Below are 71,915 nucleotides of genomic sequence, written 5' to 3' on the forward strand. Positions count from 1 at the left end.
ATTTTTTAGTTCTCGGCGGACACAACATCTTTGTTGGTATGTGGTGCTGAGGATCGAACCCGGGCCGCATGCATGCCAGGCGAGCGCGCTACCGCTTGAGCCACATCCCCAGCCCTATTTTTTGTTATTATACTAGATGTGAAGCTGTTTTATATATCCACAATGCATGGGCTAGCCCTTCTAGAACTTATTTGAAATAGGGTCTTGCCAAATTAAATTGCCCAGGCTGAACCTGTGACCCTCCCGCCTTAGCCTCCCAAGTTGTTGGAATTATAGATGTGTACCACCATAACTTCTTACAAGATAGAGAGTTTGAGATTTTAAGTAGGGAATTATGGCATGAAAAATTTTCACCTGAAGATGGTCTTAAAATTAATAAATTATGGGGATGTGGTTGTAGTTCAGTGGTAGAGCACTTGCTTAGCATGTGTGAACACTGGGTTCAATCCTCGATACCACATAAAAACAAATAAAGGTATAAAAAATACAATAACATTACAAAATTAATAATTTACTAGAGCCTTTTTGGGAGGAGGAGATGGGGGAAAAGAGACCAAACACTCATTGATTCATCCAACAAGAAGCCATAACTTTATTAATGATAGAAACAGTACAAATTTCAAACCAAGCTGCAGTTATCCTTTTGAAACACCAGAAAAAGGTCCTGGCTTTCAGATGGTTACATTGTTAATTCCTATAAGAGAAAAAACATAAGGTGGTTACAGGCAAAGTAGGAGAAGATGGTTATTAAAACCTAAGGCAATTAACAATAGGATTTGGAATAATGCTTTATATATAGCTGATACTAAACAGAGAAAAATTACTTTTCACTGGTTAGGGCAGAGGGAAACCAGGAAAAAAGACTTGGTCACTTACCATTATAGCATTTACAATATCATTACTGTTGTTCTTTAGGGCTCGGACCGCCTTTGCTCTTGACACATTTGCTTGTGACATGACCAATTCTATATCCTTAACTTCCACACCTGTTTCATCAACCTAAAAGAAGAGAGGGGAAAACAAAAAAACCTTAATAAATTACAGATAACAACAACTTAGTACTTCTTTGGTGCCAGAGTCCCTTGAATTTAGTTCTAGGTGTAAGCAGGTATAAATAATGGGAGTTGAATGCCTAAAACAATAATCTACCAACAGCAAACATACCACTATTCAGAGAGGATTACAAATAGAAAAAGATTCCCTGGCATACCTCTTCCTCTTCACTCTCTTCTTGTACAGTTGGAGTCTGTGTGTTTTCTTGAATGTTTGAGACAGCTTCACCTTGAACTTTGAATTTCTCAGCAGCTGCTAACTGTGCTTGCTGAGATAAATCTTCAATCTACAAAGAAAGACAACAGAGATGTCAATAAATTAGTTTGCCATAAATGAAAAATCACATATCCTTTTGACACCTTTTCAATACTCTCATTCTAAATCTATTTCAGGGAAGTTAGAGTAATATAACTGTAAACTGCTTGTCCTAAGACTATAACTGTAGAAAGAAAAGTAGTTTAGGTCTAGGTCTTTTTTTTTTTTTTTAAAGGGAATATCATGCTCCAAACATTCTTTACTTATTTGTTTTTATGTGGTGTTGAGGATCGAACCCAGTGCCTCACATGTGCTATGCAAGCGCTCTACCACTGAGCTACAACCCCAGCCCCAGGTCTAGGTCTTAATTATGCCTCCCAGGGGACATCTGGCAATGTCTAGAACAAAGAATTATCTGACCTGAAATATCAACAGTGTTGATCGAGTGCAACTCAAGAAAACTTAACTCACCTTGGCTTCCCCAAAAACTATGTAGGTATCTGAAGCTGGACTCTTATAGACATCTGGTTTTGTGATGACAAAGAGGATATTCTTAGATTTTCGGATAGTGACTCTAGTAACCCCCGTAACCTGTCGAAGACCTAGCTTGGACATAGCCTGAAAAATAGAAAAGAACATTAAAATTTCAACTTTAGAATCAGCTTCATAAAGCAAGAAATCCAACAATACCACATCCAAAGCAGACTCATGGGTTAAGAAAAAGATGTAAAAGGGGAAGGCACCATGGTGTGCACCAGTAATCCTAGTGGCTCAGGAGGCTGAGGCTCTAAGCAACTCTGTCTCTATCAATACAAAAAAGAGATGGGGATATGGCTCAGTGGTTAAGTGTCCCTGGGTTCCAACCCAAGTTAAAAAAAAAAGAAAAGATGGTGTTCTAAAAAATTACACATCAGAACTTTAATCCTTGTTTATAACTTAACATCTTACCTTCCGTGCCTTCTTTTCACTCCGACTCTGTTTTGCTTTACTGACTGGTTCTTCATCGATTTCAGCTGCAGCTGCCAGCTATAAAGATAAAACAACTAAATTAAATAGAACCCAAGGTCTGGATACCACAACCTCTGTGTGATTTTCCCTTCATGAAGACCCATAATTCCAGATACAATAGTCAGCCCCGATCAATTCTGGTTCTCCAGTGCTTCCTTGACCCCAGTGTTTATACCAGTCAAGAAGGGAATACTCACCTGTGCTTGTTGGGTGGTTGCTTGTGTGGAATCTTGTTCTTCAAGCTCTGGTACAGATTCATCACTGTCAGATTCTGTTCCAGAACCTAAGATGACAAACAACTTTTATTACTTTTATAGTAAAAATTTTAAGGAGGTTGTACCCTCACTAAGGCCTGCTTGGACTAGAGGTCACCACTTTAATGCTAGGCCTTACAAAGTGAAATGTTTAAAGCCAGTTTGGGAGCCAACTTACTAATTAAACTAGTGTGTACACATCTATTAAAGACCCACCCCCAGAAATGAGGGATAACTGAAAGATACAATTTATATAGTATAATTATTCTCTTTCCCTTAAGGTCTTCATTTCTTGGCACAAATAACCAAGCATCCAAAATAACTCCAAATTTTACCCTATATTCCATCTACCATCCACCCCAGAAAGGTCTTGTCTAAAGGGATCTCCACACACACTTAAGTGGGGGGAAAATAATAAAAAATAAATAAATCACATTATGCAGGGAGAGAAAAGGCAAGGCACTTTTCCTTTATCCTTTAAACCTACGGAGGAGGCCAGAAGCAGTTGTGTACACACATTTGGCCTATTTTCAAATCATTCACCCTAGTAATTTGGTCTAATCAATATTGCTAGAAGATTTTCAATGATGCCAAGCCACCTTCTCTACTAGATATTGCCCTGTGATGTCTCCATTTCTTCTGAACATAATTCACATATTGAAAGGCCCAGCATCGATAAAGACTACCAAGGGAAAAAAGCAATATACCTGTACCATTCTTAGGCTAGGAAACATAGTTATCTATTTTTTGAAGAAAAGCAAGTCCCTGGGCAAGTGGTCATTACTAAGAAATAAAAAGAAATACAATAGCTCCAAATTTCCCAATATTTTAGCAAATCCCAAGCCCAGGGACAGGTTAGTAATGTGATAAGGATTAGAGCAAATTAACGGTCCAGCAGGTCTTGGTTTCCAATGTCAGATCAGTTGTATTATCTGACGTGATGAAAACCAAGAATTAGTTGTGTATTCCTAGAGCTTTTGCACTTGAAAGGATCATTCTAAGTACTACATCCAAACTCAAGCAGATTGACTGGAGAAAGTGGCGCATCCTAGTGTTAGTATCGATGGGAGTTCCCAAGAGGGGTGTGGGCAACACACCATGCACACAGCAAACCAAGGCAAATACCCTTGTTGTTCTTCAGAACAGGTTGCTTGGCAGAGGGGGTTGGGGCAGGGATCCCAGCAGGTTTGGGGGTGGGCATGTCGACAAGGACGGACTGGAAAGGCACTCCCCCAGATATTGGTTCCGGGGGAATCAGAGGCGGCAGCTCATCCTCATCATCAGGGGCTGGGGGCTTAGAGGGTGATTCCAGCACCAGCCCAGGTGAGGTTGGCAGAAACTGTTGTTTAGGAAGCAGAGGGGGAACTGGGGAAGGAGCAAGAGGCAAGGAGACTGGTGGGGTGGTTGCTGGAGACACAGATGTTGATCCAGCTATAGGAAGGACCTTCTCAGAGGCAACTCCTGCTAGAGGGGTAGATATCTTAGACTCAGGGGAATGAAAAGGATCTTTGCTTTTTGCAGGAGAAACAGGGATTGTCAGTAGAGGAGCTGGTGTCACTGTAGAAAGGGATCCTTTAGTATCATTCTTAGTTAAGGGATCTGAACACTTAGGCAAAGCTGCAGAATTCTTCTTGGTTCCTGGGCCTTTCTGAGTGGGAACTGTGGTGACTTGTTCATTTTCTGGAGTTGAGACCACAAGTACTTCTTTGAGAGCCTTGGGGCCTTTCTTTCCTGGGACACCTTCAGATGCCTCAGGAGTAAGGGCCCCCATGGTACATATTACTGACACTGGGGAAGCAGGGGAGCCTTTGGGGGAGGGAGGAACAATGCCTGGGAGAATGGGGGACTCTTTAGGGAAAACATTCACAGCTTGCAGAGTGGGACTGCCTTTGGAGGATGGGGTAGCTAGGGCCTCTTTGGGAGAGGGAGAAGTGACAGGTGGGAGAATGGAGGCCCCTTTGGGGACTAGGGCCTCTTTGGGAGAGGGAAAAGTGACAGGTGTGGGAATAGAGGCCCCTTTGGGGGCTGGGGCCTTTTTAGGAGGGGGAATAGTGTCTGGAGGAGTGGGAGTTCCTTTGGGGGCTGTGGTTGCTGGGCCCTTTTTGGGAGAGGAGATTGCTGTGGCCTCTTTGGGGGCTGCAGTTGCTGGGGCCTTTTTGGAAGAGGGAGGAGTGTCCATTGGAGGAGTGGGGATCCCTTTAAGGGATGAGGTTGTTTGGGCATCTTTGGGGGCTGTACTTGCTGGGGGTTTTCTGGGAGAGGGAGGAGTCACAACAGGAGTAATAAAGGCCTCTTTGGGTGCTGTAGTTGCTGTGGCTTTTTTGGGAGAGGGGGCCCCCTTGGAGAATGGGGTTGTAGGGGCCTCTTTGGGTGCTGCAGTTGCTGGGGCCTTTTTGGGAGAGGGAGGAGTGTCAGCTAGAGGAGTGGGGGCCCCTTTTGGGGATGGAATTGGTGACTTTTTCGGAGGAGTCATAGCTGGAGTGGTGGGGAGCCCTTTGATTAATGGGATTGCTGAAGCCTCTTTGGGGGCTATACTTGTCGGGGCCTTTTTTGGGGAGGGAAGAGTCTCAGCTGGGGACTCTTTGGGGGATGAGGTTGTTTGTAACTTTTTGGAGGAACTTGGTGCCGTTTTTGTTGGGGGAGTCACAGCTGAGGAAGTGGGGACATCTTTGGGGACTGTATTTGCTGGGCCGATTTTGGGAGAGGGAGGAGTCTCAGCTGGAGCCCCTTTGGGGGATGGAGTTGATTTTTTGGGGGAGGGTGGAGTCACAGTTGGGGGAGTAGGGACCTCTTTGGGGGCTGCAGTTGCTGGGGTCTTTTTGGGAGAGGGAGGAGTCACAGCTGGGGGAGTGGGGGCCCCTTTGGGGGACAGAGTTACTGTGGTCTCTTTGGGAGAAGGAGGAATCTCATCTGGAGTCCCTTTGCAGGCTGAATTTGCTGGGGCCTTTTTGGGAGAGGGAGGCATCACAGCCGGGGGAGCGCAGATCCCTTTGGGGGATGGAGCTGCTGATGCTTTTTGTGGGGAGAGTGGAGTCACAGTTGGAGGGCTGGGAACCTCTTTTGGGGCTATATTTGCTGGAGCCTTTTTGGGAGAGGGAGGAGTCACAGCTGGTGGAATGGAGACCCCTTTGGGGGCTGTACTTGTTAGGGCTTTTTTGGGAGAGGTAGGAATCACAGCTGGGGAAGTGGGGGCCCCTTTGGGGGATGGAACTGCTGGTGCCTTTTTGGGAGAGGTGGGAGTCACAGCTGTGGGACTGGGGACTTCAGTGGGAGCTGTATTTGCTGGGGCCTTTTTGGGAGAGGGAGGAGTCCCAGCTGGAGGAGTGGGGACCCCTTTGGGGGATGGGGTTACTGTGACCTCTTTAGGGGTTGTACTTGTGGGGGCCTTTTTGGGAGAGGGAGGAGGAGTCACAGCTGGGGAAGTGGGGACCCCTTTGGGGGACGGGGTTACTGTAGCCTCTTTAGGGGCTGTATTTGCTGAGGCCTTTTTGGGAGAGGGAGGAGTCACAGCTGGGGGAGTGGGGACCTCTTTGGGGGATGGGGTTACTGTTGCCTCTTTAGGGGATGGAATTGTTGGGGTCTTTTGGGTGGAGGAAGGAGTCTCTTCTGGGGTCCCTTTGGGGGATGAAATTGTTGGTGCCTTTTTTGGGGAGAGAGGAGTTACAGGTGGGGGAGTGGAGACTCCTTGGGGGGATGGGGTCTTTTTTTTGTGGTGAGGAGCCACAGCTGGGGCAGTGGGAGCCTCAATGGGAAAAGGAGGAGCATCAGCTAGCAGGGCAGGGGACCCTTTGGAAGATGGAGCTGGTGTACTTTTTGGGGAAGGAGTAACAGCTGGGACAGTTGTTGCTACCTTTTTTGGGGAGGAGGGGGGAGTCTTAGCTGGGGCAGTGGGGACCCCACTGGGGGCTATGGTTACTGGATCCTTTTGGGGGGAGGTAGGAATCTCAGCTGAGGTACTGGAAGTTTCTTTGAGGGATGGGCTTGCTGTGGTGGCTTCTTTGGGGGTTGTAGATGTTGGAGACTTTTTTGGGGAAGGAGGAATCTCAGCTAGGGGGTTGGGGGTTCCCTTGGGGTTTGTAGCTGCTGGGGCCTTTTTGGAGGAGGTAGGAGCCACAGTTGGGGCAGTGGGAGTCCCTTTGGGAGATGGGCTTGCTGGGGTCTTTTGGACTGAGGAAGGAGTGACAACTGGGGGATTGGGAACCCCTTTTGGGGCCAGCATTGCTTGTGGCTTTTTGGGAGAGGGAGAAGTCTCTGCTGGGGGAGGAGTCCTTTTGGGGGATGGGTCTGCTGGGGCCTTTTTGGGGGAGGGAAGAGGCACAGTTGTAGGAGTAGGGGCCCCTTTGGGAGTGGGAGAATGCTTCTTGGTTAGTGAACCTTTAGGGCCTTGAATAAAAATATTGGCCTCTGGAAGGAAGGAAACTTCAACTGGAGAAACAGAAGATGAAAGATTTCCAGCAGGAACATCAGGGATAGGAGAACCCTTCTTGATTAGAGGTCTTTTAGTCTGAGGAGACATACCAGTCCCTAAAGGAGATGCGGAGTCAGTTACAGAAGTCATACTTCCTTTGGAAGATGTAGAATCAGTGGGGTCCTCATTTGGGCACACAGGAGAGGAAACTAAAGGTGCCAATGATGAGGTCTGAGAAATGCCATCAACTATATCTGCACTGGACAGAGCAATCCCAGACGGGGGTAGAGGGGGAAAGGGCACAGACTTAGGAATTTCAGGAGTCAGCGTCAATGCTACTGTAGAAACAGAAACATTCTGAGGGGATAAAGTCATAGCTGGAGCCACAGGGCAACTTTCAGAGGCTGGAGAAACCAAAGGTAAAGTAGTAAGAGTACAGGTATCTTTGGAAGTTGTAGAAGCCACCCCCATATGGTCAGCACTTCCCAAAGGAAACGTAGCCACTGCTGGAGCAGTGATAGAACTTTTGAGAAGCAGACTAACAGGGTCTGGGCTTGTATAAGGATCTGTCTTGACTACAGAGGTTGAGGAGTTAACATCCAGAGAAGAGGCAATAGCACTGGCTGCCTTAGCTACAGGGAGAGGCTCTACACAGCTTTTCTTTGCTATAGTGGTTTCAGGAGAAATTATCTCCAAAGATGATATACTTTGGGAGGAATTCTGGGGAGATGAGAGGGCCAAAGGTAATGAAGTGGGGCCTTCCTTGGTAGGGAGTCCTGTCTGGGTGGGAGATAGAGGAGCTGGCAAAGGACAGACTGGTATGCTCAGAGTAGTTACTATCTGAGAAGTAGGAAGCTCTTTTTGAGCCACAGGTGACATAACCAAGGCAGTAAGGCAAGTTGGTTCTTTACTACTTATGGGACCTGATGAAATTGGAGGAGGCACAGAAGTAGGTACCTCAAAGGTAGTAGGTGCTGCAGAAATCATAGAGGGGTTAGTCATCAGAAGTGGGGTGGTTCCAACAGAAGAGACAGAAGTTTCTTTAAAGTCTGTTCCTGGAGAAGCAAGAATTTGAGTCCCCAGAGGCTGATGAGTGGCATTAGGAGACTCTTTAAGACCAAGCAAGGCTGTAGGAGATAATGAAGTAGTGGTAGTTACAATTGGGGAGCCAGAAGGGTAGGAGGTTATGCCAGTCACTGTAGAGGGGCCTTTGTCAACAGACAGAGTCAGAGAAGAACCTGGAGACCTTATTGGAAGAGCAGCCACAGTACCAGTAACCAGCTCATTTCCTGAAGGAAGGGGAGAAATCACAGATCTCTGAGATGGATAAGAGGTTCCCAAGGAAGAATGATCTACAGAAATGGTATTCACTGCAGGATTTGACAGTGTACTAGGAGCTGCTTGACCTAAAGGTTGGATAGAAGAACCCTGATGTAAAGATGTAAGATGAGAGCCCAGAGAACTAGGGAAAACTGGTGGGATGCTAGGAGCCACAGTTTGAGAAGAGGTCACCGCAGGAGTAGACTGGGTTGAAAAAGATAAGGTAGAAGGTGAACTAACAGGCCCCTTCAGGCTGAAGCTTAATGGGTTTTGTGGGATCAGAGCTGAGGAAATGGGGATACTTTTAATCTGAGAAGTAATGGCTGGGGGAGTAATGCATGGTGTCAGAGCACAGGAGGTTACTCCAGATTGAACAGAGGCCAAGGGATTTCCAACATGGGAAGGAACAGCACTGATTATACCTGGAGGACCTGAACTTGGAGTAGTAGCTTTTGGATTAGGGAGTACCTGAGAGGGAACCTGAATAGGAGAGGGTTTTGGTTCTGAGGGAGTAATGGGAGCTGGTAGAGATGTCACTGATCCTGACTCAGCCATAGCAACTGATGGAGGTGAGGCAACAGGGTTAGGTGGAAAAGCAGAACTCTTCTGAACTGAGCGGGGAGCCAATGCAACAAGGGCCAAGGGAGCTGAAGAGGAATGGGCACCTTTCAGAGTTGGCCCTATCATGGGAGAGGCCAGAGCTAAGGCAGCTGGGGAGATGGGAGGCCCTATTAGGTGCGGTAGGAAAGTTGGGGTGTTAGGGAGAGTTTCCAAAGGCATGGCAGTTCCAGAGGATGGCTGGGGAAAAGGAGCTTCAAAAGGGGCTGAAGCAATACTAGAGGGAGAAGGAAATGGGGAAGGCTGGTTAGCAACTGCTAGAGGGCACTGTTGGGGGGCCAGGGAGCAAGGAGGGGTAAGGGTAGGTCTAGACTGCCCTAAGGCAGCAGTGACATTCAAGGCTGAAGGCATAGGAAGCACAGCTGGAGAAGAAAAAAAAAAAAAAAGAGATAAAGGAGGAAAAGAAAAAAAAAAGTGAGTTATGCAGCCCAATTTGGTACAACATGCCTCATAGGAAACAATGGAATTTTAAATCTGAGAATGAAAGTCACCACACAGGATTAGACAACAGTGACAAGCAACACCCAAAGTTCCCCAAACATTTCAGTGGTAAAGTGAGAACACATTCTTCTACACATTCTAAGTTCTACCAAAATAAACCAAAAATTTCAGGATGGGGAAAATAGTTAAAAGTTAAACACAAAGAACAGAGGCTCAGGAATGGATTGGGAACAATATACTTTCTATCCTTTCCCAGTTGTGCCTTTCCCTTTTCTCCTGAAATGGGACCTCATTCCCAAGTCTTTAAGCCAACAGAATTATCACTAGAACTCAAGGATCGTGAACTGAAACACTGAAAACTGGAATAAGGATGACAATAGGCAGACAGTTTAATGATGGGGAATCAGCTGAATGAGAAAAAGTCTTAAAAACAAACAACAACAACAACAAAAAACCCTCTAAAGTTTCCATTAGGCCATGAAAAATATCACTGTTTTCTTAGGAAGAGGGAGCTTCGCATAATTCAGTTCTACTGAAGTTGAAACTCTTCAGCCCCTTACCCCGTTATGTCTTAGTTTACTTAGCAAAACCCGAAAGAAAGCAAACAAAAACACCCAGCCACAAATAGGTTGCACTTCCTATTCTACCCTTCCTCAGTAATGTTAGGCTCTTTAGACATCATTACAAGATGAACTAGACCTTCAGGGAGACAGCTTAGTCACTAGGGTAGGGACCGTATTATGAAATTCTAACCCAACTTGTTAAACCAGACTGTGGTTCTATTTTGGAAGGAGAGCTGTAGAGTGAAAATAATATAACATGATCTGAGTAAGTATTTTTATTCTGTCTGGTCTATTTTGTCAAAATACGCCAATATTTGACACTATGGTAAAACTAAGTGAGAGGTTTTGTAGAGGGAAAAAAAAATACCATATATGTAATTTAGAAAATAACATCAAATTAGATCAACAAATGCTCAATGCCCAAAAGGGATTGTTAAAGGGGGCAGGGAGAGGTTGGGCGCAGTGGCGCATACCTGTAATCCCATGGCTTGGGAGGCCGAGAGACAGCAGGATCATGAGTTCAAAGCCAGCCTCAGCAATGGAGAGGCGCTAAGCAACTCAGTGAGACTCTGTCTCTAAATAAATACAAAACAGGGCAGGGGACATGGCTCAGTGGTTGAATGCTCAGGAATTCAATCTCTAGTACCTGCCCCAAAGAGGGGGAGGGCAGTCCATAGCATCCAAATTCACAACTCAACCAAATAATCTTCTTAGTTTTTTTTTTTAAAGAGTGAGAGACAGAGAGAGAGAGAGAGAGAGAGAGAGAGAGAGAGAGAGAATTTTTTTAATCTTTATTTTTTAGTTTTCGGCGGGCACAACAACATCTTTGTATGTGGTGCTGAGAATCAAACCCGGGCCGCACGCATGCCAGGCGAGCGCGCTACCACTTGAGCCACATCCCCAGCCCATCTTCTTAGTTCTTATAGTATCTGACTATATAAAGTCAAGTGGCTCAGGAGAATTGGTAATCAAAGTCTTAAGATTACAGTACATATACTTTCAAACACGTTAACAAGAATTTAAAACATGGAATATGTTTTCTTCTTACTGGATCTCAAGATGGGATAAGACCCAAATAACTTGCTTTGCCATCATAACCAATTTCCTGCGTTAGCTTATCATTTATTCTAATAGATGAAATTCTGGTAATTTATCACAGGTACTCAATATTATACACTTTCTGTACTCAGACTAATCAGAATGTTTAGCAGCACTAAGGATTATTTCAGAAATAAAGTTCTGTAGTTTGGAATTAGATTATTCTAATTTTATCCAAATTTCAGTCTCCATATTTGACAAATTAAGTGGTACAATGAGACTGAGATAATGTCTAAGTCTTGTTTAGCGCTGAAACCACAGAATCTTTAAAGACCAGTCTTTCATCATCCCATTTCATAAATTTCTTGTAGCTAAAGCATTTCCTATTGCTCATTCCCTACTGAGGGCCCCCCTCCTTATTCTTCTCTAGCAGCTGTATTAATCCCTTCAGCTGCTAAAATCAGACAGGTGGGGAGAAAGAACCACAATATTTTCAACTGTAAACAACTTTAACTCCAAAAAAGGTGAAAGAAATCGCCCTTGAAATTTACAAAAAAACATAGAATCGAGATTATAACCTTAAGATTCCCTTCATTTAGTTTGCACAACTGACCCAGCAACACTATCATTTTACATCTTTCCATTGCCCCAGTTTTCTAGAGACGTGTTTCAACCAGAATTAAAAACTTGCCTTCACACTAGATTTTACACCCATTAATTTCAATGATGAAGATCAAAGGGAGCATTTATTTCAATGTTGGGTTCCAGACAATGGCCCAAGCACTATTTCGGCATTCAACAAATATCTCAGCATCAACCCATAAAACAAGTTAAACCAACCTAGGACTCTGGGGCTCGGTAGGACACATTACCACCAGCACATACCTCATCAGACATGTGATAAAGGCACAATGCCAAGCTCTGCTATCTAAAACCTTGATGCAACTTGCTGGCTGGGACTTCACAAAAGCTCAGGTCTCCTTGGGCGGCCTGTGTGTCATCCAGTTCTAATAGTAAGAATCACTGATCCCCCTCCCCACTCAATCTTCCCAGGAGGTGGCAGTTGCAATTCACAAAGCAGTTAGTGAATGTGAACATTCACAAATCTTGATACAATTTTTATTCCTGCTCCCTAAATAAGTCCCTCCAAAATAACAAGTTTTCCTTTCTGGTAAAGCTACAAAACCCCATCGTAGCAAATTAGGTAGAGATATACTCTTCTTTGTCACTTTACTCACCAAATGGTGTTAAGAGTCTATCTTAATTAACAGCAACGAAACTATAGGAACCTACCTGTCTCAGCTTGGGGCTGTGGCAACTCCTGCTCTGTAGCAGGGACGGTTTCTGTGGCTTCACCCGGCATTTCTGAAGGAAGGGAATAAAAAAAAAAGGAGGCCTGAATTGACAGGGGTGCACTTGCCCAACTCAGAATCAACTATTAATAACGGAGGATTGTTAAATGGGGGAAAAATCATGAAAATGTCTGAGGACTACCCTTCCCAAAGTTACTAAGAATAGGTGGGAAAAGTGACCCTCAGATATCTATAAAACGAATCACCTGAGTACACTCCGCAGAAAGTAGACTTCCCAGTGCTCAGGGTTCGTTGTATTCCACACTCATAATCCCACAAGACCAGGAATCACCTTTGCATTCTTAACCCGAGAGAGAGGATCCGGTCTGACTCCCAACCGTTTAAAACCTCTGACGTACTTTGAGCCCCCTCCCCTTTTAACATTTACGCTACCTGGGCTCGGGCCCCCCAGGTCTTCTGAGAGCCGGGAGACGAAAGAGGACGCCTTGGGTCCCAACACTCCCCTTCTCACAATAAGAACGGTGTTTAGGGTTCTGAGGCTGTGACCCCTTAACCTCCTCTGGATTTCTGCGAAGCCGTTCCCAACAGACGCACTCAGCTTTTGCCTGAAAGACTACAGTGACTCTTACATCCCCTCCATACCCGGTTCTGGGCCTGGCCCATAGGACCCTTATGCCCCTTTTTTGCCAGGACACCAACTACAGAGCCCCTTTTCTCCGAAGACCCAGCGACTAGTAGGAACCCTGTAACTATACAAAGACGTCAACTCTCCTCAACTCTGAATCCCCCGGGCGGTTCAACCCGCGAGAAAGGAGGATGGCGGCGGATGGAGTAGCGGCGCAGACAGCACTTACTGTGCGGAGTACGCGAGACCAAGATGGCGGCAGAAAGAGAGCGAGCAAGAGCGTGACCCACGCCTGTTGCAGAAGGAAGCCTGGCGCGGAGGGGGCGGGGCCACGATCCGATTCCGGGTCAGGAGCTGTTGGAAGCCACTTCCTTTATCCAATGACCCTGAGGGCTGTTTCTAGGGCAGGGGTGGTGATGAGTTCTAAATAAGGGTAAGAATTTAGAACCCGACACACTGGCCTGGCTGGAGCAGTCCTCATGGAGCGAGGCAGCCCTCAAACATCCCGCCCCTTCCTTTCCAGCGAGCATGTTTGCTTCCCGAAGGGAAACCATAGAGAAGCTCCGCCTACGGGTCCGCAAAGTAGCAACAGCTGTTTTAAGATTTCCCCTACTCAGAAGCAGGGAAGCGCGACATTAATTAATAGCGAACTCCAGAGATTGTATTGTCACCATTGTAAAGTAGAAATGACATAAGTTAAATCTCAATTATTTTATTTTTGAAATAGACGATTTGGGACGGTGTTGACGTCCGATTCCTCTCCGCGGCACAGCGGGGATTATAGGCATATACACAATTCTTTTTGCTTATTTTGGGCACTTCTTAAATAATTCTGAAACTCGTCCATTCTAAGGGCCCGGGATCCCATGTTAAGAATCCGTGCTCTGTACAGGGTTCTTGAGAAGTAGAATGTAAAACCAATGTTTTGTTAATGAAAAGGTTACTTAACTCCATACTATTTTCTAAGCTCTAAAAAAGGACAAACCAAACACAAACCTGAATTATCCAAATCAGCTAACACTATTTGGTATAATGGCTTGAAGACGATTATGGCTGATTTTAAGAGAAGCAGTGAGAATTTAAAATGGGGGAAGAGGGAGCGGGCGACCACTTTTCCTTCTGAGCCGAGTTGTGCACACCTGTAATCCCAGCGAGGCAGGACAATCAGAAAAAACTGGAGGCCAGCATGGGCAATTTGAGAGACCCTGTCTCAAAATAGGATTAGAATGTGGTTCGGTGGTAGAGCGCCCCTAGGTTCAATCTGAGATTATTGGGCACAGTGGCACAAAAACCAAGGGGGAAAACAAAAATCGTGTATATGCCTATAATCTCCCCACCCCCAGGAACCTAATTTCAACATCGTCCTGAAAATAATTGGGATTTAACCTAAATCATTTCTACTTTTCAATGGTGTAATCCCAGTGTTTGGGGAACCTAAACCAGGAAGATGGCAAATTCCAGGCTAGACTCGGCAATTTAGTGAAACCCTGTCTCAAAAAATAAAAAGGAAAAAAAATTAAAACAAAAAAATAAAGGAAATTTAAAAAATAATAAAAAGGGCTGGGGCCGTAGCTCAGTGGTAAAGCGTCCCTGGGTCTAGTAGCCCACCCTAAACCTCTACTATAGTGAAGTGAGGATTAGGATTAGTGGACCAGGATTAACCCAGATAGCAGAATTGACCAGGAACGATTTGGAAATTCTCAGGAGAGGCTATCGTGGACTGATTAAGAACAGACTCAGATTTTCAGTGTAGTCCATTTACCTTCAGAAAAAAAGTGAAAAACTGGCCAATTATCTTAGACAAAACTACATATTGAAGACAAAAAAATAGCATCTAGTATGTGAGTAGATGGGAATAAACTGCTATTTTTTTTCCCCTCTCCATGAAAATGCCATTATTTAGCTGGTTGTGGTAGTGCAGGCTTTGGGAGGCTGAGACAGGAGGATCACGAGTTCAAAGCCAGCCTCAGCAATGATGAAGTGCTAAGCAACTCAGTGAGACCTTGTTTCTAAATAAAAAAAAAAGTAGGGCTGAGGGTGTGGCTCAGTGGTGGAGTCCCCAAATTCAATCCCTGGTACCAAAAAAAAAAAAAACAAAACAAAACCCTAAACTACATATTGACCATTGCCCTGTTTTCCTTAGCAAGCCCATGGACTTAACAAAAAACTATGTCCTAATGAATAGCTAAGGAAGGATGTACTTTTTCTTTGGTTTCTTTATAAATTGGAAAGTTTTAAAGATTTTAGATGCTGTTTCTGTGCCTTTGTTTTCTACATTTCTATCAGTGGATTGGCAAATCAGGGAGAAATGAAGTCAGTAGACTTTGATCATGTTTCTGTTCTCTTCATGAACCAAACATTTACTATTTTTAAAATTTGTTCTTTAGTAACATTTATTCTTTTTAATGAGAACAGTGTTTTGTAGTTAATAATTTTTTTTAGAGAATTTAAAAAAAATATTTATTTTTTAGTTTTCTTAGTATGTGGTGCAGAGGATCGAACCCGGGCCGCATGCATGCCAGGCGAGCGAGCTACTGCTTGAGCCCATCCCCAGCCCTGTAGTTAATAATTTTAATGGGCTAGTATGTCAGCTTTATCCCAGGGCTTTAATATTAAAGCATTAAAATACTTTACTGAAGACATTTACAAAACCATAATGGAAGCTTAACATGTCTCTGATTGAAAACACAATACTGTCTTTCTACTTTTTTCTTTTCTGGTACTGGGGATTGAACCCCCAGGCACTTTACCACTGAGCCATGTACCCAGCTTCTTTTTATTTTGTGACAGGGTCTCCTGAAGTTGTTGAGGCTGGTCTTGAATTTGTCATTCTCATGCCTTATTCTCCCCATTAGCTGGGATTTTGGATATGTGCACTGTGCTCACTGTATCCAGAATTTTGACTGGCTAGTTTTAGAATTTGAAGACTGAATGATCCATAATGCACAGAAGCTCAAATAATGAGGAATTTAGCACAATATTCCTTTTAATATTTAAAAAAGTAAATATTAAATATCTTAAAAAGAGAGGAGGAAATACAAAGCATTTTGGTTGATTCCATTATAGTCTGTTTTATATAAATCAAAAGAAAAAAAAGATTGTATGACTATACAGGAAACAATGTTAAATGAAATGTAAGGAAATTTTCATGACATCATAGAAGCACTAGCTTGACAGTTTGCTTCTCAATATTTCTCAGAAGACAGAATCCTACTGTGTAGGATTCCTTGTAAAACCAAGAGAAATCTGATACTTTAGAAGCCATCACATAATACCTGAAACAAAACTTAAAATTTAATTACCTAGATATGTTAAAAAGCCCAAATCCTTTAACAATTACAACAGGTTTTATTTATTTGGTACTAAGGATTGAACCCAGGAGCGCTTACCCACTAAGCCACAATAACAGCCCACTAAACTTTAAAAAAAAAAATTTATGTTTTAGTTGTAGTTGGATACAATACCTTTATTTATTTTTATGTGGTGCTGAAGATGGAACCCAGGGCCTCGTTCGTGCTAGGCGAGCTTTCTAACGCTGAGCCACAACCCCAGCCCTAAACTTGTCCTTTATGGTAGACTAATTCAGTTGCTCTCTGATGGAAAAAGTAGGAGCTACAATTCCCAATAGTTGTACAAAATACTATACTTGGCCCTAATAATTTTCATCTAACAACTCCTATCTTGGGAACTGAAGTTTTGGTAGGTTTATATGCCCAGTTTAAAATAATTTTTAAAAAGACAGGCAATATCAATATCAATATAAATAAACAAAATTAGGAAGTGATTGAATATATACTCTAGGTATATTAACAAGTGTCCAAGACTTAAGGACAAAGCTGTCATTTACCCCATAATATAGAGGCAATATCCAGTGAGATGAAATGGAAGTATATTACTGTTCACTTACCTCTCTATATGCCAACTGGTAGAACTATTTGTGTCAGAAGCTTTGGAATTATCTTTCTATAATATATATATATATTTTTTAAAAGAGAGAGAGAGAGAGAGAGAGAATTTCAATATTTATTTTTCAGTTTTCGGTGTTCACAACATCTTTGTTTGTATGTGGTGCTAAGGATCGAACCCGGGCCGAATGCATGCCAGGCGAGCGCACTACCGCTTGAGCCACATCCCCAGCCCCTTTCTATAATATTAAATTTTACAAAAATCATCTGCATTTCACTTATTAATTGCTTTAAGTTCCTTTCACAAACTTTAACAGGAGTCTTTTTAGTGGCCTCAGGGAATCTTTTCAACATAAATTATTTCTCAAGAAAAGGAAATTCTGCTGTAAGCATTAAGACATATACATGGTTCTGCCATATTTATTAAATGACTCTTCAAGTTTTTGATCCTTGCTTGCAGGTAGACGATATCCACATTTGTTTGAGGGGAGATGTTATCTTCAGAAAGCTTTTTGTAAATCTAAAATAGAATAGATTTTTATCAGAGGATATAAAGGAAAATAAAACCCATTTATTTTCACATTCTGATTTTCTTCATGCTTCCATTAAATTCACATCATGGATAAAGATTTGTTTTCACATTTGCTGAAGTCCACATTACAAGCTGAACCAGTATGGAATGAGAATCTAAAGGGTTTAGTAGAAGGCCAGATGGAATGGCACCTTCAACAAGGCTTTTTCAAGTACGGTCATCACTGTTCATTCAACAAGCACATATTTGAATATCTACTACGAGTAAAACATTATCTTAGGCACTACTTAATTAAACCAATACACATTTTATTAAAAACTGATGTGGAGACTAACGGTGTGACTTAGTTGTAGAGCATTAGCCTAGCCCTCAGGACCTGCACACTCTCCCCCCACCAACAAACAACTGAAATGGAGGAGTTTCCTGAATGGTCACTCTGCTTTTGGCTTACACACTGTGAGGTCTCTCCTGTTCAAGGAACTCCTCATTTAATACTACTATCCTCTTTGTACCTTCTTCTAGTTACTATGTCCAACAGAATCTTATCAGTACCTTAATCATTAGATAACTTGATAATTTCCTTGAAAATTTCCCCCTGACTTCTGTGACACTTCCATCTTTCTACTTCCAAGTCTCAAGGATGGTTAAAGTTTTTGTATTTTTTTGAGAACTTTCATAAATGCCAATAGCCTACCTGGTCTCCTTAGACTCTATTTTATTCCTGATCATTTGCCCAGTTTTACTCTTGTAGCTAGAACTACAAATCATGGAATTCCCTTCCTCAGAAGCCTTTGATAACTTTCCTGTTTCTATTTTTTTTTTTTTAAAGAGAGAGTGAGAGAGAGGGGGACAGAGAGAGAGAGAATTTTTAATATTTATTTATTTTTTCTTAGTTCTCGGCGGACACAACATCTTTGTTTGTATGTGGTGCTGAGGATCGAACCCGGGCCGCACGCACGCCAGGCGAGCACGCTACCACTTGAGCCACATCCCCAGCCCCTCCTGTTTCTATTTGTAAGCCCAAATTCCTAAGTCTGAAATTCAAGGCTGTTTATGCTTTGGCTTGAGCCTGTCTTCAGATTTATATCTCTTTCCTAACACTTTTTTTTTTTCCCTGCCATATTAGCTGTGCTATGCTTTGCTACCTCTGCCTGCGCTTTTGCTGCTACTTCAAGAATGAACAACCCTGGGCCAGGCATAGTGGTACATGTCTGTAAATCCAGCTATTCAGAAAGCTGAGGTAGGAGTTACAAATTTGAGACCAGCCTGGACAATTGGTGAGACCCTGTCTCAAAATCAAACAAAAGAGGTTGGGCACATAGCTATAGGTACTTGGCAAAGCACCCTCTGGTTCAATCCCCAGTACATTAAAAAGAAAGGGAAAAAAACCAAAACTCTGGGCTGAGGAGTGTAGCTCAGTGTTAAGAGTGCCTGCCTATACTCTGATTTCTCTTTAGATTGTATAAAATCTTTTACCTTTTTCCTAGCGTTTTTGCCTACCACTTACAAGGTCCTGAGTTTGATTCCCAGCATCCCAAACAAACCAAAACCCAAAACAAAAAAACCCCACCAAAAACCAAAACAAACAAACAAAAAAACCCCTTTGTCTTTTTCTAATGATGTGCCTTTATCATCAAATCTCTGCTTGTGAAATTCCTATTCATACTTCAAGAAATGGTATGTTGGCATTGAGGATCAGAATATTTATTTATTTTTGTGGTACTGGAAATTGAACCCAGGGATTCATAGATGCTAAGCAAGTGCTCTACCACTGATCTACACCCTCATTCCAAGAATTAGAATTCTTATAAAAGCTCATTGAAAAGAATTCAAATGCCATCCTTTTCATCTGAATTGTCGGACTGATTCAGATCGATTTCTCTTAGTATCTTGCATTGCTTTCTTTTGTAACAAGACAGTACTACTTACAGGCACAAAAACATGATATGGCATTAATCTTGTATAATTTATTTTTGTGTTCATCAAAGTACTGACACATAGAAAATGTTTAATAAAACTCAGTGCAGTAGTGAATGCCCATAATCCCAGAGACTCAGAGGTTTAGACAGTAAGATCATGAGTTTGAGGCCAGCCCTAGCAACTTAGTGAGGCCCTAAGTAATTTTAGTGAGACCCTGTCTCAAAATAAAACGGGCTGGTTATGTAGCTCAAAAAAATGAAACTGTCCAGGTGGGTGGTACATGTCTACAATTCCTGTGATTTAGGAGCCTGAGGTAGGAGGATCATCGAGTTCAAAGCCAACCTCAGCAACTTCCACCATGTCTCAAAATAAAAAATAAAAAGGGATGGGGAGGTGGCTCAGGTAAAGCACCTCTGGGTTCAATCCCCAGTACTAGAAAAAATTGTTTAATAAATACATGTTGGGGTTGGGGATATGGCTCAAGCGGTAGCGCGCTCGCCTGGCATGCGTGCGGCCTGGGTCCGATCCTCAGCACCACATACAAAGATGTTGTGTCCGCCGAAAACTAAAAAATAAATATTACAAAACTCTCTCTAAAAAAAAAAAAAAAAAATATATATATATATATATATATATATATATATAACCAAATTAAAGAACCTCAATTTTTTAAAAAATAAAGATACATAAAATTTATTAGTAAATTTCTGCAGAGTGTGGAGGCATATACCTGCAATCCCAGTGACATGGGAGGCTGAGGCAAGAGGATTTCAAGTTTGAGACCACACTTAGCAATTTAGTGAAACCCTGTCTCAAATAAAAAACATAAAGGATTAGGGATGTAGCTTAATGGCAGGGTGCCTTGCATTTGATCTCCAGTAACAAAAAAACAAAAAAATTAAAAATTAAAATTTGAGGAGAGGCAAAGATGAGACCTCAAATATTGATCATTTGCTGGATGCTTTACACTACTCATAAAATATAAGATTAAATAAAAGGGAAAACCATTGTCTTACCACTCTTCTTGAGAAGTTCTCCTTTTCGTGATTTATCCAGGTTTTCAAGAAACTGTTCAAATACTTTCACATACGGTGCCAGACTGGTCTTCTTATAATCTAAATTATGAAGCAAACATTAGAATTAGCATGTTGGTAGCAAGAATAACATGAAAATTTAAGTTTCTTTCTTCCTTTTTTTTGTACCAGGGATTGAACTCAGAGGCACTCAATCACTGAGTCACATCCCCAGTCCTATTTTTGGTATTTTATTTAGAGACAGGGTCTCACTTAGTTGCTTAACACCTCGCTTTTTGCTGAGGCTAGCTTTGAACTCGCGATCCTCCTGTCTCAGCCGCCCAAGATGCTGGGATTACAGGTGTGCAACACTGTGCCCTGCAACAAAAATGTAGGTTTCTTGTAAGAATTCTCTAAGGCTGTGGGTAGAGTTCAGTGGCAGAGCTTTTGCATAGCATACATGAAGCCCAGGCTTTGATATTTTTCTCTCTTTTTTTTTTTTGGTACAGGGGATTGAACTTGGGCACTCGACCTCTCAACTCCTGAGCCACATGCTCAGCCCTATTTTGTATTTTATTTAAAGACAGGGTCTCACTGAGTTGCTCAGTGTCTCGCTATTGCCAAGGCTGGCTCTGAACTTGGGATCCTTCTGCCTCAGCCTCCCAAGCCTCTGGGATTACAGGTGTGTGCCACCATGCCCAGCTAGGGTTTGATATCTTTTTTTTTTTTTAAAGAGAGAGAGGGAGAGAGAGAGAACTTTTTTTTTTTTTTTTTAATATTTATTTTTTAGTTCTCGGCGGACACAACATCTTTGTTGGTATGTGGTGCTGAGGATCGAACCCGGGCCGCACGCATGCCAGGCGAGCGCGCTACCGCTTGAGCCACATCCCCAGCCCCGAGAGAGAACTTTTTAATATTTATTTTTTAGTTCTCGGCGGACACAACATCTTTGTTTGTATGTGGTGCTGAGGATCAAACCCGGGCCGCACGCATGCCAGGCGAGCGCGCTACCGCTTGAGCCACATCCCCAGCCCAGTTTGATATCTTAAAACAAAAACAAAGCAACAAAAAACAGGTAATATTCAAATTAAGAAATGTTAAAGTAATAGATGCACATTGTTAAAAGAGAAACACAGTGCTAACAGCATTACTATGGGAAAATTAGAAGCCTCCTATCCTAATTCTGACCTTCTGGTCCTCTCAAATGCCGAATGTCTTCTCTGATATAAGGGGGGTGACTCAAAATGGGGTAGGGAGGAAGAGCATGGGAAAAAGATTACCTCTAGATAGGGAAAAGAGGTGGGAGGGAAAAGGAGGGAGAAGGGGAATTGCATGGAAGGTAGAAGGAGACTCTCATCGTTATACAAAATACATGTAAGATGTGAGAGAAAAAAAAAAGAATAGCACCACCTTAGATTGGGTAGAGAGAAGTGATGAAAGGGGAGGGGAGTGGATGGGGGGAAAGGAAGGATAATAGAATGAAATAGATATTACTATTACTGTGTGTATATACGTGACTGCATGACCAATGTGATTCTGTAACCTTACACTCAAAAAAAATGAGAAATTATATCTCATCTGATTCAAATGTATGATAAGGTCATTGTACTGTCATGTGTAACTAATTAAAACAAATAAAAAAATAAAAAAATTTTTTTTTGTTTTTAGTTGTCAATAGATGTTTTTTTATTTATATGTGATGCTGAGAATTGAACCCTGGGCTTTACACATGCCAGGAAAGTGCTCTACCATTGAGCTATTACCCCAGTCTTTTTTTTTTTTTTTTTTTTTAATTTGTTTTTGTTGTTGTCGATGGATATTCATTCATTCATTGTGCTGCTTAAACCTAGTGCCTCACATATGCCAGGCAGGCATCTTCCACTGAGCTACAACTCCAGCCCTGGCAATAACTTTTAATAAATAACTACTTCCATTCTTATTCACCAATCTAAGGCCATTTTTCCTTGTTTTGGAAGTTGTCTCCCCCCCACACACACACACTTTGGGGGACGGAGAGTTCAGTGAGGCCCAAAAGTGCTTAGTTAATTCTCAATATTCCAAACTTTTAAAATTATGTACCTCTGTATTGGTTCTGTTTTAATGACTGTGCTAAGCCTTTTCAGTAAAGGGCTCATTTTTGGAATGTTTTCCTATATAATTGGGACAACTTCTTCCTCCTTTTGTTTTCTTTCTGAAACTCCTATAGACAGTCAGTAGTTCTTAACTAAGTCCACCAGTTTTCTTTATCTTTTTGCTTCTTAAAATCAGTACCACCATGTCTTTTTTTTTGTTTGGTACTGGGAATGGAACCTAGGAGCACTCTATCGCTGATCCACCTTCCCAGTCTTTTTCATTTATTTTGAGACAAGATCTCACTAAGTTGCACACCTGGAACTTGAGAACCTCTGCCTCAGCCTCCTGAATTGAATTGATGGAATTATACAGGTGTGCATCACTGTACCTGGTTCTAGCACATCTTTTTTTGTACTACTTTCTGGGAAGTCTCCTTGACTTTTCCAAGTCCTTTATTAGCTTTTATTTTCATGATTGATTTCTTTCTTTCTTTTCTGGTACCAGGGATTTAACCTAGGGGCACTTAACCACTGAGCCACATTTTGAGCCCCTTTTTATGTTTTATCAGAGATAATCTTGCTGAGTTGCTCAGTGCCTTGCTAAGTTGCTGAGTTTGGCTTTGAACTCATGGTCCTCCTACCTCAACCTCCCAAGTCGCTGAGATTACAGGTGTGTACCACCACACGAGGCTTCCTGATTGTTTTCTAAGAGCTCTTTCTTGTTCTCTGAGTATTTTTTCTTTTCAAAGCATTCTGATTTTGTTCATGGATGTACTATCATAGTTTTTTTTTTTTTTTCTTGCAGTATTGGGGATTGAATCTAGGGCCTTATGCATACCAGGTAAATGACCTACCACTCAGCTATACCCTCAGCCTTTTAAAAATTAAATTAATCGGTTTTAGTACCAGGGATTGAACCCAGAGGTGCTTTACTACTGAGCTATATCCCTAACCATTTTTATTTTTAACTTTTGGCACTGGGGATTGAACTCAGGGGCACTCAACCACTGAGCCACATCCCCAGCTCTTTTTTTAAATTTGAGGCAGAGTCTTGCTAAGTTGCTTAAGGCCTCACTGAGTTGCTGGTATTACAGGCATGAGCCACTGTGCCCAGCTGTTATTATTTATTTTAAAGCCTTTTTTTTTTTTTCCTTGTAGCCATAGATGGACAGAATACCTTCATTTTATTTGTTTATTTTTATGTGGTGCTAAGGATCAAACCCAGTGCATCACACATGCTAGGCAAGTGCTCTGCCACTGAGCTATAGCCCAGACTTATTTTTTTTATTTGAGACAGGGTCTCGCTAAGTTGCTGAGGCTGGCTTTGAACTTATGATCCTCTTACTTTAGCCTCTTGAGTCACTGGGATTGTAGGTGTGAACCATTGTGCCTGGCTCTAATTTTTTTTTATTTATTTAGTTTTGGGGCTGGGGATTGAACTCAGAGGCACTTGACCACTGAGCCACATCCCCAGCCCTATTCTGTAATTTATTCAGAGACAGGAGTTGCTTAGTGCTTTGCTTTTGCTGTGTTAATTTTATTTTGATACAGGTCCTCACTAGATTGCCCAGTCTGACTTCAAACTGGTGATCCTTGTGTGACTCAGCCTTTGGATAGCTGGTATTGCAGTTTCGTGCCACTGTATCATGCTTAGACTTTCCTTTATTCCTTCCATTTTCTGTTTTTCTGAGTTACTTTTCCCAGTTATTCTTGTTTTTCATTTGGAGACTTTGTTCAAATATCTTAAATAGCATCCTTATAAATACTTTACAAATTTTAATGGTACTGTTTTAGCATTATGTCAAAGCTAGAATAGATGAAGCAATATTTGATCTTGGATTCTGAAAGAAGGGTAACAATATTTGACCACAAAATAAATCAGAGATCACAGATCTGGAATGTTCAGTATAGAAGTCATCAGGTATATCTGGCTATTAAAAAAAAAAAAAAAAAAAAAAGAAATTCAGCTTCCTAGTCACTCTAGCCACATCTTGAGTGTTCAAAAGTCACACATGGCTAGTGATTACCATATTAGGTACTAAAAATATGTAACATTTCCATTATTACAGAAAGTGCCATTGGAGGGGTTGGGGATATGGCTCAGTGGTACAGAGCTTGCCTAAGGTACACAAGGGGCTGTTTTAATCCCCCAGTACCACTGAAGAAAAAAAAAAAAGTGCCATTGGATTCTATTGTCAGAGAGCACCTTTGGGGTGTTAGTACAGAAGATCTGACTTCCATTAAGAAAGATTCAGAAATTCTTTATTAAAATTCTTGAATATATAATTCAATCAACAGTTTAGACATATATCTACCATAAAACCATCTGAATACAACAAAAATAAAAGATCAAGAGTATGGCACATATAGTATATGTTAAATATAAATAATTTTTTAAAAAAATACTTTTTAGTTTTAGGTGGACACAATATCTTTATTTTATTTTTATGTGGTGCTGACGATTGAACCCAGTGCCTCACACTTGGTAGGCAAGTGCTCTACCACTGAGTCACAACTCCAGCCCCAAATATAAACAGCTTTTAAAGAGATAGATTCAAACAATTATCAACACTAGTTGACAATCTTGCAATATAGATCCCAGCATTTAAAAATTGCTTAGTAAATGTGTATTGAAATAAATTGGACTCAGTAACACCACTTGGGAAACTGATGAAGAAACACTCCTGTAACATGTTAATGAGCTGATTTCAGGATAAACACTGACCCAGTCTGGTCTGAATATAAGGAGAATTACTTACTGTAGTACAGACAGATAATCTATATAAAAAGCTGTGTTAAGTTGAAGTGTCAATATATTAACCTAGGGCTGGGGATGTGGCTTAAGTGGTAGTGCGCTCGCCTGGCACGCGTGCGGCCCGGCTTCGATCCTCAGCACCACATACAAACAAAGATGTTGTGTTCGCTGAAAACTAAAAAATAAAAACATTAAAGAAAAAAAAAATATTAACCTACCTTTGGTTCTATGTTTGACATCAGATTCAGCTTCAGTCTCCTCTTTTTCCTTTTCATTTGTAAAAATGACATCCAGTTCATGGCAGATGGAGCTACAAGTAACAAGTAACAGAATAAGATAATTTTAAGTTGGTTCCTGGTATTACCCAGCATATGCTAGCACATGAATCCCATAAGATGTTCTGTGAAAAAAATATGTGGCTGGGCCAGGGTGAAGCTCAATGGTAGTACATTTACTTACCTAGCATGCACAAGGCCCTAGATTCAATTCCCAATACCACACACACACACACACCCACACACAAACCCACACCCATATACACACAGTGGCAATACATCCTTATCTCTTCTTAGAGTTGTTCTTGTACACTTTTATACTAAAGACTGGGAAATCTTCTAGTAAAGAACCACCCCGCCCCTTGCCCCACCTGTTCTTTTTTTTTTTTTTTTTTTTTTAGTGCTGGGGATCGAACCCATGCTATACATAAGCTAGGCAACTGCTCCGCCAGTGGACTACATTTCCAGCTCTAAAAAGATTTGAAATATGTTTAAGCACTTCCAGATTTATTTTTGGTGTTGGGGATTGAACCCTGGGCCCTACCAATGAGCTAAATCTCCAGGATTCCAAGACTTATTTGACCTTATGTTTTCCTTGCAAAATAGCTGGAAAAACCTATAATTGCTCTATTATACATCATCATTATATCTCAGAACCAAGTATCTCCATAACCAAATATACCATTTCCATTCGGCTACCTCTCTAAGTAGGGATCTAATATAACCCACTTCAAATCCAGAACAGTGTTCACAAACAAATAAGGAATGATCAATGATTTGAAACATACCTTATGGTTGGAACAGTAAATGGATCAAACTGATCCACTTTCTGTAAATCAATAGGCACAGAAATTCGACCTAAAAGAACCAGAAATTATAAATGATTTAATGTTGAATACAAATCATGAGCTGTTCCTTTCTTTAAGAACACAAAATTTTATTTAGGAAAGCAGAGACATATTCAAAGGAGAATATGAGCCATTTCAAAAATGAGAAACTTTGTGGATAAAACAAGGAATACATATTCAAAGAGAATGCAGGCTGTATCTCCTGAAGGAGATAGCCTTTGAGTTATTTTTGGTTAAAATTTTACAAATTAGACTTACCTGTTAAGAACAATGTTTAGAAATATAAATTACTATCACATTGGCTATGCCTCTCGTTTTTCTTAAAAAATGGTTAACAGGGGGTATTGGGGATATAGCTCAGTTGGTAGAGTGCTTGCCTTGCATGCACAAGACCCTGGGTTCAATCCCCAGGACTGCCTCCCGCCCAAAAAAAGTTAACAATGGTGGCTGGGGTGTGGCTCAGAGGTAAAGTGCTTGCCTCCCATGTGAGGCACTGGGTTCCATCCTCAGCACCACATAAAAGTATATAAACAAAATAAAGACACTGTGTCCATGTACAACTACAATATATATATATATATATATATATATATATATATTTTTTTTTTTTTTTTTTTTTAAATGGTTAACAATAGCTGGGTTCAGTAGCTCACATCCATAGCCCTGGCAACTCAAGAGGCCGAGGCAGAAGGATGGCAAGTTCAAGGCCAGCCCTAGCAACTTAGTGAGGCCCTGTCTCAAAAGTAGGGCCGGTTTCATGTATAACAAATTAGAATTGGAAAAAAAAAAAAAAAAAAAAAAAAAAGGAGGGCTGGGGATGTTACCTCGTGGTAAAGTGTCCCTGGGTTCAATCCCAGTACAAAAATAATGTAAAACAGGGGCTGGGGATATAGCTCAGTTGGTAAAGTGCTTGCCCCAGGTTCAATCCCTAGCACCACAAGAAAACAAAACAAAAATAAAACAAAAACAAAACACCAAAACCCCACAAAAAACTGGTGAAGAATGTCCAGCTATTTTTAAGTTGTCCTTGTTTTTCCTTTTATTTCCATATTTAGATTTTCTTTTTTTTTTTTTTTTTTTGGCAGGGGCGGGGAGAGGGGTGTTAACCAGGGATTAAACTCAGCGGCACTCAACCACTGAATCACATCCCCAGGTCTATTACAAATTTTTTTTTTTTTTTTGTAGTTGTAGACGTACAGAATTACTTTATTTGTTTTATTTTTATGTGGTGCTAAGGATCTATCCCAGTATCTCAATGCATGCTAGGCAAGAACTCTGCCACCAGCTTCAGCCCTAGCCCCAATTTTGTATTTTATTAGAGATAGGGTCTCACTGAGTTGCTTAGAGCCTCGCCATTGCTGAGGCTGGTTTTGAACTTGCAATCTTCCTGTATCAATCAACCTCTTAAGTCACTGTGATTACAGGTGTATGCCATCGTGCCTGGCTATATTTAGAAATGTTTAATGACTGGGTATGGTGGCACATACCTGTTAATCCCAGCTACTTGAGAGGTTGTGGCAGGAGGATTGTTAAGTTTGAAGCCAGCCTTAGCAACTTAGTAAGATGTTATTCCAAAATAAAAAATAAAAGGGCCTGGACTAGGATTTTAGATCCTAGAGAGCCCTTGAGTTCAATCTTTAATACTCAGGAGAGGAGGAGGGAATAAAATGATGAAAAATTCCATATTAAGTTCAGAACAATCTCAAATCTTGAGGGTCCATAAAATGGAAAATAGATGGAAATAGTGATTTGACTTTTCATTGAGATAAATAAAAATACACCTACATGTTAGACATCTTTAGAAAGCATTCTGGAAATAAAATAGTTAATTGTGCATAATGACATTCTGGTCAATCACAGGCTGTATATAAATTGGTGATCCTAGGAGATCCTATTGTCTGGTGCCATCACAGCTTAGTTATGTAAATATCTACTGTGATATTTGTACAAGAACAATTTCTTAGAAGGTATCCCTGTTGTTAAATGATGCTTAACCTTTGATAGCATTATCTTCTCTATTTTTTTTTATAGGGGGGGTATTGGGGGATTTAACCCAGGGGCAATTTACCACTAAGCCACATCTCTAGCCATCCCCCACTTTTTGGGGCACCAGGGATTGAACTCAGGAGCACTTAATCACTGAGCCACATCCCCAGTCCTTTTTTGTATTTTATTTAGAGACAGGGTCTCACTGAGTTGCTGAGGCTGGCTTTGAACTCATGATCCTCCTGCCTCAGCCTCCTGAGCTGCTGGGATTGCAGGCATGCGCCTCCACATCCAGCCCTAGTCCTTTTAATTTTTAAATTTCGAGACAAGGTCTCCTAAGTTGCTGAGGCTAGTCTTGAACTTGAAATCCTCCTGCCTAAGCTTCCTGAGTCACTGGGATTATAGGTGTGTGCCACTCATCTTACTCTTTTATGATAGCTACACCTGAGATACCACATACAATTCATCATATCTCAAAAATTATATAATGAATCTAATGAATGTCAGATGAGTAACAAAAAAGGGAACTGGAAGTTGTTATTTGAAGATAGAGTAAAAGTGGCTACTTGATATGAAAGGGGAAAGGATATAATAAAAATATATTGTGAGCTACTTGGGATCCTGAGGTACGAGGATTGCAAGTTCAAGGCCAATCTGGGCAAATTACTGATACCTATCTGGGTGCGTGGGGGTGGAGGGCAGTGGAGTGGGAGTTGCAGATTTAGCTCAGTGATGGAGCACTTGCTTAGCATGTGCCATGCCCAGACACTAGGTTCAATCCCCAGTATTGAGTTAAAAGAGAAAAAGGAAAAAAAAAAAAAAAAAAAAAGGTGTATGCTTATGAGTGAACATGATTAATTACCCATATGAGAATGTGGGGATACCCACTGAAGTTTAAAATGCATATTAAAATAATAATAATAAGCTTATTGCCAAAGAAGCTAAACACACACAGTTGACAGGTTTGAAGAAGGGGGCCATATAAATGTATGAACTATATCAGTATATATTATTTTTTTTAACATTTATTTTTTAGTTGTTGTTAGACACAATACCTTTATTCTGTTTACTTATTTTTATGTGGTACTAAGGATCAAACCCAGGACCTTGCACATGCTAGGCAAGTGTTATACCGCTGAGCCACAACCCTAGCTCTCATTATATATTCTTAAAGGAAACTAGGCAGTTTGAAATAATTGAATGTGTGAATGTGTGCCAATCTTCTAAGCACTTTACATTTTAGATCTTCATGATAACCCATTGAGATAGATATTTTTAATCTCCATTTTATTTTAAGATAGGGTCTCACTGTGTTGCCCAGGCTAATCTTGAACTTCTGGGTTCAAAATTGCTCAAGTAGCTAAAACTACAGATATGTGCGACCAAACCAATCTTTAATATCAATTTGAAAGATGAGAACACCAAAACCTTACAGAAAGGTTAATTTGCCTAAGGTCTCACAGCAAGTGGCAGAATTGGATTGTTGACATTAAAGAGGACAACTATATCCTTCTCTATTAACAAGTCCCTTGGTTAGATGGAACCAAGTTTTATGTTAATATAATCACTTTTATATCAATTTAAAGTCAATTTCAGTCCATCAAATATTATATAAGAGAAATATGAAAGAATAAAGCTAAATCATAAACAAAAAAATCAAACCTGAAAAATGCAGCATAGTGGATTAAGAGCTGAATTCTGCTGGGTGTGGTGGTGCACACCTGTAATCCCTGATGTGGGAAGCTGAGGCAGGAAGAAGGCAAGTTTGAGACTAGCCTCTGCAACTTAGAGCCTATCTCAAAATTAAAAGTAAAAAGGGCTAGGGATATGGCTCTGTGGTAGAGTGTCCCTGGGTTCAATCCCAAGTAAGGCAAAATCAAAAACAAATAACCCCAACAAAACTATTTTGTTCCCAGCACTGACAAAATTTGTTTTATGATTTTGGATAAGTCAGTTTAACCTACTGGGACTGAGTTTTCTCATCTACAATGAGAGCTGTTGTCCTCCAACACTAAACCTCAGAAACTCAACTGAAAAACATTAACATAGTAGAAATTCGGGGCTGGGGATGTGGCTCAAGCGGTAGCGCGCTCGCCTGGCATGCGTGCGGCCCGGGTTCGATCCTCAGCACCACATACAAACAAAGATGTTGTGCCCGCCGAAAACTAAAAAATAAAGATTAAAAAATTCTCTCTCTCTCTCTGTCTCTCACTCTCTCTTTAAAAAAAAAAAAAAAAAACATAGTAGAAATTCATCTGGTAGCTACTTTAACTGATAGTGTTAAAAAAAAAAAAAAGAAAAAAGCTAGGTATGTAGCTTAGTGGTAGAGTACTTCCCTGGCATGAGCAAAGCTCTGGGTTTGACCCCTAATACACACCTGTGTGCATACACACAAAGTACAGAAGAAACTAGCTGATAGAGTAATACTTCTACCTTTAATGTCACAGACATGTATTCATACCTAATGATGTGCTTGCTAAAACAAAAATAACTTATTTTTCTTTTAATTTTCCTTACTTTCTTTATATTGTACCTGTTTTTGGATGAACGCTAAAAGGGCTCTTCAGTAAGTGATTGATTCCTTTGCTAACGTTGATATCCAGCCGTGGAAAACAGTACTGGAGCATAATCTCCCACTCTAGCCAGGGTCCACATTTGTCATTTTTGATATTCTAAAAGCAGATACAAGGCCAGCATGGGAATTAGTAGGAACTTTTGAGTATTTCTTTAAGGAAGATTAAAAAAAAAGTTATTGAATCATTTTTAACTGATGAGCAAAATAATGAGAACTTAATTAAGAATCTCATTATCATATCTGTAAATAGATTTGAATGGAATATACCTGATTCGTGCTGGCTACTCTCTTCAAATACTCCCATCTCTGAAGTGAATTGTGAGACTTTTGGAAGTTTTTTTGAAGATCTTCATGAATAGGTGACGATCATTAAAGAACACACTCATTTAGGGTACATCAGTGAACAACTTAAGTTTTTAGATGTATCATTACAAGAATATCCAAAGTTTGCACATATATAGAAATAGAACGTAACTATTACTGTCTTCTTCTTTTTTTAATACTTTTAGTTGCAGATGGACACAATACATTTATTTTGTTTATTTAGTTTTTATGTGGTGTTAGGGATCAAATGCAGGGCCTCACACATGCTAGACAAGTGTTCTGCCACTGAGCTACCATACCAGCCCTCTATTATGATCTTCTAAAACATAATGTTAAACACTTACATTGAAAAAATTGTAGATACGGTTTGGGAATATAGCTCAGTGCTAGAGTACTTGCCTAGCATGTGCAAAGTCCTGGGTTAAATCCCCATCCCTGTAAAAAACAACAAAAAGTAAAGATATAACAGAAAGAACGCTAATTATAAGGTATAATGTAAAAGCTTGTCCCTAGTTTGTACATATTTATTTATTTATTTATTTTTTAAAAATAGGATCTTCAATCTTTTTTTTTTTTTAAGAGAGAGGAGAGAGGAGAGAGAGAGATAGAGAGAGAGAGAATTTTTAATATTTATTTATTTTTTAGTTCTTGGCGGACACAACATCCCCGTTGGTATGTGGTGCTGAGGATCGAACCTGGGCCGCACGCATGCCAGGCGAGCGCGCTACCGCTTGAGCCACATCCCCAGCCCAAGTTTGTACATATTTAGACAAAGTGATTCTGCATTCTTTAGCCATTAATTCTAGAACCACATTCCAAAATGAGGAAGGTGATTTACAAAATGACCCCATTTCTTATTATATTCCAGACTAAAGATAGAAAAACAGGAGCTATTTGGGGTAAAAAAAATAAATAAATAAAAATTTAAAAACCTTATAAATATATGAGGGTATGCAAGCAGAACACGTAATATCACAGATAATATAACTAGCTCACATAAAAATGGTCTCAGGAAAGGATATCCTCAGGAACAAGGGCTAAAATCTTATCCCAGCTTTCTTTATTTTCAAGAATATCTTGATCAACCAAGGCATACTCTTCAAAGTATTTTTTTATTATGTTTATAGATTTCCTGTGGGAAGAAAAGTAACAACAAAGTTCCAATACTATTAACAACACATATAACACTATTGCCATTGGGTGGGAGGTTAATGCTTATTTTCCCTGAATTTCTAGAGCTTAACTAGGTTAAATGGTGCTAATACCTCTTTGCTGGTTTATGAGAATTAAAACAAGAAACTTGAAGGCAAAAAAACCTAGCATAGTACCTGGCACAGAATAGATATTTGAGAAATGCTTTCCACTTCTTCCTTTTTTATGGTACTGGGGATTGAAACCAGTATGCATGTTAGGTGAGTACTTTACCACTGAACTATGTGCCCATTCCTTTTTATTTTGAGGCAGGGTATCCCCAACAACTTAGGAGGCTAAGGCAGGAGGATTTTAAGTTCAAGGCCAGCTTGGGAAACTTAGCAAGCCCTGTCTCAATATTAAGAATAAAAAGGGCTGTGAATGTAAGTCAGTGGTAGAGTGCCCCTGGGTTCTAGTCCCAGTTCTGGGGGGAGGGGGGTACAGATGGGGAAGAAGAAAAAAGAAAAAAAAAAATACTCAGCAGTGAAAACTGATAGCAAGATAATTTTAAAAGCACATGCAAGTAAATTAGATACACTTAAACTGCATGGGGTCTTTTCCAACAGACCTGACAAAAGGATGAAGTTTTTCATTTAGGTGAACTTTCTTTCTGACATCTTGGCCACCCTGAAAAACAAACCATCAAGAAGAAATTTATATTGACACATGAAAAATTAATGTGTCCTATTATAAATTCAAAGAGATTGGCTAAATTTCTGTCAACAAATAGAAGCCTGGATGCTATTTTATATCATCTCAATATCTGTAGCTTTCTGAGTTAACTTTACTTGACAAATGAATAAAAGTAAATTAATCTTTTTTTGCCACAAAGGAGAATACTTAAGCAAAATAGGAAATATTGTAAAAAGGTAGCTGTTATGATTTTAAATGATCATTAGTAACATCATCTACTCTGGGATGTGAAGTCTATGAAAGATAGTTTAATTTGTTATTAAACATACCAGGCTTGGTAATGGCTAGTAAACAAGAAATGTAAATTACAATTAAGAGGATCTTACCTTTACAAGACTCAAATACTCAACTATCCCAGAACGTACTGCAGAGGATAGCTTTCTAACTGATTCATCACAAACCCAACAATGAACACCTCTCCTTCCAGAATATACCCAGAGCCGATGTTTAAAACCAAAGTCCTCTGAAGAAGGGAAAAATAATAGGTTTTAAGACAAATCTATAAAACTTCTAGTTCTTGTGCACTTCTTTATATGTGTATGTGAACACACATATTAAGTTATAGGTGGACACAATACCTTTTTAAATTTTTATGTGGTAAATTAAAAAAAAAAATTTTATGTGGTGCTGAGGATCAAACTCAGCACCTCATGCATGCTAGGTGAGTAATCTACCACTGAGCTACAACCCAGCCCCTCTTGTGCACTTCTTTTTTTTAAAACTATTTTTTATTTATTTATTTATTTTTAAAGAGAGAGTGAGAGAGGAGAGAGAGAGAGAGAGAGTGAGAGAGAGAATTTTTAATATTTATTTTAGTTCTCGGCGGTCGCAACATCTTTGTTGGTATGTGGTGCTGAGGATCGAACCCGGGCCGCAAGCATGCGAGGCGAGTGCGCTACCGCTTGAGCCACATCGCCAGCCCCTAAAACTATTTTTTAGTTGTCAATAAACCTTTATTTTATACATGTGGTGTTGAGAATCGAACCTAATGCCTCACACATGCTAGGCCAATGCTCTACCACTGAGCCACAACCCCAGCCCCTCTTGTGCACTTCTTCTTCTTCTTTTTTTTTTGGTACTGGGGATTGAATTCAGGGGCACTCAACCACTGAGCCACATCTCCAGCCCTATTCTGTATTTTAGAGATAGGGTCTCACTGATTGCTTAGTGCCTGACAGTTTCTTTCTTTCTTTTTAAAAATATTTTATTTATTCAGTTAGTTAGTTTTAGGTGGACACAATATGTTTACTTTATTTTTATGTGGTGTTGAGGATCGAACCCAGTGCCCCACGCATGCCAGGTGAGCACGCTACCGCTTGAGCCACATCCCCAGTGCCTGACAGTTTCTGAGGCTGGTTTTGAACTCGTGATCCTCTTGCCTCAGTTTCCCAAGTGCTGGGATTATAGGTATACACCACTGTGCTTGGCTCGTGCACTTCTTTAAGCTTCATTTTTTAAAACCTGTTTTCCACTCATGTGCTTATTTAACCGTATTAAATTACCTGTAGTTTCCTGTGCCCCCCAATGTTCTTGCTTTTATGTCTGTACCCATCCTGATCTCTCTTCCAGGAATTTCTTTATGCCCCAGCACTTTTGTTTCTCCCTGACCAACTGCCATTTATCTTTAAATAAGCCTAGGAATATTAAGTGTTACTATATTTAAAATATTTAGAATAACACATGGTATACAATAAGCCCTCTATGTAAGAGTGATCATTATCATCATCACCTCTTCTGGGAAGATTTTTCTGACCCAATCTCTTCCTATTCTTTTTTTTTTTTTGGAGATAGGGTCTCACTGTGTTGCACAGGCTAGTCTTGAATTCACAATCCTCCCACTTTAGCTTCCCAAGTAGCTGGGATTGCAGGCACACATCATGGAGGTTGGCTTCTCTTCCCATTCCTGTATGTACTCCTGATGTTTTAGATCCTCATAGTTCCCTTTGCATGTTACTTAACACAAATATAATCCTCAATTTTCTTATATGTCTCCTTCTTGTATATATTGTAACCTATTTGAGGTTAAGAATTATTGTCTTTACATTTTTATCACCTAGAACAGCACCTAGCACAGAGTTGCTCACCAGAGGACTGAAATGGGGAAAAAAAAAAACAAAAAAAAAACCACACACACACACACAACGGTTTGTTCAATAGCTGTATAAAAGTTTCCACTACAGCTGGGATGGTGTTGTACCCTTGTAATTCCAGCTACTCTGGAGGCTGAGGCCAGCCTCAGCAACATAGTGACACCCTGTTTGAATATAGAAAATAAAAAGGGCTGGGGATGTAGCTGAGTTGTAGAGCATCCCTGGGTTCAATCTTCAGTACCTACTTCCACATATACAAAGTTTCCACTACAACTTTATCCCTCCCCACCCGCCTCCGCCCCCCCCCCCAGTATTGAGGATTGAATCCAGGGTCACATGCATGCTAGACAACATTCTATCACTTAGCTACATCGCCATTTTGAGACACAGTTTGCTAAGCTCAGGTTGGCCTTGAATTTATTATTTCTTTGTCTCAGCCTCCTGAGTAGTTGGAATTGCAGTGCCCAGGTAACTTTATTTATTTATCTATCTATTTATATAAATTTATTTATTTTTTAATGTGGTACTGAGGATCAAACCCAGTGCCTCACCCATGCTAGGCAATTGCTCTATGACTGAGCCACACCCCCAACTTAATTTTTATCTTTTATTTTTTTTGCTCATGTTTCAAGGAAACATATTAGAAATACATGAAATTTGATTACAGAATACAGAATTCAGAGGGAAACAAATTCTTGCGTTTGACACCACTCAGACACTCCTGACACTTACCCTTTAATGCTCGGTCAATGATATGGATGGCCATTGTCATGAGGGTCCAGCACTTAGAACATATGTCTGCAGAACTAGAGCAAAGTCATCATTACTCAGTGTCATTGATATCACTTACCCCAACAGCAAGGTCCATGGTACTTACCTACAGCATCTCCGCACATCATCATAGTCTGTCATGTCAATGTCAAACACCAGTTCTTTTTCCTGAGCCTGGAAAGCTCCCAGCTTCACTGTATTGTGTTGACTGGGCTACAAATATAAAATATTCATTCGTTTCTTTATGAGCTGCTATGTTTTTAAGTCTGCTATTTTTTTTACTCATAAGGGAAATAAGGGCCAAAGAAAAACTAAGAAACCATATACTTACTACTGACTTACACTCCTAGCCCTTTTTATTTTGAGACAGGGTCTTGCTAAATTGCCCAGGCTAGTCATGAGGATTACAAGTGTATACCACTATGTTTGGCTCAGTGCTTATATTTTTAAGGAAGGGATGAAGGGCATCTTTGTTTTGTTCATTCATCCACCAAGTATTCATGTACGCTCTCTGCCAGGTACTATTCTGGATATACTCAGGATATACCAGGTGAGAGAAGTGGCAGGTTGTAGTAAACCTTGTTGAGAAGACACTACTTGAGCAAGACTTAAAAGAGGTGAGAGAATGAACCAAGTAGATCCTGGGGAAATGGATTCTAGGCAGGAGAAACAGCTTGAGCAAGGGCCAGTGCGGCAGGATTGGAACAAGTGAGGAAGGGAAAAGAGCTTTTGGTGGGAATGAAGATTTTGAGCAGAGGGACCACATAATCTGAGTTGTTTTAAAAGGATCACTCTGCTGTGTTGAGAATTGACTCCAGAATCTGCAAAGAGAAACTCAGCACAGTAATTCTGATGAGATGATGATGATGATAATGATGGTGACAATGACAGCATTGGTAATGCTGTCTGGATTTTAGCTATATATTATGGTAGAGCCAAAGGGATTTACTCCCATACTGGAAGCAGTATGGGAATGTGAGAGACAGGAATCAAGAAAAGTCTAATGCTGAAAGAGAATGTAATTCTCTTTTATTTTCCTCTCTTAAACCGTGGTGACTTCCTCATTTAGCTGTTTAGCTAGATACTCAATTTTTTTTTTGTCCTAATGAGAATGCCTATTTTCACTCTGTAGAGTGCCAAACAAACAAAAAGATTACAATCCACTTGCAAAAACAGTTAAAAAGTGTGGATCTTCAAATACAATAAACTCTAATTTTAAAACTCTGGGGGCACCAACCCATCCTTGGTTTACAAAACAAAAGAACAATGTATATAAAAATTTTTTTCTTACTCTGTGGGAATACACCGCGCCTATATCAATCTTGTATGGATTCATCTTCTGCATCTCCTTTTCCAGATCACTCTGGTTATTGAAGGATTGGTAACGAATATAAATGTCGTCTTTCAATGTAAATGAAAATTCACGGTGTTGAAAGTAATTCTTTACCACTGCAAAGTAAGTGTACACTTTAAAATTAATTCAGTACTTTGTTCAGCTCAGGGCTTTATGACACTAGCCAAAGGGAAGATTTTTTTTTTCATTTTTAAAATTTTAATTTGTTGTATATGACAGCAGAATGCATTACGATTGGCAAGATATTTTTAATGAGGCCTCTGTGCACAGCACTGTTCAGATGTGACAGGGTCCCTAGTTGGAAGGGATTTACTATCCCACATTTGCTAGGGAACAGGAAAAATGTGCAGAAATATTTTAAACAGATAATGCCATCTGTCTCTCATATGTGGGCACTAACAGATTCAGATGTGAAGAAGATTCAACTTTCCACTCCCTTCCGCGAGAAGCTCCTTAGACCCTGAACTAGATCAAACCTCCTAGATTCATGCTAAGACTTAATAATCAACCTCACCCTTAGCGTCCGGGCTTTTTTTTTTTTTTTTAAACCGCATAGCTGCAGACTGGTCATTAGAGCCACCGTTAACCCTTCTGCACCTCAGAGGTGGTAGGGTGGGATGAAGATAAAGCATAAAGAGCTCGGCACTGTGCTGGCGCACAGGAGGCACTTCATATACTCATTGTGAGGGCAGCCCACCCGGAATATCTCCGCGCTTGGATCCCGACCCCCTATCCACCCCGCTCCCAGCCTCCATCACCTCCGCCGTAGTTGAGCCAGCGATAGTACTGGGAGTAGGGAAAGAGCCTCCGGTAATAAAGCTTAAGCAGCTCCGGCAACTCGGCTGGGTCAAACGACTCCATCTCGCACGGAACTCGACTCAAGCAGGAACGCCGAGGGAATTGGCGGGAACCGCACAGCCGGAGGTTCCGCCATTGCGCAGGCGCGTTGAGGCAACCACAGGCAATTTGCCCCGACCGCCGGAAATAGTAGTTCCCGGGGCTTGCAAGAGTAGGCTGGCTCCTCCCATCGGGGTAAAGTTGGGAGGTCTACCCGCTGTTCTTGGGTGCCGGAGACCAATGTCCACTCTAGGAAGAAGGTCTTTTCCGGAAAAGTGGCACCTATAGCCTGTTGAGTTAGGTTAGTAAGATATATATATATATATATATATATATATTTTTTTTTTTAAGAGAGAATTTTAATATTTATTTTTTTTAGTTTTTGGCGGACACAACATCTTTGTTTGTATGTGGTGCTGAGGATCCAACCCGGGCCGCACACATGCCAGGCGAGCGTGCTACCGCTTGAGCCACATCCCCAGCCCAGTAAGATATATATTAAAAAAAAAAAAAAAAAAAAAAAGAAGAGGAAAGGAAAAGTCCCATGCAAACTTTATGAATGTTGTAGAAATAATACCAATATCTTTTAGAGTTTTGGAAATAAATTATTCATAGTATGACTAGGTTCAATATGTAGAAATAAACCAAGACCAACCGGATGAGAAAAGCAAAGGCTATTTATTAAGAGCTTCTATAGCAAGGGAGTCGGCCACGGTCACTGGAATTTGGTAGAGACTCAAAGGCAGACAGAGAAGAGGGAGAGCTTGCTTTATAGTGGAAAAAAAGGGAAGGCTTCGGTGTGTTCCTACTGGAAGCTGTTGGTAGAGGGAAGCTGGAGGCAGGCTAACTGCAAGTGGGCTGTTCTATTTGGTTGGGCCAAAATTGGAAGCAGAGGGCTGGGGTTGTGGCTCAGCGGTAGAGCGCTCGCCTCAGCATCACATAAAAATAAATAAGTGAAATAAAGGTGTTGTGTCCAACTACAACTAAAAAATAAAATATTAAAAACAAATTGGAAGCAGAGACAAAATTAGGGAAGCTGTCACCTATTAGTAGAGTCCCCATCGTTTTAGGTCCATTGTTAAACAGGTTATTGTTTGGCCTCCTGCACCATCACCAGAGAGGGTTATCTGATTTCCTACAGTTCTTACATAGCAGGCTGGCTTCCTGGGCTGTTTATTATAGGTAAAGGATTTAGTTTTTTTTTTTTTTTTTGCATCTGTATTTATTTATTTATTTGGTGCTGGGGATTAGAACCCAGGGCCTGGGGCATGCAAGGCAAGCACTCTACCAACTGAGTTATGTCCCCAGCCCTTATTTTATTTTTAAAAGTTTTTTTTTTTTTTTTTTTTTTTTTTACTCTCTTTTTGATCCTTGACTGCCGCCATCCAGGGTCGCATGCATGCTCCCGGGAAGGGCCTGTCCCAGTCGACTCTGCCCTATCGCCGCAGCGTCCCCACCTGGTTGAAGTTGACATCTGACGACGTGAAGGAGCAGATTTACAAACTGGCTAAGAAGGGTCTGACTCCCTCACAGATCGGTGTGATACAGAGGGATTCACATGGTGTTGCACAAGTACGTTTTGTGACTGGCAATAAGATCTTGAGAATCGTGAAGTCTAAAGGACTTGCCCCTGATCTTCCTGAGGATCTCTATCATTTAATTAAGAAAGCGGTTGCTGTTCGAAAGCATCTTGAGAGGAATAGAAAGGATAAGGATGCTAAATTCCGCCTGATTCTGATAGAGAGCCGAATTCATCGATTGGCTCGGTATTATAAGACCAAGCAGGTCCTTCCCCCAAATTGGAAATATGAGTCATCCACAGCGTCTGCCCTGGTGGCATAAATTTATGTATGTACTCAAACAATAAAAGCATTGTTTAACTAAAAAAAAAAAAGTTTTTTTTTTTTTTAAGTCATAGATGGACTCAATATCTTATTTATTTATTTATATTTGGTGCCAACACAGTGCCCCTGCACTGCTAGGCAAGTGCTCTACTACTGAGCTACAACTACACTATTTTTTTTTTAATATTTGTTTTTTAGTTTTCGGCAGACACACATCTTTGTTTGTATGTGGTGCTGAGGATCGAACCCAGGCCGCATGCATGCCAGACGAGCGCGCTACCACTAGAGCCACATCCCCAGCCCACAACTACACCATTTTATTTTTATTTTATTTAATTTATTTTTTTGTGGTGCTGGGGATTGAACCTTGTACATGCAAGGCAAGCACTCTCCCAGCTGAGCCATATCCCCAGTCCCCCTTATTTTTATTTTTAATTGACACATAATGTTGCACATATTTGGACAATACTGGAATACAGTATGATATTTTGATAAGTGTATACAATGTATAATGATCAAATCAGTATAATTAACATATCTATCACTTCAAACATTTATTGTTTCTGTTAGGAACACACAAAATCCTTCTTATAGTTATTTTTAAATATATCATAAATTCTTGTTAACTGTGGTCAACCTTCTGTGTTATAGAATGCTAGAAGTTAACCCTCCAACCTAACTGTATTTTTGTACCCATCAACCAACCCTTCTCTATCTCCTCCTCCTCCCTACCCTCCTGGCCTCTGGTAACCACTATTCTCTACTCCTATGAAATTAACTTCTTTTGGTGCTGAGGATTGAACCCAGGGTTTCAAGTATAGTAAGCACATGCTTTACCACTGAGCTATATCCCTAGCCAAGAATTTCCATTTTGTGTATGTATCACATTCCCCCTCCCACCCCCCAAATTCCAGGGATTGAAATAGGCCTCATACATGTTAGGTAAGCATTCTACCACAGAGCTACATCTCCACCCATTTTGATTTTTTATTTTGAGACAAGGTCTTAGTAAGTTGTCCGGGTTGGCCTTGAACTTGTGATCCTCTTGTCTTAGTCTGGCACACATTTTCTTTATCCATTCATCAGTTGATGGACATTTAGGTTGTTTCCATTTTGGGTATTGTGGATACTGCTACAATAAAGCATGGGTGCCTATGTCTCTTCAATATGCTGATTTCCTTTTCTTTGTATACATATTCAGTAGTGGAGTTGCTAATGATAGGGTAGTTCTGCTTTTATTTATTTATTTATCTATCTATTTATTTATTTATTTTGTATCCTCCACATTATTTTCGGTAATGGTCGTACTAATTTACTTTTCTACCAACAGTATATAAGTTCCCCTTTCTGTCTTCACTAGCATTTTTGTCTTTTTGCTCATAGCCATTCTATTTAGAGTGAGAGGATATCTCATTTTAGTTTTGATTTTTAATAACCATGATGATTATTTTTTTTTAAAGAGAGAGAGAGAGAGAGAGAGAGAATTTCAATATTTATTTTTCAGTTTTCGGTGGACACAACATCTTTGTTTGTATGTGGTGCTGAGGATCGAACCCGGGCCCCACGCATGCCAGGCGAGCGCGCTACCGCTTGAGCCACATCCCCAGCCCACCATGATGATTATTAACAGAGTATTTTTTCATTGACTTATTGACTACTTTTATGTCTTTGTTTTTGGACAAATGTCTACTTTTATCAATTTATCCTTTTAAAATCAGTTTTTCTTTGAATTGTCTGAATTCCTTATGTATTCTGGATATTAATCCCTTGTCAGAAATACAGTTTGTAATTTTCTCCCTTTCTTCAAGTTGTTTCTTCACTCTGCTGATTGTTTCTTTTGCTGTGAAAAAATTTTTTAGTTTGATATGTTCCCATTTGTCTTTTTTTGCTTTTGTTGCCTATGCATTTTAGGTTTTATTTAAAAAAAAAAAAAAAAAACTCTTCTCATACCAATGTACTGAAATGTTTTCCCTATGTTTTTTTTCCTAGTAAGTAGTTTTATAGTTTTGGGTCTCGCATTTAAGTCTTTGGTCCATTTTGAATTGATTTTTGCATTTGGTGAAAAATAGGAATCTAGTTTTATTCGTCTGCACATGGATATAAATATAGTTTTTTCAGAATCTTTTATTGAAGAGATTATCCCTTTTCCAATGTATGTTCTTGGTACCTTTGTAAAAACTCTGTTGGCTATGAATACATGGATTTATTTCTGGGTTTTCCATTCGGTTGTCTTTTTGGATTTAGTCTCTCAGTGTTACCGCTGTTGACTGGTGATGAGTCCTTGCTTCCCCGATGTTGAAGAATAACACCAAAGAAGCACGCCGAGGCAAGGTCAGAGTAGAAAGTAGAAGTTTATTAAAGGACAGCAGAAAAGACTTCTCCCGGAGGAAGAAGGGGACCCAAGAGATGGAATCCAGTTGGCGGGCAAATGTGTTCCCCTTTTTATAGGTTTGGTGATGAAATGTAGGTTGGAGAGCCCAAGGGGTGGGACACAGGTGGACCAAAAGGACAGGGAGGACTTTTGGGATGGGCTATCTTTAAGTTTGCTGGGGGCTGTTTATTAACACTTCTTTGAGGTGGACTTTGGCCTAGGGCCTTTTCGGGACTTCGTCATCATTCCATGAATTGTCCTGTGTTTTCCCTGAGTCATTCCCAGCATGGCCTCCATTTTAGATTTCACTCGGTATTAGACCCGATTTACCTAACTACACTGACTACCTAACTTTAAATCTGGCTTCATCAGAACACCCAGGAATACTAAAATATGAATTAGAGCAAATTTGCAGAATCATGGAGAGCTTAAAATATGCTACTGATGTGCAGGTCTGCCAATCAGTTTTACTGTGTAAAAATATATCTCATTGCAATTATGGACTGGGGTGCGCAGTCTGATAATCACATCAGTATTGTGTCACTTGAAAACCATTATTTTTATGAATTTTAATCATTAAAGTAATAGTAGGGGAGCAAGGAAAGATTAGAGTCTGTAGTAAACTACTGTTAGCCTAATCCTGAAAATATTCATGGTGTCCCAACTTCTGTGAGCAAAGTGGTCAAAATGAGCTCTGTGCAGAGAATGCTTATACAAACATTCCTAGAGATCTTGTCTTCCTGCACAAAACTTAGTGGATTTTCCCCAACTCATATACCTCCTATTTTGTAAGAGTAAATTTCATTGCTGAGCTCTTTTTACTCTAAGATTGTAACAGGAGTGATTTGCAGAATTCGTTTTTGGAACCACATTCCCCTGGGACATTTTCATGATTTCTCAGGTTCCTTGTGTTGGTAAAGATGGCGCCCGGACTGCTTCTCTTCCGGGAGCTTAGGTCCATGACGCACTGAATGGCACGTGAACCGTCACCTCCAATCCCTGTGAATGGCGTGAACTTTGAATGGCGCACCGCCAATCCCTGAAGTGGCGCGAACTCTCAGCCAATGAAGAAGTAACAGCCCGCTCACCTCGCTACTCCTCATCCTGTGTTAAGCCCATAAATATCAATACCCTGTTCGGGTTCACTCTCTTACTCTCTCTCTCTCTTCTCTCCCCTCTCTCTCCCCTCTCTCTCCCCTCTCTCTCCCCTCTCTCTCCCCTCTCTCTCCCCTCTCTCTCCCCTCTCTCTCCCCTCTCTCTCCCCTCTCTCTCCCCTCTCTCTCCCCTCTCTCTCCCCTCTCTCTTTCCCCTCTCCTCTCTCTTTGATAGACCCAACCTGATCTTTTATTAAAATTGGGAACCATCTTGCCACAAAGCCATGAAAAGCTAATTTCTGCTTTACTATAAATTACTGCAAATTCTGAACCTGCTTGGAATGCCTGCCCGTGCCTTGAACTCACCCATGCCTGGCTCTCTGACCAGATAGCAGCCCTGTCTGAAACCTTAGTGACACCTCATAAATATTGGCCTTCCCTGGCCAGACAACGACCCTCTCTGAGGCTCTAATGGTCTTCATAAATTCTGATGTTGGGGCCAGAAAAAAAAAAATGTAAACTACCATTAGTGTGATGCTTGTCAGAGTTCTGTTATCTGTAACCCCCCTTTTGTGTAACTTTCTGGGCTATAAAGCTGGGCTGCAGGAAAGGTGGGGCTGCTGTCTTGTTCCCGCCGTTTTGGGAGGGAAAGGCAGCCCAGCCGGTCGAAATAATAAGCTTGCTTTAATTTGATTTTAATTGGAGTCAGTGGTCTTTTCTTGCGTCCTGGTCTAACATCTTTCCCCTCCTCTCTCTCTCTCTTTCCCCTCTCTCTCTCTCTTCCCCCTCCTCTCTCCCCCTCTCCTCCCCCTCTCCCCCTCTCCTCCCCCCCTCCTCCCCTCTCCTCCCCCCTCCTCCCTTCTCTATGCTACGGTCCTGCTAATAAAATCTCGGACAGGTACACAGTTGTTTTGGCTTGTTTCCATTGTCCTTTACACCTTGTTACTGCCTTTCACAACTAATTTGTTGAGTTTTTCAAAATTCCCCTATTTATCCAGAGGTAGCAGTATACGCCTTTAATTTCAGCAATTTGGGGGGCTGAGTCAGGAGGATCCCACATTCAAGGCCAATCTCAGCAACATACAGAGAGCCTGTCTCAAAGAATAAAAAAGGACTGGGATGTATCTCAGTGATAAAGCACCCGTGAGTTCAATCTCCAGTAACAAACCAACAGAAAAACTTCATGGCTCTTTATGTTCAGAAAATGGCAGTATCAATGTGCTCTGAGGGTAGAGGTTTGGGCCCTCTGACATCGAAAGGCCACCTACTGGGCACTTTTTGGTACCAGGGACTGAACCCAGGGGCACTTAACCACAGAGCCACATCTCCAGCCCTTTTTTTTGATTTTATTTAGAGGCAGGGTCTCAGTTGCTAAGCATCTTGCTGAGTTGCTGAGGCTGGGCCAGAACTTGTGATCAGTAGGATCAGCCTCCTGAGCCAATGGGATTACAGGTGTGTGCCACTATGCCCAGCCCATTGGGCATTTGTGCAGGCTCAAGTAAAGTATGGGTGCTTTCAACTGAAACCAGACAGAAGCAGACTTAAGTTTCTGAAAAACAATTTAGGCAATTGTTTTCATTATGTGACCTATATGTTAGAGGTATTATCTATAGCAAAAGGAGCGGGAGTATATTGCTTAACTATAAGAATTCTTTTTTTTTTTTTAAAGAGAGAGTGAGGGGGGGGGAGAGAGAGGGAGAGAATTTTTATTTATTTTTTTTTAGTTCTCGGCGGACACAACATCTTTGTTGGTATGTGGTGCTGAGGATCGAACCCGGGCCGCACGCATGCCAGGCGAGCGCGTTACCGCTTGAGCCACATCCCCAGCCCTTGAGCCACATCCCCAGCCCTGAATTCTTAAATTGATGATAAAAACAAATAACTAAAAGCAAGTGAAACTAGAAGGTTTATCAGGTTTTCCCTTGGGTTTCATTCCTACTATGCTTGCTGTGGTCTGAATATTTGTGTCTCCCCCCAAATTCCCATCTTGAAACCTAATGTGATAACCTTAAGAGGTGGGACCTTTGGAATGTGATTATCTCTTGAAGTCTCTACCTTTGTGAATGGGCTTAGTGTCCTAATAGAAGAGGTCCCTGAGAGCTGCCTTTTCTTCCCATCACAAGAGAACACCATCTACACCCCAGAAGGTAGGTCCATACCAGACAATGAATCTAAATACATTTTTATTGTATAAACCACCTCATTTGTGGTATTTTTCTGTAGCAGCCTAAATAGACTAAGACAATGCTTGATTTAGTTAACATTGGTTTTCTTATTAGGAAAAGGGAATAATAATAGCTAACATTTATATAGCATTTTTTCCCTGCCATCAAATGCTGTTTTAAACATGTATTCCTTGCTGAGTACAGTGGCACATGCCTTGTAATTCCTATGGCTCAGAAGCCTAAGGCAGGAGGATTACAAGATCAAAGCCAGTATCAGCAACTTAGTGAGGCATTAAGCAACTTAGAGAGTCCCTGTTTGAAAATTAAAAATAAAAAGGGCTGAGGATGTGGCTCAGTGGTTAAGTATCCTTGGGTTCAATTCCTGGTATAAAGAAATAACATTATTTATAAGACACATTCTTTATGTGGTAAGTACTAATATTATTCCTATTTTACACAAGGGGAAATAATAGAGAATTTTAGTAATTTGTCTAAGGTTACTTAGCTAATAAGTGGGAGAGATGTTAAGTGGAGTTCTAGAGTCTGCATGTATATGCTATCTCTCTCTAAGGGGTTACTGTAAAGGTTAAATGAGATAAACTAAGGAGTATCTGACACACACAGTTCATAGTTCAGAGAAATAAGGCCTCAGCAAAGGCCTTTATTCAAAGGCCACTGGGGGGCAGTATTGTCATTCTATTGGTTTTTCCATTGTGACTTCATCAACATAGTTACAAAACATTCTTTTCTTCAGTCCTTACACTACTTGGCAATACCATCCTCTAGCCTTTTTGGATATATCTGTCAGCCCCAAGTCTCTCTCAGACATGGACACCTATGGCCTGCATTTCCCTTCTAGTTCAATTCTTATTACTATTCTGGACATTTTTAGCATTTAAAATGGTGATCAATTCTGTACAGGCATGGTTCATTCAAGTCCTTTAATTCATTCATTTTGTCTATAAATAATTAATGAATGTATGTATGATAGTTAATTCTAGGTGGTGTCAACTTGATTAGATTAAGAAATACCTAGAGAACTGGTAAAGCATTATTTCTGAGTTTAACTATGTGGATGCTTCCAGAGGACATTGGTGTGAGTCAGTGGTTGATTCAATGGGGAAGAACCATCTTCAGTGTGGGTGGGCAACCAGCCTATCAACTAGGGGCCCTCTCTGATTAGTCACATTTTTGTCACTGTGAACAAAATACCTAAGAACAAGTTAGAGGAGGAAAAGTATTTTGAGCTCATGGTTTCAGAGTTCAATCAATGGTGGGTCAATTCCATTGCTCTGGGCCTAAGGTAAGGCAGAGCATCATGACAGAAGAACATGATGGAGGAAAGCTTCTTACTTCATGGTATCTAGGAAGCAGTGTGTGCCTCACTTCCTCCAGCCATGCTTCACCTGCCTATAGTTATCACCCAGTAATACATTCAAATTATTAATCCATCAAATGGATTAATCCACTGATTAGGTTACAGCTCTCATAATCTGCATTTACTCAGTAGCTTTTGTGGGACACCTCCTATCCAAACCATAATAGGCCCAGAGAGAACAAAAAGGGCTAAGAAAAGATGATTTCTTCATTTCTGTAGTTAGAGCACTTTTCCTGCTCTTAGACATGATAACTACAGGGTTCTTGGGCTTTTGGATTCCAGGATTCATGCCTATGGTTCCCTAGATTCTGAGACCTTTGGGTTTAGACTCAGAGTTAATACCAGTGCCTCCTCTAGTTCTGAGGCCTGTGGACTTGGACTGAGCCACTCTACTGGCATCACAGAGTCTCCAGTTACAGACAGCCTGTGTGGTATTCTTTAGCTTCCCCCTAATTGTGTGAGCCATTTCCCCTAATAAATTCCCTCTCATGTATCTGTATGTGTGTGTGTGTGTGTGTGTGTGTGTGTGTGTGTATATATATATATATATATATATCTTCTGTCTCTGGGGAACCTGGACTAATATGATCTGTGTTGAACACTTAGGTAGGCCCTGGGGAGAAAAAAAATTAATGACATGATTATGCTTCCAAGAAAGTTATGGTCTAGTAGGGGCAATAGACACAAGTAAAAAAGCAAAATAAAATGTTATAGATGCATTTTTAACTCAGCTATGAATTGGCATCAGCCTTTTCCTTAAGATGTTGATAAGGTTGGTATGGGAAAAACAAGCTCAAAGTATAAATGGCATAGCACTTTCAGGAAGTTGCCAATAGTTCTATAGACACTTAAAGTGAAAGCAAGAGATGGGACTAAGAGACCAGCCATGGACAGAGCATTGCATGCCAAGCTAAGGAAGTGTGGAAGTTAAAATTATTCATAGTCTACTTTTATTCAGCTTAAGTCAAAATGAAAATAAAATACTGATCATATCAATAGTTGATACTAAGCCTAGGGAGTAAAAATCTTGTTGAAACAAGTTGTTTGAAAGCCTGAAGTACTCTTGTGCTTTATTTTCCTTTTCAATAAGGGAAGGAAGGAGAGCTTTGAGAATATGCTCTATTGAAGTAGGAGCACAGTAAACAAAGGAAGACTGTCATGGTGGGGCCAAGGTTATATTTCAGTGTAAATATGATAGATTGTATCTCTTGTTATTATAAACTACAGGAAAGTAGCAGAAAGTGCTATCATATTTGTTTAATGCCAAAATTTTAGTTGAATCTCACAGGAATGTTTCCTTTAACCACAAATCAAGCGATGACCACAAATGTAATTTAAAACTGTTATAGGAGGGCTGGAGTTGTGGCTCAGCCCTAGAGTGCTTGCCTAGCACCCGTGAGGCATTGGGTTTGGTCTTCAGCCCCACATAAAAATAAATAAATAAAATAAAGGTATGTGTCTGATACAACTAAAAAATATATATTTAAAAAAGTGTTATAGGACATTGTAATTGTTCTTTGATCTATAAAATGGGTTTGGTATAAAAAATGAATTTCTAAAACCTTAACTGTAAATTAACCTACCAGACTTTGATAAGGAAACTGCATATTGCATAGGCTCTCTGGTTAGTTGTAAAACCACATACTCTTGGGGTCTATCTTTCCCCTTGCAGACTGACTGCTTAAAATAAAAAGATCACAACTCAACATCAGATCTTGTTCTTTCATAGGAATTTGGATTTGTCTGAAGACAAGGGGGAGCCATGAAAGGAGAAACATTATTAGAGTTGTGTTTTAGAAATCAGTTCTGGAGCCCTATGGAGGTCAAATAGGAAGGGAGAGAGCAATCAGAGGTAGAAAAATCTTAGATATTGTTGCTGGATTCCAGGTGAAAAATATTCATGGCCTGAACTAAGGCAGTAATTGGAAAGAGAAGGGATGAAATGGACATAATGACTTAAGGAGGTAGAATTAAAATTGACTCGATATGGGGGAAGAGGAAAGGGACAATTCCTAGGTTTCAGGCATGGGCTACTGGATGGAAGGGGGTTATTTTGCACCTCATAGGTAATTAAATTAATTGAGATTTGTTGACTACATGAGCAGATAGGAAACAACATGAAAATAAGAAGGAGGACCAGATGGTGATTGTTTTAGTTTTGGACATGTGGGAGTTTAAGTTACTGCTTGATATTTGCCTAGTACCCTTTGGTTTTCTTTTATATCCTTATTATAGTATGTAACTGTGCAATATATTTATGATATACATATGTATATATGTAATACATGCACACATATATTTATTTGTGAGAGGATATGTTTAATAAATCTGTTTTCGTTACTAAGACCTTAAGTATTAAGAATTCAAGCCAGGCGTGGTGGTGCATACCTGTAATACCAGCAACTTGGGAGGCTGAGACAAGAGAATCACAATTTAGTGAGACCCTCAGTGGTAAAGCGCTCCTGGGTTATATCCCTGGTATCAAAAAAAAAAAAAAAGTTCAAGCTGTCATGGAGGTACATGCTTGTAATCCCTGCTACCCAGGAGGCTGAGGCAGGAAGATCACAATTTTGAAGAGAGCTTGGGCACCTTATTGAGAACCTGTATCAAAATAAAAAATAAAAATAAAAAAGACTGAGAATGTAGCCCAGTGGTAGAGTAACCCCCCAGGTTTAATCCCCAGTACCAAAATAAAAAAATGAATAATTCAAATATCATGTCTACTTTATTCACTCTGTTATTTTCGGTAGCTAATACAAGGCCTAACTGATAGCAGAGGTTCTATGTCCACAGAATGAATGGATGAACCCAGGTGGAGATGTTCAGCAGACTATAAGGGCCACATCTTAGGAGAGAGATCTGGGTTGAAGCTAGAGGTTTGGAATCATTCATGAACTTCAGGCCAGGTTGTTGACTGCGATTGCCAAATAAGGAGGGCATATGCAGTGAGATGAAAAGAAGGGCCAGGATAGAACTGTTAAGAATATTGACTTTTGTGGTACATATACACAATGGATATTACTCAGCCATAAAGAAGAATGAAATTATGGCATTTGCCAGTACATGAATGGAACTGGAGGCTATCATGCTAGGTGAAATAGGGCTATCCCAAAAAACCAAAGGCCGAATGTTCTCTCTGATATGCAGATGCTGACTCACTAATAGGGTGGTGAGGGAGGAGTGGAGGTTCACCTAATTGGAGAGGGGGGAATGGGGGAGGAGGAGGGGGAGATGGGGAATGGGAAAGACAGTAGAATAAACTGGACATAACTTTTTATGTCCATATATGAATACATGACTAGTGTAACTCCACATCTTATAACATGAGAATGGGAAGTTATACTCTATGTATGTACGATATGTCCAAATATATTTTAGGGCGGGGTTGTAGCTCAGTGGTAGAATGCTTGCCTAGCACGCGTGAGGCACTGGGTTTGATCCTCAGCACATAAGTAAATAAATAAATAAAATAAAATAAAGGTATTGTGTCCATTTTTTAAAAAAATGTATTCTACTGTCATGTATATCTAAAAAAGAAAGAAAAAAAAGAAAAAAGAAAAAGAAGAAGAAAAAAAGAGCATCCTAGTGAAACAGCAGTGAGATCTGAACTGAAAATGTGACAAACACCATTTGCAACCTGCCAACCTCTCTCTGTAACCAATTGAGCTGTCTGGGTACCTTCCATCTATTCCCTTTATGTAAGTGCTGCTTGATCCTGTGCCCCTACTCTGATGCTCCCTGACTGTGAATCATTCTTTTTAAAACTTGTTCAAATAAACTGATTCATTAAAGAAAAAAAAATATTGACTTTCAAAATTGGGTAGCAAGTAAAAAACAAAGAGAATGAATAGTAAGATAAGCAGAAGGAGAGCTAGGAGAGAGGAATTTCACAGGAGTCCAGGGAGGAGAAGAGAGAGTTATGAAAAAAGAGTATGACCAATTAAGATGAAGACTGAAAATCTCATCAGATTTGGCAGGCAGGAAGTCACTGATGATCTTGGCCAGATCTGTTGTACAAAATGGTTGGGGCAGACAACAGATTTCAGTGGGATGCTGAGTCAGCAAGCAGTTCCTCCTCCTGCTTTTCCTGATCTTGTTTACTGGCTTGTCAACCCAGTTGCCCGAAATAGGAACCTGGGAGTCAGTTCCAGTCCTCTTCCTCTGCTGTGCTTCCTCATTCATGTAGTCAACAAGCCCTGTTCATTCTAGTTCTCACGTCTCTGGAATATGTCTTCTCCTCTGCATTCCCATTGCCACTGCCAGAGTTCAAATTCTTAACTGTCTTTGTCTTCGATTGTTGCAACAGACTCCTACTTGATCCCTCTTTTCTAGTCTAGGTCTATTTCTTTGTTGTGTTATCTCTGAAATACTGCTTAATATTCCTCTAAAGCTCCCAAAGTTCATTCCTGACAGGGTCCCTGGCAGACAACTCTCCTATTGCTTCACTTGAAGCTTGTACTTTTGTTCTACAAAACAGTCTTATTGTTTTTTTTACATATATTTTTAGTTGTTGATGGACATTTATTTATTTATTTATATGTGGCGCTGAGACTCTAACCCAGTGCCTCACATGTGCCAGGCAAGTGCTCTACCACTGAGCTACAACACCAACCCAAAACAGTCTTAATTTTTAATTTATTTTGTGCAGTGCTAGAGATTGAACCCAGGGCCTTATACATAATTGGACAAGCCCTGTAGCAATGGGACTACACATCCAGACCTAAAACAGACTTTAAATGTGGTATTATTCTGTACATGTTGTTCACAATGCCTAGAATGCCATTTTCCTGTGTCTTCTGATTCTTTCTGTTCATCTTCCTCTTTTATGAAGACTTAGCTTCAGACAGTTATGTCTTTCTGTATCTCCTGTTCAAAAACATCGGAGAATAAAATAACATTCTCATATCCATTATCTAGATATGACAAATCTTTACATTTTCCATATTTTTTTTAGGTACAATTGAAGGCTCTTGTAAACCCCTGTTTCTCTTTCCAAAAGTAATAACTTTCCTGACTTTAGCATTTAAGATTTGAAATCACATTTATTTACTTATATATAGGTATCTTTTAATAAATAATATATGACACTCTTTTGCATGCTTAAAAATGTATAGTATTCAGGGTCTGGAGAATGAATTTATCATGAATAACAAGTCAATTGTAGAGTTTAACATCTCTAGCAATTAGAGAAATGCAAATCAAAACTACTCTAAGATTTCATCTCCTGTCAGAATGGTAATCATCAAGAATACAGGCAATGATAAATGTTGGGGAGGATGTGGTGAAAAAGATACACTCATACAATGCTGGTGGGATTAAAAATTGGTGTAGCCACTATGGAAAACAGTATGTAGATTCCTCAGAATATTGGGAACAGAACCACCATTTGAACCAGCTATCCTACTCCTTGGTTTATACCAAAGGACCTAAAATCAGCATGCTATAGTGACACAGCCACATCAATGTTTATAGCAACTCAATTCACAATAGCTCGACTATGGAACCAACCTAGGTGTCCCTCAATAGATGAATGGATAAAGAAAATGTGGTTTATATACTCAATGGAATATTACTCAGGTTTAAGGAAGAGTGAAATTATGGCATTTGCCAGCAAATGGTTGGAGTTGGAGAATATCATGCTAAGCAAAATAAGCCAATCCCATAAAACCAAAAGCCAAATATTTTCTCTAATATGTGGATGGTAATTCACAATAAGGCAGGGAGCATTAGGGAAGAATAGCGTTACCTTAGATTAGGTAGAGGGAAGTGATGGGAGGAGAAGGAAGGGAATGTGGGGATAGGAAAGATAGTAGGATGAAACAGACATTATTACTGTATGTACATATATGACTGCCTGACCAATATGATTCTGCAACATGTACACTCAGAAAAATGAGAAATTATATCCCATCTATGTATGATATATCAAAGTACATAAATGCATTCTTCTGTCATGTATAACTAATTAAAACAAAGAAAAAAAATTTTAAAAAGAAGGTATATGAGGGCCAGAGCGCGCGCGCGCGCGCGCGCGCTCTCTCTCTCTCTCTCTCTCTCTCTCTCTCTCTCTCGAAAATGGAAACTGTCTTTTTCTATTGAAGAAGGATGTACCCTTAGTCTATGCTACCTTCTGCATTGGTACTGGAAGGGGTGTGGTGAGCCACCTCCAAGACAATATGTCTTAATCAGAGGCTGTGACTGGGCTTTGGGAGACTGCTGGCCAGGTATCTGGACATATGAGGCTTGAGGTTCTGGCTGTGTGTCTGACAAAGAAGGGGTTTGAGCAGCTGAGGGGACGAGATGTCACATAGGCTGGAGATGGTGATTCTGAATGTCATGAAGATGGAAGGCATTACTTCAGCCTCCTAGTAGATGAAGGAGCACATGGGACAGAGGTACAAGAAATATTTTCTTTTCATTAAGATGCAAAGGTTATATACGGTGTGTGTGTGTGTGTATGTGTGCGTGTGTGTACCAAAAACAGGGTATAAAAGGCTGGCTTTGTCATTTGAAGGGCTGTTATGATCTTTTGTGTGCTTGATTTCCTTAACAATGTTTACATGGAAAAATGAGCTCCATAGCTGAGGCTATTATTTCACCTTGTAAGGAAAGTATTTTTCTAAAAAAATATTTTTAGGGCTGGGGATGTGGCTCAAGCGGTAGTGCGCTCGCCTGGCATGCGTGCGGCCCGGGTTCGATCCTCAGCACCACATACAAACAAAGATGTTAAAAATAAATATTAAAAAAAATTTAAAAAAAGAATGCTTAAAAAGTCCAAATGAACTAGCATTGGTTTGGGCACTTAAAATGGAGTTGGGAAGCCTTTGTTAATTAGATCTCAGACTTGCCTAGGGCTAAACCTTTTAAAAAAATATTTTTAGTTGTAGATACAACATCTTGATTTTATTTATTTATTTATTTTATGTGGTGCTGGGATTGAACCCAGTGCCTCACATATGCAAGGCAAGTGCTCTATCACTGAACCATAATCCCAGCCCATGAGAGAATATTTCATTATTCTTTATGTTGAAGAGTTTTCAAGATATTCTCAGAACCTGATTTGTCTTCCCTTGACTGCTATGTAAAATATAGTCATTCCTTGAAGCTAGTCTTTGATCCTCTTTTTAAAAGTTTTTTTTTTCACATGACATTTTGCTTCTTTTTTAAAAAATTAATGCACTTCATTTCTTAGAGCAGTTTTTTTTTTTTTTTTTTGAGGGAGGTACTAGAAATTGAATTCAGGGGCACTCAACCACTGAGCCACATCCCCAGCCCTTTTTGTTTGTTTTATTTAGAGACAGGGTCTCACTAAATTGCTTAGGGCCTTGCTAAATTGCTGAGGCTGGCTTTGAACTCGTGATCCCCTTACCTCAGCCTTCCGAGCCACTGGGATTATAAATGTGCACCACTGCTTGTGGCTTTTAAAACAGTTTAATGTTTACAGAAAATTGAACAGAAAAAAGTCTAGGTGTGGTGGTGTACACCTGTGATCCCAGTGACTTGGGAGGCTGAGGCAGGAGGATTGCAAGTTTCAAGCCAGCCCTACCCTGTCTCAAAATAAAAACCCCTTAGGTTTAATTCTCAGTACCTTAAAAAAAATGAACATAAAGTACAGTTTTCTCTGTTGTTAATATCTTGCTTTGGTTTCATATACTTGTTACAGCTGATGAACCAATATTGACATGTTATCACTAACCAAAGTCCATATCTACATTAGGGTTCACTTTGTGTTGTACAGTTCTGTGTTTTGGACAAATGTATAAATGAATATGTCCACCATTTAAGTATTATACAGAATAGCTTCAGAGCCCAGCCCTAAAAATTGCCTGTGCTCCACATATTTATCACCACCCAACTCCTGGCAACTTTTGTTCTTTTTGCTATCCTCATAGTTTTTCATTTTCATTTTCCAGAATGTCAGACAGTTGGAATCATATTATATATATTAGACTGGCTTCTTTCTTTCACTTAGCAAGACGTATTTAAAGTTCCTCGGGCTGGGGATGTGGCTCAAGCGGTAGCGCGCTCGCCTGGCATGCGTGGGGCCCGGGTTCGATCCTCAGCACCACATACAAACAAAGATGTTGTGTCCGCCGAGAACTAAAAAATAAATATTAAAATTCTAAAAATAAAAAAAAAAAAATAAAAGTAATTGATTTAAAAAAAAAGTTTCTCCATGCCTTTTTGTAGCTTGATAGTACATTTCTTTTTCTTACCACATAATATTCTGTTGTATGAATGTACCACAGATAGCTTATCCATTACTTGTTGAAGTCACCTTTGTTATTTCCAATTTTTTTTGGACAATTATGAACAAATTCTCCTCTCTCTTTTAGTACCAGGGATTGAACCCAGAGGTGCTTAACCAATGAGCCACATCCACAGCCCTTTCTATTTTTTATTTTGATACAGGGTTTCACTAAATGTCTCACACTTGCAATTCTCCTGCCTCATTTTATTTTAATTTTTTTCTACTGGGGATTGAATCTAGGGGTGCTTAACCACTGAGCCACATCTCTAGCCCTTTATTTATGTTTTATTTAGAGACAGGGTCTCACTGAGTTGCTTAATGCTTTGCTATTGCTGAGGCTGGCTTTGAAATCCCAATCCTCCTGCCTCAGCCTTCCAAGCTGCTTGGACTGCAGGTGTGTACCCCTGTGCTGTGCTTCTATAGTTCTTTTGACTTGTATTGCAATTATGTGCTTACTTACCGGACTTATCCACTATGAGCTTTTTGAGGTGAGGAACTGAGTCTAGATCTTCTAAGATCACATATGTAAAACACTTAGCAGAGTGGCTTTTAAAAAGTTTAATGTTGGGCTGGAGATGTGGCCCAAGTGGTAGCGCGCTCGCCTGGCATGCGTGCGGCCCGGGTTCGATACTCAGCACCACATACAAACAAAGAGGTTGTGTCCGCTGAGAACTGAAAAATAAATATTAAAGATTCTCTCTCTCTCTCTCTCTCTCTCTCTCTCTCTCTCTCTCTCTCTCTTTAAAAAAAAAAGTTTAATGTTTACAGAAAATTGAACAGAAAAAAGTCCAGGTGTGGTGGTATACACCTGTCATTATAAATGCTGATACCATTTATTTATTTATTTTAATTTTTTTTATTTTAAAGATCTAAACTCCATTATAATTTCTTTTTTTTTTAAAAGAGAGAGTGATAGTGGGAGAGAGAGAGAGAGAGAGAGAGAGAGAGAGAGAGAGAGAGAGAGAGAGAATTTTTAATATTTATTTTTTAGTTCTCGGCGGACACAACATCTTTGTTGGTATGTGGTGCTGAGGATCGAACCCGGGCCCCACGCATGCCAGGCGAGCGCGCTACCGCTTGAGCCACATCCCCAGCCCCTGATACCATTTATTTTTATTTGTATTACTCACACCTCCAGTGTCTAGCACATGATGGGTATTTAACTGTTTGTTAAAAGAATGGTTGTAGAATCAACTGGTTATGGTAGTTGGCATAACCAAGTCCTAATGATTAGATCCAGGGGTGTTAAATTTATCTTTTTCTCCATTTCTGTATCCTTTAAAATATTCAGTAAAGGTGTTTTAAAATTTTTTAAAATTTTGTTTTATGTTTTCCTCCCTTGAGAGCATTACAATGGTGGTATCTTTCAATCAAAGAAGTTAACTTGCAGGGGATTGTTTCACGTGTAAGCTTCACGATTTGGGGGTGAAAGTCAGCATAAGTGAACCTGGCTATTTTAGAACCGAGTGGCAAACCTGCTGTTGTCCTTACAGAGAATGAAGAAAGCCTGAGAAGAAGCTCCTATACATATTAAGGAGTTCTTTGGACCAGTTTTTGATGCCTGTACGCTTTTTTTTTTTTTTTTTTTTTTGACAGTGATAATGGGTACCCTTATATAAGAAAAGAAAAAGAAGGTTGATGGAGAATGATTGCTAGATCCTCTATGAATAAAGCTTCTTGTTCAAAGCTCCTGCCTCAGGCTCTCAAGCCACTGGGATTACAGACCTGCACCACTGTCTCTGGCTTAAAATTAAATTTTATAAAATTAATTAAAATTGAAAACTTAGTTTTCAGTCACACTAGTTTTTGTTGTTGTTTTGGTACTGGAAATTGAACCCAGGAACATTCTAATGCCTTTGAGCTATATTCCCAGCCTTCTTTTTAAAAATGTATTTTGAGACAGGGTATTGCTAAATTGCCCAGGTAGGCCTCGAACTTGTGATCCTCCTGTCTCAGCCTCCCAAGTAGCTGGTTTTACAGATGTGCATTGCCATACTTCTCTCTACTATTGTACTTTTAATACATTGTATTTTTCTTTCTCCTCCCTCCCTGGCCAATTTTTTCAATATCTTCTTCCTTTATAAAAAAAGAAATGATTTTTTTTTTTAAAGAGAGAGTGAGAGAGGAGAGAGAGTGAGAGAATTTTTAATATTTATTTTTTAGTTCTCGGAGGACACAACATCTTTGTATGTGGTGCTGAGGATCGAACCCGGGCCGCACGCATGCCAGGCGATCGCGCTACCACTTGAGCCACATCCCCAGCCCCCAAATATTTTTAATTTTTAGTTAGTTCTTCTGTTATTATCCCTGCATTTCAAAATAATATACTGTATTTCTTGATTTATTGATTTCAGACATTCTTAATTGATTTCCCACTATCCCAAATGATACCTTAGCATCTTTTTTTTTTTTTTTAAAGAGAGAGTGAGAGAGGAGAGAGAGTGAGAGAGAGAGAGAGAATTTTTAATATTTATTTTTTTTTAGTTCTCGGCGGACACAACATCTTTGTTTGTATGTGGTGCTGAGGATCGAACCCGGGCAGCACGCATGTGAGGCGAGCACGCTACCGCTTGAGCCACATCCCCAGCCCCCCTTAGCATCTTTATACCACTTTCCTTCCCATTTCTTTTGCCCTTCTGTTTCTAATGTAATTTCATCACATTTTCCGTTAAATTAACTGTGCTTTCATTGTTAAGTATATGAATATTGTTTACTGTTTGGTCAAATATTTTTTTCTTTGTATTAGCATTTTTGTTTTTCTTGGATTTCATAATTGCACTGCTTTTTAAAATTTTTTTAAATTTATTGTTGGTCGTTCAAAACATTACAAAGTTCTTAATATATCATATTTCACAATTTGATTCAAGTGGGTTATGAACTCCCATTTTTACCCCGCATACCGATTGCTGCATCACATCAGTTACACCTCCATTGATTTACATATTGCCATTCTAGTGACTGATGTATTCTGCTGTTTATCCTATTCTCTACTATCCCCCTTCCCCTCCTGCTTTTTTTTATTTGCAAAGGTTTTTACTTACTTTAATTTTTTTCAGCTATTTTCTTAGATCTGTCAGAACACTGCCAGTAGTATTTTGTAGGTAGTTAAACAGATCACAGAATTATTAATTCCATTTCAACTCCCTCCTTCTTGTCTGTGGAGACCTCCCTCTCAACGTTGACCTTATTCTGTATGGGCTGTAAGGTTGCTCTCTAGTTCTGGTGCTCATTTATTTTCCTAAAACTTCTCATCTCTTTCCTGTTGTCTGATCCTCTGCTTCCTGGAACATATGGCCTCTTGGTTTTCCCCCTTATCTTGCCAGAACTCAATTCTCTGTTTTCATAATAGATTGACTGAGAAGTAAATTATAGAGCTGCAAATAATTTTCTTGGAATTTTGCAGACATTGTTCCTCATTCTTGTAAAGCCATTAAGAACCTCAATGACATTCTGATTCTTGTTATTTTTTTTCTTTGTGTGTGTGTGTGTGTGTGACCCATTTTTTTGTCCCAGTTCTATGGAAGCTTTTAGAATATTTTTGTTACAGGTGTTTGTAAGTTTCACACTAATAGAACCAGGACAGATCTTTTTTATTGTGCTGGGTCCTCATTGCAAGTCATATTGTAGAAGGGAGATCAGAGAATTGCTGAAATGATGGTAAGTAGGAGAGAGAGGATTTAGTTTGGTGTGCAAGTGGGAGGAGTGGTTTCTGGTAGTAGCACGACTTAAATAAGAATTTGTTTTCTTAATAAGTTGGTAGGAAGCTATCTGTGTCAGGGTTCAGTCTGTGAATCTTTTGGCCTTTCCTCAAAGTGATGAGATGGTTACTGCAGATCCAAACATTGCATTGGTTCTCAAAACAGAGTAATAGTATAAGGGAGAAGGGTGGTGTGTCCGCATTTGTCCTCTTCTGTGAGGAAAGTGAAACATTTCTCAGAAACCCATACTGTGGACTTTTTCTTATGTGGGGTGATCATGTACTGTATTGTTGACTAAACTGGGATACATTGGAGAGTGAAAGGAGGCATTATTAATAATTGATAATTATTAATAATTTACAACTTGTTAAGAGATAACACATATAAACCAGTATGATCCTACGTAAATTGGCACATTTAATTTATTCAATTAGTTATAAGCTATTTCTTTTGTTATGTGCTTCATATTTTAGAATTTTATAGTACCTATAACCATTTAGAATTTATATAACAATAGAATTTAGAATTCCTATAACAATTCATTACAAAAACAAAAATACCATTTGGAATTCAGTATTTATTTGCAGCTTTTTCTGTTTTTAGACAAAATATATAGTCAAAGTACTTATTTCAAATGTTAGTCCTTTTTTTACCCTTTTTCATTAGGTGGATTTTTATTATTCATTTGAAATATAGTTTGGTTCCTTTTTTTTCTTGCGCTATGTAATTTGCAACCCCCATGCTGATTTAATTTAATTTTTTGACTATGTAAAAAATTATCATGATTCTAAAGTAAGATCTAGTTTATTTTGAAGCATATCTTAGTTATCATATTAGGAAACATAATTTTTAAAATGTTATCATTTGCAATAGCAACAACAAAAGTATAAGGTACCTAGGAATAAATCTTACAGATGTACAATACATTCACTTAGAAAATTACAAAATTTTCTTTAAAGACATTGAAGAAAGCCTAAATAAAAGTAAACAAAACAATATTCAGGAATAGGAAATCTCAATATTATGAAAAGGTATATAAATTTCCCACAAGTAACTTATAAATTCAGGGTGATTCCAGTCCAATCAAAATCCCAGCATCTTTCTTTCTTTCTTTCTTTTTTTCAAATTGAGAAGTTGACTTTCAAATTTTTTGGAAGACAAAAAGATAAGAAAAGTCAAGAAAATATTGAAGAGGGGCTGGGGATGTGGCTTAAGCGGTAGCGGGCCGTCTGGCATGCGAGCGGCCCGGGTTCGATCCTCAGCACCACATACAAACAAAGATGTTGTGTCCGCCGAGAACTAAAAAATAAATATTAAAAATTCTCTCTCTCTCTCTCTCTCTCTCTCTCTCTCTCTCTCTCTCTCTCTCTCTCTCTCTCTCCCCCCTCACTCTCTCTTTAAAAAAAAAAAAAAGAAAATATTGAAGAACAAGTAAGGGAAACTTGCATCCCTCAAACATTAACATTTACCATACAATTCCCTATTACTTAATATTTGAAGTAATATAAACGAAGTAGATTAAAAATAAAGGTAGACAAATAGATGTAAAGAACAGAGTAAAGGGACTGGGGATATTGCTCAGTTGGTAGAGTGCTTGCCTCGCATGCATAAGACCCTAGGTTCAATCCCCAGCACCACACACATACACACACACACACACACACACACAACAGTGAAGAGCTGAGACATATATGGAAACTTGACATGTATGTCAGAGGAAACATAATGAGGTAGTATGGAAAGTATTCAATAAACAGGGGTAGGACAAATCATTGGACACCTACCCTATACCATGTACAAAAACATTCAAGTGGAATAGATACATGACTGTGAAAAACAAAACTTTTTTTTTTTTTTTTTTTTTTTTTGGTACTGAGGATTAGAACCCAGGGGGGCACTTTATCACTGAGTTACATCCCCACCCCTTTTTATTTTTTATGTTGAGACAGGGTCTCACTAAGTTGCCCAGGCTGGTCTTGAGCTTGTTGATCCTCCTATCTCAGTCTCCAAATATTGTTTTAAAGAATTTGTTGACTGGGTGTGGTGGCACATGCTTGTAATTCCACCAACTCAGGAGACTGAGGCAGGAGGATCACAACTTCAAAGTCAGCCTCAGCAGCATAGTCAGGCCTTAAGCAACTTAACAAGATTCTGTCTCAAAAAAAAAAAAAAAAAAAAGAGGGGCATTGGGAATGTAGCTAAGTAATTAAGCATACCTGGGTTCAATTCCTAGTACCAAAATTAAAAAAAAAAATAAATAAATAAATATATATATATATATTTTTTTTTGCTGAATGAGGCAAATGCAGGAACATAAAGTTAGATGAAGTATAAAGTTGTTTTCAGAGGAAGATTTGTTGTAGTGGTTGGTAGTGGTACTGGGATTTGAACTCATGAGTGCTCCACGCCCCCCCCCCCCCACCTTTTTTTGTTTTGTTTTGGTACTGAGGATTGAACTCAGGGGCACTTAACCACTGAGCCATATCCCTAGCCCTATTTTGTATTATATTTAGAGACAAGGTTTCTTGGTCTGGGAATATAGGTCAGTTGACAGAGTGCTTGCCTTGCATGCACAAGGCCCTGGATTCAATCCCCAGCACCATCAAAACAAAACAAAACACACACAAAAAAACAGGGTCTCATTGAGTTCCTAAGTGCCTTGCTGTTGCTGAGGCTGGTTTTGAACTTGCAATCCTCCTGACTCAGCCTCCAGAGCTGCTGGGATTACAGATGTGCACCACCATACCCAGCTTATTGTTTATTTTGAGATAAGGTCTCACTAAATTGCCCCAGCTAGCCTCAAACTTGTGATCCTCCTGCCTCAGCCTCCCAAGTAGATTATAGGTGCATACCATTGCACCCTGCTAGGAAGATGTTCTTTTTTTAAAATAGTTGTAGATGGACAGCATGCCTTATTTGTTTAGTTTTTGGGTTGTGCTAAGGATCAAACCCAGTGCCTCACATATGCTAGGAAAGTGCTCTGCCACTGAGCTACAGCCCCAGCCTGATGAAGGTGTTCTGGATAAATTAAAGCTGTAGGAAGAAGAATTGGAATTTAAACTGCTGACTGAAACTATAAAGAATAAGATATATCCATATGTATATTATGAGTTTCCCCCCTCAGATTATACTACTTTGTAATGCCAGTAGCCTCTAAATACTCTTGTACATGTGCTGGCCAGTATGAACAAAACTTTGAGCTTCCTGTTAATTAATTACATCAGCAAAATTTCTAAATCATTAACTTCTCATCTACATGCAAAGCTGTGTCTAAGACTCATTATTAAATAAAAAATATGTAGTAGCATAGCATATATAGTATAAAATTTCTGTAAAAATAATTTATGGGGGGTAGGGATAAAGCTCAGTTGGTAGAGTGCTTGCCTAGCATGCACAAGGCTCTGGGTTCAATTCCCAGCACCACCACCAAAAATAATAAACAAATAAACAAACAAATAAATATATGTACATACAAATACACATATGCATTAATGTGAAGGGAAAGCAAGGAACTAGGAGATGGGTGAGTGAGAAATGAAAGACAGAGACCAGGCAGAGATTCACATTAGAGTTTATTTGTCAGAGCTGACAAATAAAGGCACATCTCTCCATAGTCAGAGAGAGGCAAAACAGGCTTGGGGTTTGGGGCAGGCTCAGGGGTTAGAGCGGGGTGGGGTGGGGTGGTGGTGGGTTGTGTGTGTGTGTGTATGTGTGTCCTAATGCGGTTGGTTAAGGCATGGGTTGGTATGAGAGAGTGGTGAGACTTTCTCAGAAATGTTTTTGGGCGGGGAAGCAAAATTTTTCTTAAAATGGCTGTCACTTAAGATGGCAGTCCAGATAGATGCTAAGCAAGGACCTTACAATGTGCATATACATGTATGTGTGAGAGAAATAATCCCAATCGGTGTTTTAACTCAGGGTTGGATCTATACTTTCTGTATTATATTTTTGTTATATTTAAATTTTTATAATTTGAATCATGTTTGTGATGGGGGGTATTTATATTTAATACATTTTAGCAGCTATAAAACTAGGCTGCTAATCTGTGGGGTTCTGTTCTTTGGGAGTAGGGGAAAAACACTTGGGGTAGATGATTGTATGGGAAGGGCATTACCCACAGCCTTTGTCATACCTTTAGGGTCAGCTCAATGTTCTTCCCATGGGTACAGCTTACTATTGTAAAAGTAGCAAGAAGGCAGCTCTTGATATTGTCATATTTTTAGTTTTAGTTGGAGGAAGCCAAGCCCTGGAATGATCCTTTTTTCTTAAGTCTGATGAATTGTTTCTTCCCTGGTCATAACACACAGTATTAGGACATATGGCTGCTTTAGCACTTATCACACTGTAATGAAGGTCTTTGATGACTTAGCTCTCTTCCACTGCCTGTAAAATTTTTTAAAGACTTCAGTTTTCCTTGGAGCCTGTCAGTACTTGGCAAATAGAGGTTTATTGAGTGAATGAATAAAAAATAAAAAGAAAACCAGGGGCTTAGTTATCTTCTTACATACATGTTAAATAAAGATTTGGAGTAATAGTATGGCTTTAAGTAATGAAATCCAAATAGTGTACCTTAATCCATGCAATATCTACCTTCTGGAATGACCTGCCCAGGGGACCATTTCCTCCTAGAGATTTCTGTGGCACTTCATCAACACTATTGGGGAACTGCTTTCTATTTTTGATCCATATACTTCTCTCCCACTTTAGCTGGAGAGCAGGATGCCCCTCAGGGTAACTGCCCCTGAGCTTAGCAAGATATAAACATAGTAAGTATTTGTGGAATGAGTGGATATAAACAATTTTCCAGCACCAATATGTCAAATTGAAAAAGCAAATCCTAACATGGCATAATATTAAATCCCTATCTTTGGGTTTTAAGACAAGTTGTTTATTTAAATTCCTGTCAAGGAAGGATGAGACAGTGCTGAGAGGTAGACAGCACATTCTAAATAGAAAACACAATGAGATGTCTTGACGATTTTTTCAAATATGGAAAAAAAAAACCGTTAAAGATACAATGTTAATTGGAAAAAAGTTGTAAATGGCATATAATCCCAAATATAGGTTGACTAAATAATGAATTGTCAAAATCAGAACATTTTGGAAATGAAGATTGGTGCTAAAATAAAGTTACATAGTTTTTTGAAATGTTTATTAACAAATAAATTAGTTTCTTTCTTTCTTTTTTTCCAGTACTAGGAATAGAATCCAGGGGTGCTCTACCACTGAGCTACCTATATTCCCACCTCTTCCCGCCTTTTAAAATAATTTTTAGTTGTCAATGGACTTTTATTTTATTTATTTATATGTGGTGCTGAGACTTGAACCAGTGCCTCAACCCCAGCCTCCTCACCCCACCCCTTTTTTATTTTGAGGCAGGGTCTCAAGTTGGCCAGGCTGACTTGGAGAGTGAGATACCTCGGTCTGCCTCCGTCTCCCTAGTTGCTGGGATTGTGGGATTGTGTGCGTGCACCACCAGACCTGGCACAAATTAGTTTTTAGTTTGTTAAAATACATACTAAAATTCTACTGAAATCTATTTTGAAAAATAAGGTCTTTCTAAAAATAATACCATACCTGTTATTATTTAAGTATGAAATCTTTTCTTTTTTTTCTTTTTTCTTTTTGTGGTATTGAGGCTTGAACGCAGAGGTGCTTTACAATTGAACTTCATCTCCTCCCCCACCCCCCATTTCCCATCCCACTTCAAGTTTTGAGACAATATCTCATTAAATTGGGCTGGCCTCAAATTTGTAACCCTTCTGCCTTAGCCTCTTGAGTTATTGGGATTGTGAGCATGTGCCACTGCCACGTGCATGAAACCTTCTTGATTGTTTAAACATTAAGATAGCTGCTATGGTTTGGATCTGGAATATACCCCAAAGGTCTATGTGCCAAAGTCTTGGTCCCCAATTTGGCACTATTGGGAGGTGGTAGAAACTTTAAGAGGTGGGACCTAGCAGGAGGGCTTGTAAGTCATTAGGGCTGTGTTCTTTTTTTTTTTTTTTTTAAGAGAGAGTGAGAGAGGAGAGAGAGAGAGAGAATTTTTAATATTTATTTTTTAGTTCTCGGCGGACACAACATCTTTGTTGGTATGTGGTGCTGAGGATCGAACCCGGGCCGCACGCATGCCAGGCGAGCGCGCTACCGCTTGAGCCACATCCCCAGCCCAGGGCTGTGTTCTTGAAGGGGATTGGCTGCTGCTTTCCCTTTTCTTGCTTCCAGGATATGAGGTGAGTGGTTTTTACATATTCTCACCATATGTGTTGCCATAGGCCCAAAGCAACAGAGCCAACTGAGAGTGGATTGAAATCTCTGAAACCATAAACTGAAATAAATCTTTTCTCTGTATAAGTTGATTATCTCAAGTATTTGTTATAGTGACAGGAAACTGACTAACACAATAGCCTGAGTTCATATTTTTGGTACTAGTTTCTTTCTTTTAATGAGAATATTAGCTATTTCTGTTCCTACCAAGTCAGGAAATTTTTTTCTGAAGAATATATTGCTTCAGTGTGATTTCATTTTTAGTTTTTTTTATAAAATTGCATATAATCAATTAATAAATTTAAAATTATTGACAGGGGCTGGGGATGTGGCTCAAGCGGTAATGCCTGGCATACTCGGGGCACTGGGTTCGATCCTCAGTACCACATAAAATAAAATAAAGATGTTGTGTCCACTGAAAAACTGAAAAATAAATATTAAAAATTCTCTCTCTCTTTAAAAATAAATAAATAAATAAATAAAATTATTGACAAACATTACCTGACTTTTTTTTTTACATAATATTTTAAATTGAGAAGTAACTTTCTCTACAGGTACTGACTACTTAGTAATTTTCAGAGGAAATTCTATTAAATATAAGATATTTAAAATTTTTTGTTTTGAAAATTGTATATATATATATATATATATATATATATATATATATATAAAATATAATTTTCCAAACAAATTATATATATATATATATATATATATATATATATGCCAAATATTTTCACAAATACTTACTTTTTGGCTACATTCAGAGTACCTTTTTTCTTTTTTTAAAAAATATTTATTTTTTTTAGTTGTAGTTGGACACAATACCTTTATTTATTTATTTATTTATTTTATGTGGTGCTGAGGATTGAACCCAGGGCCTAGCATGTGGTAGGCAAGTGCTCTAACGCTGAGCCACAATGCCAGCCACAGAGTACCTTTTTTTCAACAAACATTGTTTACAAACAAATTTAAAAATTCCCCACAATACTTACCTCTAAATCTAGAGATTGCAGAATCATAGATATTCCTAATTTTATTCTGTTCTGGTACAGGATATGGTTATCCATTAAAAATAGGTTTCATGGTCTGGGGTTGTGGCTCAGAGATAAAGTGCTTACCTAGCATGTGTGAGGCACTGGGTTCGATCCTCAGTACCACATAAAAATAAAATAAAAAGATATTGTGTCTACCTATAACTAAAAAATAAATATTAAAAAAAATAGATGTTTTGGAGCTGGGGCGGGGGCTCAGTGGCAAAGCACTTGTCTGGGATGCGTGAGACACTGGGTTTGATCCTTAGCACCACATATAAAAAATAAGCAAATAAAATAAAGGTATACTGTCCATTAAAAAAAAAATAGAGGCTTCAGGGCTGAGGATGTTGCTCAGTGGTGGAGCTCTTGCTTAGAATGCTAGAGGCCCTGGATCAATCCTCCGTACCATAAGAAAGAGAGAAGGGAGGAAGGAAGGAAGGAAAGAAGGAAGGAAGGAAGGGAGGGAGGGAGAAAGAAAGAAAGGTTTCAGCTGGGCATGGTGATGCACACCTGTAATCCCAGAGACCTGAGAGGCCAAAGCAGGAGGATTGCAAGTCTGAAGCTAGCCTGCTCAATTTAGTGAAACTCTGTCTTAAAAAATAAAATGGGCTGGGGATGTAGCTCAGTGCTAAAGTGCTGCTGGGTTCAATTCCCAGTACCAAAAACATAAAAAAAAGAAAAGTAGAGATTTCAACAAAAAGGTTCTTCTCATAAATCCATATAAGTATATAGACATGAATTCATAGAGTCCCAAATCCAATTATAGAATTTCAAAGTCAAACCTGTACACAATTTGAGTTCTCATTATTAATTTGTCCTGTTTTTCTTTTGCTTTTGTAGGGATGATTTTTTTTTGGGGGGTGGGGATAAACTGGGAATGAACCAGGGCCTCATACATACTAGACAAATGTTCCACCCTGAGCCATATCCCCAGTCCTGTAGAAATGAACTTAAATATGTTGCTCTTTACAAGGTTTATTTTTAATAATGCAGTTTTCTGAAAGCGTCAACAATAGTATTTTATTTATTGAACACTGCATACAGATTTCAAATTAACTTTGAACAAAATGCAATAAAAATTTGGAAAACATTAACAAAAGCTAAAACATATGGGGTACCAGTTGACAATGCAATTCAACAAAGGTTTATTGTTGTAAAACCTAATTACAGTCACAAAACCTAATTAATTATAGGCAGGAAAAAGAGAAGGGTGCACTTCCAGGCCAAAGTATTTAAAAAAAAACTTTAAAAATATATTTTTAAGAAACTATGGTACATATACACAATGGAATATTACTCAGCATTAAAAGAGAATAAAATTATGGCATTTGCAGATAAATGGATAGAGTTGGAGAATATCATGCTAAGTGAAATAAGCCAGTCTCAAAAAACCAGGGGCTGAATGTTTTCTCTAATAAGTGGATGCTAATCCATATGGGGGGTATGGAATGAATGGAGGATATTTGAGGCAAAGGGGAGAGGGGAGGGGGCAGAGAGGTAGGAAAGACGGTAGAATGAGACAGACATCATTACCCTAGGTACACATATGATTACACGAATGGTGTGACTCTATGCACAACCAGAGAAGTGAAAAATTCTGCTCCATTTGTGTACAATGAATCAAAGAGCTTTCTACTGTCATGTATAACTGATTAGAACTAATAAATAAATAAACAATGTTTTTAGTTGTAGATTGACACGGTACCTTTATTTATTTATTTTATGCAATGCTAAGGATTGAACCTAGAACCTCACACATGCTAGGCACCCCAACATATTCTTTTTAAACCACTTTATTTGAGGTATAATTTACATATCATAAATTTACCCCTTTTAAGGTGTACAACTTAGTGCTTTTCAGTTCATTGACAGATTTGTACCACTAATTCAGAATATTTTCATCATCCTAAAAAGAAACCTGTATACATTTGATGTATTTATTTCATTTTATTTTTCATATTTTTTTAAAAATATTTATTTATTTTAGTAGATGTACACAATACCTTTATTCCATTCATTTAGTTTTACGAGGTGCTGAGGATCGAACCCAGGGCCCCGCGCATGCTAGGTAAGCGCTCTACCACTGAGCCACAATCCCAGCCCATTATTTTTCATATTTTTACTGTAAAATACAATATGCATACAAATAAATGCTCAACATATAGGTAGAGTCTGATAAATAATTATACATGAATATCCCTGCAACCCCCACTCTGGTCAACATATGAAGATTGCCACCCCAACCTTCCTCATTTGACCATTTACAAGTAATCACTATCCAGACTTCTATTAAAATAATTTTCTTGGTTTTCTTTTTTTGTTTAATTATCTATGATTATTCTCCTAAGCAATATGTTCTTGTTTTACTTATTTTTATTCTTATATCTTACTTACTAGATTTGTCAGTATTGTTACCTGGAAGTAGTTTGTTCATTGTCATTACTGTGTTCAAACACATGATAATTTCCTAATAACCATTTAGCTATGTATCTGTATCGTAATTATCATGTGGTCAGAGAACTTTGTCATCAGATGACTTTGAAATTTATTTATACTTGCTTTGTGGCCTCATCTTGGTGAATTTTTCTACAAAACATTTATTTTTTTTAACATCAGTTTGGCCACAACAATTTTATAGTTCAGCTACTCTGTGTACACTGGTAAATTTTGACAGTTTCTAATTTTATTGGTAGAAGATTACAGCTTGTTTGGAAGCAAACAACCAAATCCAAGTACATTTTCTCCTATAGGATTTTTTTTTAAATTTATTTTTTAGTTGTAGATTGACACAATATCTTTAATTATTTTTATGTGGTCCTGTGGATTGAACCCAATGCCTTACATGTGTGAGGCAAGCGCTCTACCGCTGAGCTACAGCCTCAGTCCCCATAGGGTTTTTAAATTTTTTTAGTTGTCGATGGACACAATACCTTTATTTGATTTATCTATGTGGTGCTGAGGATGGAACCCAGTTCCTCCCTATGCTAGGCAGGTGCTCTACCACTGAGCCACAACCCCAGCCCCCGCACCTCCATAGGTTTTTAATTTAATGAGAACATTGTTCTGATACTGTACTCTACAAACCTTTGTCAAAATGAAATAACTGTCTATAATGCTGAACTTTTAAAGCTGAATTTACAGCAACATTCTCAATGATACTTGTTTTTCATCTTTGACAGAATTAACTTCCAAAATTTTTACATTGATTTCTATAATTGGATTTTAAAAATCAAAGCATTATTGAAATTAACTCATTTTCTACTTGAGTCATATGATAATATTAACATAAAATAGCATGAGTCAGCTGTTTGTGAAGTTAATTTGCTAATGGAGTTGACACACCAATAGCTTTGGCTTGATTTTTCATATATGCATAAGAAATTTGGAAGCAACACTGCATTTGTTCAAAATGACAAGTCATTCTTCACAGAATTATATGTAAATATATTGCTTATAACTGCAAATGTTAGCTATTTGCTTGGGGTGCATATTTCTTAAAATAATGACTACCTTTTGAAGTAGATGCGTCTTTAGCTTTCATGGGGTTGGTCAGTAGTATCATTACAGCCCCCACAGTCAACAAAGACATGTAATGGGTTCTTACTGTGTTGCCTAGCCTGGTATTGAATTCCTGGGATCAAGAGTTCCTTTTGGCTGGGTGAGGTGACATATGCCTAAAATTCAAGCGATTTGGGAGACTGAATCAGGAAGTTCACAAGTTTGAGGCCACTTCAGCAATTTAGTAGGCCCTAAGCAACTTAGCATGACCCTGTCTCAAAATAAAAAATATTTTGAGACAGGGCTGGGGATGTGGCTCAGTGGTAAAGTATCCTTGGTTTCAATCCCTGGGCCAAAAAAAAAAAAAAAGGAGTTCCTCCTACTTCAGCCTCCTGAGTAACTGGGACTACAGCTAGTCAACAAAAATTTCATGAAAGTTTTATTAATCATTAACTGTCTAAATAAATTGAGATGCATTCTTTAATTTTCAAATTAAGCATGCACTTTTAAAGCCTAATGCCTACACTGGGTATGGTGGCACATACATGTAATCCCAGCAGTTTAGGGGGCTGTGGCAGGAAGATAGGAAGTTCAAAGCCAGCCTCAGCAACTTAGCAAGGCCCTAAGCAAATCAGCCAAGACCCTGTCTCTAAATAAAATACAAAAAAGGTCTGGGGATATGGCTTAGTGGTTAAGTTCCTGGGTTCAATCCTAATACACAACAAAAACAAAAACAAAAAACCAAACCTAATGCCCCCCAAAGCTTATTGCAAAATAATAAAGTATCATCAAGCAGTAAAAGATTTGTTATAAAATTTGTACCATACAAAACCACCCAAATCTAGAGAATTCAGACTCCAGCGGCACTATTCAGCCTTTTTCCCATACATATTTTATATAATATTAGCTATATTTTCTCACCGCTCCTACAAAATGTTTGGCTTAGGGCATGTGCATCTCACAGACCGCAGCATAGACCTCGCACAACTACCTGGTTTGTTCACCAAGAGACCAGCAAGGGTGGCAGTATGGAATACTTTCCCCATGACCATTTGAGACTAGAAAGAGTTAGCTTGTCTGGATCTGCTCCAGTTCAAGCCCACTTTACTTTTTGTTTTGCCATTAACCGCCCTGGAAAGGATTGGGAAAAGACAGATACATTTAATGCTGTTTTTCTTTTGGATGTCACTATCTGTTAAGGTGAGAATTCACTTTAGTGTTACTAGACAAGCATAGATGACTAAATGTAGAAGTCCAAAGTGAAAGTCTTTCAAAACCATTTTGGTTTCACACACACGCTTTCTTTCCTTCTTTCTTTTCTTTCTTTTTCTTTTTCTTTTTTCTTTTTTTTGGTTTTGTTGAGAAAATAGGGTCTTTCTATGTTGCCCAGATTGGCCTCAAACTCATGATCTTCCTACTTCAGCCTCCTAGGTATTCAAACACTTTCTTGATCTCTCCAACTTCAGTGACCTTCATTTCTGTTTCAGGCAACCACAGATCAAAACATCACTCTGAACTTTGAGCACCCAGAGTCACTCTCTACAGCTTTCTCTGTTGTAGTACCTACTTTCTGCTCACATGGTTCCATCTTTCCAGACCTCTTACTTCTGTCTTCCCAGATCATGTTCTTTGAATTCATGTGGAGACTGCAGACGCTCCACAGTGACCTCCATCTACCAACCTGCTTTTGCCTTCACTTTCTTCCCAGGAGAGAACAGACCCATGACGCCTTTTTTTCAGTCACTCACTTGATGATATAATATTGAGCTCGAAGTCTAGCTCTGAGCTTACTGCAGCAGCATCTCTGTCCTTAAGCAGCTGTGTCCCGGGGTTATTTATTCTAAGTAGTCATCGTTGTTCTTAATGCCCAGACCTTACAATAAAATCGAGGTTACCCAAATGAGAAATCCCTCCATTTTTTTATCTTTCACACTAACCAACATAATATCCTCCCCTGTAGTTTTAAGGAAGAAGTGTTCCTCCTCCCAGAAAAAGCTTCCTCCTGGGCTGGGGATGTGGCTCAAGCGGTAGCGCGCTCACCTGGCATGCATGCGGCCTGGGATCGATCCTCATCACCACATACAAACAAACAAAGATGTTGTGTCCACTGAAAACTAAAAAATAAATATTAAAAATTCTCTCTCTCTCTCTCTCTAAAAATAAAAATATTTTCTAAAAAAAAAAAAAGAAAAAGAAAAAGCTTCCTCCTGGGCTCTGAATCCATTTCCCTCTCTGTCTCAGTCAGATTGTCCCTTCCCTTGCCCAAGTCCTTAGC

At 39.5% G+C, this 71,915-nt stretch overlaps 3 protein-coding genes across 9 annotated transcripts; 1 reads left to right on the forward strand and 2 right to left on the reverse strand.

The window, feature by feature from the left end:
* Window positions 1-568: 568 nt before the first annotated feature.
* Window positions 569-13,274, reverse strand: NACA (nascent polypeptide associated complex subunit alpha). 6 transcript variants are annotated; one of them, XM_081309153.1, is made up of 9 exons: window positions 13,126-13,274; window positions 12,252-12,323; window positions 3,696-9,278; window positions 2,514-2,599; window positions 2,257-2,334; window positions 1,780-1,926; window positions 1,211-1,339; window positions 877-999; window positions 569-694 (listed from the first exon to the last, which is right to left on the reverse strand). In XM_081309153.1, exons 2-9 carry the CDS (start codon window positions 12,319-12,321, stop codon window positions 680-682), a joined length of 6,231 nt encoding a protein of 2,076 aa, XP_081165279.1. In that variant the 5' UTR covers window positions 12,322-12,323; window positions 13,126-13,274; the 3' UTR covers window positions 569-679. The 6 variants fall into 6 exon arrangements, with proteins under 6 accessions (XP_081165279.1, XP_081165280.1, XP_081165281.1 ...); XM_081309154.1 differs by lacking the exon at window positions 13,126-13,274 and adding an exon at window positions 12,704-13,102; XM_081309155.1 differs by lacking the exon at window positions 13,126-13,274 and adding an exon at window positions 12,517-12,666.
* A 3,620-nt stretch (window positions 13,275-16,894) lies between these two features.
* PRIM1 (DNA primase subunit 1) lies at window positions 16,895-38,165 on the reverse strand (the record flags this gene model as incomplete). 2 transcript variants are annotated; one of them, XM_081311873.1, is made up of 13 exons in its annotated part: window positions 37,959-38,165; window positions 37,138-37,295; window positions 35,953-36,059; window positions 35,808-35,881; window positions 33,312-33,448; window positions 32,861-32,919; window positions 32,124-32,233; window positions 31,045-31,136; window positions 30,736-30,874; window positions 26,157-26,226; window positions 25,312-25,403; window positions 20,270-20,368; window positions 16,895-17,321 (listed from the first exon to the last, which is right to left on the reverse strand). In XM_081311873.1, the coding sequence occupies exons 1-13, from the start codon at window positions 38,059-38,061 to the stop codon at window positions 17,302-17,304; spliced, it is 1,260 nt and encodes a 419-aa protein (XP_081167999.1). In that variant the 5' UTR covers window positions 38,062-38,165. The 2 variants fall into 2 exon arrangements, with proteins under 2 accessions (XP_081167999.1, XP_081167998.1); XM_081311872.1 differs by lacking the exon at window positions 16,895-17,321 and having other exon boundaries at window positions 20,241-20,368.
* Window positions 38,166-39,393: 1,228 nt separating this feature from the next.
* Window positions 39,394-39,931, forward strand: LOC308658730 (small ribosomal subunit protein uS15-like). Its single transcript, XM_081311575.1, has one exon. It carries the CDS (start codon window positions 39,433-39,435, stop codon window positions 39,877-39,879), a length of 447 nt encoding a protein of 148 aa, XP_081167701.1. The 5' UTR covers window positions 39,394-39,432; the 3' UTR covers window positions 39,880-39,931.
* The last annotated feature ends 31,984 nt before the right edge of the window (window positions 39,932-71,915 follow it).

The sequence above is a fragment of the Spermophilus citellus genome (assembly GCF_964194105.1).
Source record: "Spermophilus citellus genome assembly, chromosome: 10".
Taxonomy (NCBI): Eukaryota; Metazoa; Chordata; class Mammalia; order Rodentia; family Sciuridae; genus Spermophilus; species Spermophilus citellus.

Excerpts from the sequence above, each read along its gene's own strand:
- LOC308658730 (XM_081311575.1), top strand. The coding sequence starts at position 39,433 with ATGCATGCTCCCGGGAAGGGCCTGTCCCAGTCGACTCTGCCCTATCGC.
- NACA (XM_081309153.1), bottom strand. The coding sequence starts at position 12,321 with ATGCCGGGTGAAGCCACAGAAACCGTCCCTGCTACAGAGCAGGAGTTG. Across the intron at positions 9,279-12,251 it reads ACAGCCCCAAGCTGAGACAG|CTGTGCTTCCTATGCCTTCA; the intron begins GTAGGTTCCTAT and ends TTTCTTCTCCAG. Across the intron at positions 1,927-2,256 it reads GTGAAAAGAAGGCACGGAAG|GCTATGTCCAAGCTAGGTCT; the intron begins GTAAGATGTTAA and ends TCTATTTTTCAG.